General features: G+C 37.2%; 1 protein-coding gene and 1 non-coding gene across 7 annotated transcripts; one reads left to right on the top strand and one right to left on the bottom strand.

The window, feature by feature from the left end:
- Positions 1-14975: 14975 nt before the first annotated feature.
- FMR1 (fragile X messenger ribonucleoprotein 1) lies at positions 14976-58044 on the bottom strand. 6 transcript variants are annotated; one of them, XM_069462989.1, is made up of 16 exons: positions 57742-58044; positions 47701-47753; positions 44228-44321; positions 41703-41774; positions 41265-41413; positions 35767-35860; positions 35569-35685; positions 33185-33355; positions 33013-33091; positions 29360-29469; positions 27665-27799; positions 24382-24468; positions 21672-21867; positions 19948-20055; positions 19404-19486; positions 14976-17424 (listed from the first exon to the last, which is right to left on the bottom strand). In XM_069462989.1, the coding sequence occupies exons 1-16, from the start codon at positions 57790-57792 to the stop codon at positions 17263-17265; spliced, it is 1761 nt and encodes a 586-aa protein (XP_069319090.1). In that variant the 5' UTR covers positions 57793-58044; the 3' UTR covers positions 14976-17262. The 6 variants fall into 6 exon arrangements, with proteins under 6 accessions (XP_069319090.1, XP_069319088.1, XP_069319093.1 ...); XM_069462987.1 differs by having other exon boundaries at positions 19948-20130; XM_069462988.1 differs by having other exon boundaries at positions 15114-17373; positions 19948-20130; positions 57742-57844.
- LOC138379255 (U6 spliceosomal RNA) lies at positions 53684-53790 on the top strand. Its single transcript, XR_011232036.1, has one exon. It is a non-coding gene; the product is annotated as a U6 spliceosomal RNA (small nuclear RNA).
- Positions 58045-72089: the final 14045 nt, after the last annotated feature.

A 72089-nucleotide genomic window follows, 5' to 3' on the forward strand; every position in this document is an offset into this window, starting at 1 on the left:
GGCGTGAAGGGGCGGAGCTGCGCTAAGACTTAAAATAAACACTGAGTTGCCGCTCCGGAACCAACGGAGCGGGCGTGAAGGGTCGGAGCTGCGCTAAGACTTAAAATAAACACTGAGTTGCCGCTCCGGAACCAACGGAGCCGGCGTGAAGGGGCGGAGCTGCGCTAAGACGTAAAATAAACACTGAGTTGCCGCTCCGGAACCAACGGAGCCGGCGTGAAGGGGCGGAGCTGCGCTAAGACGTAAAATAAACACTGAGTTGCCGCTCCGGAACCAATGGAGCGGGCGTGAAGGGGCGGAGCTGCGCTAAGGCGCAAAAACACGATCATTGAGCCGCTGAACTGTATACTTCAGAATTGTGTATCCCTTCGTTTAGCGATGCGCTGTGGTGCTGTGTAGCTGTTTTTGTTCTTTTGTGTTTGTGTTTTCGCTGTTTCTGGGTTAGGTCTCTTTGTGTTATTTGTTAGTTTAGTTTTTGTTTTTGTCTTTGTTTTTTATTTTTATTTTTTTATTTTTATTTTTTTTTCTTTTTTTTCTTTTTTTCCTCTTCTCTTCTCCTTTTCTTTTCTCTTTCCTTTTCTTCTCCTTCTGTTCTTTCTTTTCACTTCTTTTTTTTTTTCTTTTTTTCTTTTCTTTTCTTTTTTCTTTTTCCTTATTTCTTCTCTCTTTTTGCCTTCTAACTGGGAACCCACGCTGAGCTTGGGAACGGGCCAGGCCCCTGGCTCTGGTACACACCGGAACCTGAGTAGTCACTCCCAACGCCGGCGATCTACGGGCGCGCAATAGCCATCTTGGGGCCCACAGCCAAGTCACTGCGGAGCAATAGGGTGCCAAGAGGCTCCCTGGACGGCCCCCTCCCCAGGTACACAGACCTTATATAGGGTCCCCACCCACGTCTAAACATTGACTACTTCTCCAGAAGCGAGAGTGTGGAGCCTGGTCCCTGGGGACATTGGGCCAAGGCAGACTTTTGCCTGTGGGAGTTGCGGCAAATGGGGCGCTGAGCGAGCGAGGGCACCATCCACTCCCCACAACTAGTATTTTTCCTGCAGATAGAGACAGAAACCACCCCTATAGAGGAAGAACCAAAGGGAAACAAACAAACAAAGAGAATTTTGGCCCACTACTAGTGTGGACCCTGCCTGCCCTCTGAAAGACTACAACACAGTGTCCTAACTCACCAAAGCAGTCTTGGATCACTCCAATCCTCTAGGATTGGACCCATCAGAAGCAGTCCCCCAACTGAAATAGAAAAATTTCTAAACAATTCACAACAGTCTTCCCCTCTTGCCAAAGGAAGCAATATACCTAGACTACTCCACAGCCTAAGAATAGAGCACAGAGAGTGCTGTTAACCAGACTAAATCTATAAGTAAAGATCCAACGATTAATCTAGATGGGAAGGGCCCAGCGAAAAAACACAGGAAGCACAAAGAATCAAACAGAAAGCTCACCCCCAAAGAGAAATACCGGCTCTCAACCATTTGACACAAACCAGACTCAAAACACCAACATGTCACAGGAAGAATTCCAATTATGGATCATAAACAAGCTAAATAATATACAAGAATCAATGGACAGACAACACAAGGAAAATGCAAAAAAAATTCAGGATTTGGAGGAAAAATTCACTAAAGAAATTGAAATATTGAAGAAAAACCAAACTGAACTCCTAGAAATGAAGAATTCACTCAGAGAGCTACAAAACACTGTGGAAAGTCTCAAAAGCAGGGTAGATCAAACAGAGGAAAGAATTTCATAAATTGAAGATAACTTCTTTCAACTAAATAAGTCAGTCACAGAGATAGATCAAAAAAGTAAGAGAAATGATCTGAGTCTTCAAGAAATGTGGGATTATGTGAAGAAACCTAACTTGAGAGTTATTGGCATCCCTGAGGGTGAAGAAGACAATAAGCAAGGGTTGGACAAGCTATTTGAAGACATAATTGAGGAAAATTTTCCAGGCCTTGCCAATACTCTAGACATACAGATTCAAGAAGCTCAAAGGACCCCTGGGAGATTCATAGCAAATAGGAAAACACCACGCCACGTAGTCATCAGGCTGACCAAAATATCCACTAAAGAGTCCCTTCTCCGAGCTGTAAGGAGAAAGAAACAGGTAACTTACAAAGGAAAACCCATCAGAATTACGCCAGATTTCTCAGCTGAAACCTTACAAGCAAGAAGAGCTTGGGGCCCCATTTTCACGCTTCTGAAACAGAATAATGCCCAGCCTAGAATCTTGTACCCAGCTAAGCTAAGTTTTCTATACGAAGGAGAAATCAAGACATTCTCAGATAAACAAAGGTTGAGGGAATTCACCAAGACAAGACCAGCCCTGCAAGAAGTACTAAAAAGAGAGTTACACACGGACCAGCACAAGAAAGATCCACGAATGTAAAACTACTCAAGAGCTAAAGATCAAATTCCAGATACCACAATGGCTCAGGAGAGAAAACATTGCAATGAAGTTCTACCCAACAAGCTGAACAAAAAACCGTCTCACTTATCAGTTTTCTCAATAAATGTGAATGGCTTGAATTCCCCGCTCAAGAGACATAGACTGTCCCAATGGATAAAAAAGCACAAGCCAAGTATCTGCTGTCTCCAAGAAACCCACCTAACGAGCAAAGATGCATTTAGACTGAAAGTAAAAGGATGGAAATCGGTATTTCAAGCAAACGGTAACGAAAAGAAAGCTGGTGTGGCAATCTTAATTTCCAATAACTTAGCTTTCAAACCAACAAAAATAATAAAAGACAAAAATGGCTACTACATACTGGTCAAGGGCACAATTCAACAAGAAGCCATGACTATACTCAATATATATGCACCCAACCTAGGTGCACCTAGATTCATAAAGCAAACCCTACTAGATCTGAACCAGATGATAGATAATAATACTGTAATAGCTGGAGACTTTAACACCCCACTGACAGTACAGGACAGATCCTCTAAACAGAAAATAAACAAAGACATAATGGACCTAAATAGAATGCTAGAACAAATGGGCATGGCTGACATCTATAGGACATTCTACCCAAAGTCCACAGAATATACATTCTTCTCATCAGCTCACAGGACATTCTCTAAGATTGACCATGTCCTAGGACATAAATCATGTCTTCAAAAATTCAAAAAAATAGAAATTATACCATGCATCTTCTCAGATCACAGCGGAATAAAAGTAACAATGATCACAAACAGAAACCCTCACTCTTACTCAAAGTCATGGAAGCTAAATAACCTTCTCCTGAATAATTATTCTATAAAAGAAGAAATCAAGATGGAAATCAAAAATTTCTTTGAATTAAATGACAATGGAGATACAACTTATCAAAATCTATGGGATGCAGCTAAAGCAGTCCTGAGAGGAAAATTCATATCCATAAATGCCTATATCAAAAAGACAGAAAACATGCAAATAGACAACCTAACGAATAGACTCAAAGAGCTGGAGAAAGAAGAACAGAACGATCCCAAACCCAGCAGAAGGCGAGAAATTACTAAGATCAAATCAGAACTAAATGAAAAGGACAACAAAGAAACTATAAGGGAAATTAATAAAACAAAAAGTTGGTTCTTTGAAAAGATAAACAAAATAGACACACCTCTGGCTAGACTAACCAAGAGCACAAAAGTAAAATCTCTAATAACCTCCATTAGGAACATGAAAGGAGAAATCACAACCGATGCTACAGAGATACAAGATATCATCTATGAATTCTACAAAAATCTTTATGCACACAAACTGGAGAACGTGGAGGAAATGGACAAATTTTTAGAGACACATAGTCTTCCCAGGCTCAACCAGGAAGAAATAGAGTACCTGAACAGACCAATATCAAGAACTGAAATCGAAACAGCAATAAAAAACCTTCCCAAAAAGAAAAGCCCTGGTCCAGATGGGTTCACACCTGAATTTTACCATACATACAAAGAAGAACTGGTGCCCATCCTACATAAACTATTCTCCAATATTGAGAAGGATGGAGTTCTCCCCAACACGTTCTACCAAGCCAATATAACATTAATACCAAAGCCTGGAAAGGACTCAACAAAAATAGAGAACTACAGACCAATTTCCCTCATGAATATAGATGCAAAAATTTTCAATAAAATACTAGCAAATCGAATCCAAGTACTTATCAAAAAAGTAATCCACCACGACCAAGTGGGCTTCATCCCCGAGATGCAGGGGTGGTTCAACATACGTAAATCTATAAATGTAATTCACCACATAAATAGAAGCAAAAACAAAAACCATATGATACTCTCATTAGATGCAGAAAAAGCATTTGACAAAATTCAACACCCTTTTATGATAAAAACGCTTAACAAAATAGGCATTGATGGAACCTACCTAAAAATGATACAAGCCATATATGACAAACCCACAGCCAACATCATACTGAATGGGGAAAAACTGAAAGCACTCCCACTTAGAACTGGAACCAGACAGGGCTGCCCATTGTCTCCATTACTTTTCAACATAGTATTGGAAGTCCTTGCGAGAGCTATCAGGCAAGAGAGCAGAATCAAGGGAGTCCAAATAGGGAAGGAAGAGATCAAACTCTCACTTTTTGCTGATGATATGATGTTATATCTGGAAAACCCCCAGGATTCAACCAAGAGACTCCTGGAATTGATTAACGAATACAGCAAAGTCTCAGGCTACAAAATTAATATACACAAATCAGAGGCATTTATATATGCCAATAACAGTCAATCGGAAAACCAAATTAAAGACTCAATACCCTTCAAAATAGCAACAAAGAAAATAAAATATCTAGGTATATATCTAACTAAAGAGGTAAAGGACCTCTATAAGGAAAACTATGAAACACTGAGAAAAGAAATAGCAGAACTTGCAAATAGATGGAAAAATATACCATGCTCGTGGATCGGAAGAATCAACATTGTTAAAATGTCTATACTACCCAAAGTGATCTACAAATTCAATGCAATCCCTATTAAATTACCAACATCATTCTTTACAGACATAGAGAAAATAATTATACAATTTGTATGGAATCAAAGAAGACCCCGTATAGCAAAAGCAATTTTAAGCAATAAAAACAAAATGGGAGGTATTAATTTGCCAGACCTCAAACTATACTACAAGGCCGTGGTTCTTAAAACAGCCTGGTATTGGCACAAGTGCAGGGACACAGACCAGTGGAACACAACAGAAAATCCAAATATAGAACCATCCTCATATAGTCACCTAATTTTTGACAAAGCGGGAAAGAATATACTCCGGGGACAAGAATCCCTATTCAACAAATGGTGCTGGGAGAATTGGTTAGCCACTTGCAGAAGACTGAAACAGGACCCACAGCTTTCACCTCTCACAAAAATCAAATCACGGTGGATAACAGACTTAAACCTTAGGCGTGATACAATCAGAATTCTAGAAGAAAATGTAGGAAAGACTCTTACAGACATTGGCCTAGGCAAAGAATTTATGAAGAAGACCCCCAAGGCAATCACAGCAGCAACAAAAATAAATGAATGGGACATGATTAAACTAAAAAGCTTCTGCACAGCCAAAGAAACAGTCCAGAGAATAAACAGATCACCTACAGAATGGGAAAAAATTTTTGCATACTACACATCAGATAAAGGACTGATAACAAGAATCTATTTAGAACTCAGGAAAATCAGCAAGAAAAAATCAAGCAACCCTATCAAAAAGTGGGCAAAGGACATGAATAGAAATTTTTCAAAAGAAGATATAAAAATGGCTAACAAACATATGAAAAAGTGTTCAACATCTCTAATCATCAGGGAAATGCAAATCAAAACCACAATGAGATATCACTTAACCCCAGTGAGAATGGCCTTTATCAAAAAAACCCAAAACAACACATGTTGGCGTGGGTGTGGAGAGACAGGAACACTCATACACTGCTGGTGGGACTGCAAACTAGTGCAACCCCTGTGGAAAGCATTATGGAGGTATCTTAAACAGATTCAAGTAGACCTGCCATTTGACCCAGCAATCCCATTACTGGGCATATACCCAAAGGAAAAAAGGTCATTCTATAACAAAGGCACGTGTACCCAAATGTTTATAGCAGCACAATTCACAATAGCAAAGATGTGGAAACAACCCAAATGCCCATCAATACATGATTGGATTAGTAAGCTGTGGTGTATGTATACCATGGAATATTACTCAGCTATAAGGAATGATGAAGATACGACATCTCTATGGTTCTCCTGGAGAGAGTTGGAACCCATTATATTAAGTGAAGTATCCCAAGAATGGAAAAACAAGCATCACATGTACTCACCAGAAAATTGGTTTCCCTGATCATCACCTAAATACAAATCTGGGAATGACACCAATTGGACATCAGACTGAGGTGGGGGGTGGGGGAGGGGATGGGGGTATGCCTACACAACGAGTGCATTGCACACCGTTTGGGGAGTGGTAACACTTGAAGGTGCTGACTCGGGAAAGGGGGGGTGGGGAAAAAAATATGAAACTATTGTTTTTAACTTGCACTGTTCACTTAATAATTTATCATGAATATTTCCCATATTATTTCATATCATTGTACAAGAAATAATGTATACATTATGAGGACATACTGTATCTAACAAGATATACTGTTAGACTCTTTGATTCTGTAAAATTAAATTGAAAAAAAAAATATAATAAAAAAAAAAAAACAAAGCGAGACTCTGTCTCAAAAAAAAAAAAAAAAAACCCCATCCTAATATAGACATCTAATCTTTGACAAAGCAGACAAAAACATACTGTGGGGACAAGAATCCCTATTCAATAAATGGTGCTGGGAAAATTGGATAGCCACATGTAGAAGACTGAAACAGGACCCATAGCTTTCACCTCTCACAAAAATCAAATCACGGTGGATAACAGACTTAAACCTTAGGTGTGAAATGATTAGAATTCTAGAAGAAAATGTAGGAAAGACTCTTACAGACATTGGCCTAGGCAAAGAATTTATGAAGAAGACCCCTAAGGCAATCACAGCAACAACAAAAGTAAATGATTGGGACCTGATTAAATTAAAAAGCTTCTGGACAGCCAAAGAAACAGTCACGAGAATAAACAGACCACCAACAGAATGGGAAAAAATTTTTGCATACTACACATCAGATAAAGGACTGATAACAAGAATCTATTTAGAACTCAGGAAAATCAGCAAGAAAAAAATCAAACAACCCTATCAAGAAGTGGGCAAACGACATGAATAGAAATTTTTCAAAAGAAGATATAAGAATGGCTAACAAACATATGAAAAAATGCTCAACATCCCTAATCATCAGAGAAATGCAAATCAAAACCACAATGAGATATCACTTAACTCCAGTGAGAATGGCCTTTATCAAAAAGTCCCAAAACAACACATGTTGGCGTGGATGCGGAGAGACAGGAACACTCATACACTGCTGGTGGGACTGCAAACTAGTGCAACCCCTGTGGAAAGCATTATGGAGGTATCTTAAACAGATTCAAGTAGACCTGCCATTTGATCCAGCAATCCCGTTATTGGGCATATACCCAAAGGAAAAAAGGTCATTCTATAACAAAGACACATGTTCCCGAATGTTTATAGCAGCACAATTCACAATTGCAAAGATGTGGAAAGAACCCAAATGCCCATCAATTCATGAATGGATTAGGAAATTATGGTATATGTATACCATGGAGTATTACTCAGCTATAAGAAATAACAGTGATATGACATCTCTTTGGTTTTCCTGGAGAGAGTTGGAACCCATTCTATTAAGTGAAGTATCCCAAGAATGGAAAAACAAGCATCACATGTACTCACCAGAAAATTGGTTTCCCTGATCATCACCCAAATTCACATCTGGGAATGATACCAATCGCATATCATACTGAGGTGGGGGTGGGGGGAGGGGATGGGTGTATGCCTACATGATGAGTGCGTTGCGCACCGTCTGGGGAATTGTCACGCTTGAAGGTGTTGACTCGGGGAGGGGGAGTGCGAGGAGGGGATGGGTGTATACCTACAGGACGAGTGCAATGTGCACTGCCTGGGGAATGGACACGCCTGGAGCTCTGACTTGGGGGGATAGGCAGTACATGGGCAACGTATGTAACCTGAACTTTTGTACCCCTAATAATAAGCTGAAATAAAAAAACAAATAAATAAAAATATGATCATCTCAATATATGCTGAAAAAGCATTTGATAATATCCAGCACCCCTCTATGATAGAAACCTTCAAAAATTAGGTAAAAAAAGAACATAACTCAAAATAATATAAAAGCCATATATGACAAACCCAGAGCCAACATCATACTCAATGTTGATGGGGAAAAGCTGAAGGCATTCCTCCTGATTCTTTGCTCCCATCTAGCCCTCAACAAAAAATAAGTAAACAAAACATTAAAAACATAAACAAAAGAAAAAAAGAAAGCATGCCCCGTAAGAACTGGAACAAGATAAAGATGCCCACTGTCACCACTTCTATTCAGCTTACTGCTGGAAGTCCTAACCAGAGCCATCAGACATGAGAAAGAAATAAAGGGTATCCTAATCACAATAGAGGCAGTCTAAGTATCCTTGTTTGCTGATGATATGATCTTATATCTAGAAAACATTAAAGCATCCTCTAAAGCACTCCTAGAATTGATAAATTCAGTAAAGTTTTAGGTTTCAAAATTAATGTACACAAATCAGTAGCATGTCTATACACTAATAACAGTCAAGCTGAGAGTCATTACAAGAACTCAGTATCATTTACAATAACTGCGTATAAAATAAAATATCTATGAATATACTTAACCAAAGAAGTGAAAGATCTCTACAAGGAGAACTACAAAATACTGATGAAAGAAATCACAGATGACACAAAAAATGGAAAAACTTTCTAGGCTCATGGATTGGAAGAATCAATATTGTTAAAAATGTCCATACTGCCCAAAGTGATTTACAGAGTCGATGCAATTTCCATCAAAATACCAATGTCATTATTCACAGAACTAGAAAAAACAATCATAAATTTCATATGGATTCAAAAAGGAGCCTGAATAGCCCAAGCAATCCTAAGCAAAAAGAACAAATCTGGAGGCAGCACATTACCTGATTTCAAATTATACCGCAAGGCTATAGTAAACAAAACAGCTTAGTATTAGTATAAAGGTAGACACATAGATCAATGGAACAGAATAGAGAACCCAGAAATCAAACCATACAACTACAACCACCTGATTTTTGATAAAGTAGACAAAAACATACACTGAGGAAAGAACCTCCTACTCAATAAATGGTGCTGGGAAAACTGGATAGCCACATGCAGAAAAATGAAACTGGATCCCTATCTCTCACCATGTACAAAAATGATAACTCAAGATGGATTGAAGACTTAAATGTAAGACCTGAAACCACAGAAATTCTAGAAGAAAATGTAAGAAAAACCCTTCTGGATGTTAGCCTAGGCAAAGAATTTATGACTAAGACTCCGAAAACAATATAGCAAAAATAAATAAATAAATGGGACTTAATTAAAAATTTCTGCACAGCAAATGAAACAATCAACAGAGTAAATAGACAACTTATAGAATGGGAGAAAATATTCACAAACTATACATCTAATAAGGGACTAATATTCAGAATCTATGAAGAACTCAAAGCAGGAAGATAAAACAACCTCATCAAAAAGTGAGCAAAAGACATGAATATTTTTTTCTCAAAAGGAGATAAATGACCAACAAACATAAGAAAAAATCCTCAACATCATTAATCATCAGGGAAATGCAAATTAAAACCACAATGAGATATATCACCTTACCCCTGTCAGAATGGGCATTATTAAAAAGTCAAAATATAATAGATGTTGGCATGGATGTGGTATAAAAGGAATGCTTTTTCTTTCTTCTTTATTTTTTTCCTTCAACAATCTAAGATGACATAAAGGGAATGCTTATATACTGTTGGTGGGACTGTAAATTAGTACAACCTCTATCAAAAACAGTATGGACATTCCTTAAAGAAAGAAGACCTACCATTTGATCCAGCAATCCCACTAATAGGTATCTACTCAAGGGAAAAGAAGTCATTTTATCAAAAAGACACCTGCACCTGAATGTGTATCGCAAAACAATTCACAATTGCTAAGATATGGAATAAACCTAAGAGATAATAAATTCATGAGTGGATGAAGAAAATGTGTACACACCATAGAGTACTACTCAGTCATTAAAAAGAATGAAATGTCTTTTGCAGCAACTTGGATGGAACTGGAGACCATTATCCTAAGTGAAGTATCTCAGAAATGGAAAAACAAATACCACACGTTCTCACTTATAAGTGGGAGCTAAACGATGGGTGTAAATGGTCATAAAGTGGTGTAATAGACACTGGAAACTAAGAAGGGGGAGAGTGGAGGGAAGTGAGGGGGAAAAATTAACTATTGGGTACAAGGTACACTATTCTGGTGGGTATACTAAAAGCCCAGACTTCAGCATAATACAATTCATCTGTGTAATAAAAAACACGTGTATCCCCTGTATTTCTTGAAATAAAAAAGTAAATAAAAAGGCATGTACCGTTCAGCAGTGGAAAGATGGTTCACTCCAATATTGTCAGAGTCTTGTTGCCCGATATATCAGGTGTAAGACCAGTGACAGATATATACAACTCCATGGGATCAGAATGAGTTTGGGTTAGGGGGGAGGCAGGTATTGTTTTATTGTTTTCTAATGCTTCTTGCTACATGGGTCTCCACTCAAATTTGGCTACCAGTTCAGTGACTTAGTATAGATGCTTGAATAACATTCACAGGGATGGGGCATGCTGCCTATTATACCCAATGAGGCCAAACAGGCCAGAGACCTCCTTTTGTTGTTTAGTGTCTGCAAGACCCATAAGTTTTCCTCATGAGGCTACGGAATGTCTCTTTAGGCTGCTGATCACATAGCTGCAAAGATACGCACTTATGTGGCCTGGTCCTGGTCTCTATCCTCATTCATGGCCCAGCCACCAGTGTACAGCTGTCCTTAGAGAGCATGCATTACAGTGAGAACAGTTTCCTCTGTGAGGGTCACTACCAAAGTGTCAAAAATATAATGGAATGGGCTTTCACAACTCATGACAATGTATTGCAGTTATTAAGTATTGCTGGGGGAGTGCAAAATTCCCAAGGCAGGAAAGTAGAGGTGAATTTCATGTTCTTCCAGGTTCTTCTCTTCCTAGAGAAATCTGAAGAGTACATTAGTAATTACGGCAATTCTGTCCAACTGAAAAATGTGAGGCAGATATGTAATTTTAAATTATCTATTAGTCACTTTCAAAAAACTTTAAAAGAGATAGGTACAATTAATTGTAACGATATAGTTAACCAACCCTATAGATCCAAAATATTTTCAACAGCTACATATAAATAATAGTGAGATGTTTTTCATTCTTCTTTCCAAACTAAGTCTTCAAAATCTGTTGTGTGTTCTACACTTTCAGTACATCTTAATTCTGACCAGCCATGTTTCAAGCACTCAATAGCCATATGTGGCTAGTGGCTGAGTAAACTGGACAGTGCATCTCTAGGACATGCCACTTGCCTGTAATGGCTGTGACCAATTCGGTCATCTGTTGGTATATCAGACACATGGTGGCCACTATTAAAATCACAATGATCCATCATCAGGAGCCAAGGACACTGGGTTTGTTCACTGGCTAAACAGGGCTGTGGAACCGGAAAGTAGTATGGCCTACCACTCCCTTCTGGCAATGGCAATGAACCTTGTATGGAGGAACGTTTTCTTTCTCACCTTGTGGTATCTTAACACTGTTTTAATTGCACAATCCTGGCAGGCTTTGGAAGTACAGGAGGCTCTGTAGACTTAATAGGACTAATTTGTAGCATTCATCAGTAGAGACTGCTATCCCTCCACCCACCCAGGCTGTGTTGAGGGGACACAGCATGCCCATAACAATCATGCAGTCTGATTGTGAAAAGTCTTATCAAAGGAACCAACAGTGTTTGCAGTAATTGTGCTGAGTCTCTTGGCCATAAGTAAAATGAGTCCAAAATTCTACCAGGGAAATTTACTGAGGACTTGATGAAGTCCAAGAATTACAGCTTCTTGGGCTCCATTGTTTGGTAAGTCTAGGTCTATTGAGTCTTTCTCCCACTTACGTTCTAGGCTACATGGACTAGGGCGTAAAGTTAGCATCCCCTTGAAGAGGGCAGAGGATTAGACTCTGGGTCAAGTATGCTTTTGGTTTAAATGGACTCAAATCTATTGAAAAGTCCTCTGGCATTCAGACTAGGAAATCAGTCTCTCAGGTGACAAGAAGGCCTGTGGGGGCGGGGAGTATCTAAGAGTCTTGTTTCAACAATTAAGATATGGCTAACTGCTTAGCTTCCTTTTCTAGACCCTTCTCCAAGGACACAGGCGGCATTGTGACCTTTCTGGCCAGGCAGTGGGGAAAGCTAACTGCTTCCATCTCCAAAGGGAACCATCCCACCCAGGACCTCCTTGTATCAGCTTTCCATAAGGGGCTCCTTAAGTCCTACTCTAAAATCAGCTGCTTTTGTTACCTGCACTCACCTTCTCTCTGGAATACCCTTGGAGTGATTTGGGTTGCTCGTGAGCCTACCAGCTTCTCTATTTTTCCCATCCACCTCCTTAGCTAATGAGTAATCCCTTTGTTCAAGACCAAGAGCCATAATGCAGTGCCTGAGGGAGCCTCAGAATGAAGTGTGGAGTGGTGCTCTTCCCTGTGTTTTCATTTTTGCTGAGACCTGGGCCATCTTTCCAGGGTCCCTTATATCATTTTCCCCTTTTGGGTGGAACATAAATTAGCCCCAGAGCATTATTATCTCATCCCTTACACCCCAGCAGGAGCAAAGTTAGGGAAGTCCTTGTGTACAATCTCATCAACTTTTCCAGCAATCTTTGAATTAAGGTAATTTGGGCACAAGTTATCCCAGGCACCCACAGGATTTTCATACAATCATGCTAAGGTGTCTCAAGGCAGCTCTAACCTCAGTAGGGTTGTTCCACTATGCATTCAGTGCCTCATGCAATCTCCTCTTGGTAGTTATGTGAATCTGTTGTCCCTAAACATCAAATTCAAGAACAGGGCAGGCCCATTTGCTTCCTCCCCATGGGTCAGTCTAACCAATTCATTCAGCAAGAGAATCCCACAGTAAACCCCATTCAGCTTGACTTACTTCATGGGTGTAGCCTCTTAATCACGTAAGAAATTAAAGCTTTAAGGGACTCACTACTGTGACTACTGCCGGGAGTTCAATTCCCTGTTAGTGTATTGAAGCCCCATTGACCCCTGGGTGGCACAATGCACAATGACAGGTCTCAAATCTAACAGTTGAATGAACTGTTCCAATGGCACTTGGAGGCCAAGGGCTCTATTCTCCCAATCTTTTTCCTTAATGCTCACAATGGCTGGCAGACCTGTAAGGGAATGCCAAGATCACACTGTCTCAATCTGCCTCATGCCGTAGACTTTCCAGGACCTTTGTGGCACAGAGACATAAGTAAGCACTGTGATAACATGTCTGCCCGTGGTTTTAGCTTAGCCAGGTTTCCCACCACCAGCCCCAGGAAGAATGCTGTCCACTCCTAGTATGGCTCAGTTGATCCCTTTTGCAGTTTCCAAAAGGCCAGTGGTGGAATAAATGGAGTTTGCCTTGTGTTGGGTACCATCTGAAAGTGGTGGACTAAGGCACACCACACAAAGCCATACAGAAGAAAATGGTTTCAATGAGGGAAACCTATCAGCAAAGGGTCACCAAGAGGCAGCACTGGATACCATTCTTTCGTGCAAAGGCCAGGGCACTATTACTATACCCTGGGTCTGTATTCCATGGGACGGATATTTCTCCCCTGTGAGTTTTATCTTTGCATAGAGCAAGCCTCTCCCACTAACATAAAACGACTTAGCCAAAAAAAAAAAAAAAAAAAAAAAAAAAAAAAAAGCGTTTCCCTGTTTCTGTATAGAAAGTTCTGAGAAACTAAAAGAAAGATTTTTAAATGGCCTCAGATAAACACACAGAGGAAAAGATGCTCAAGATTTAAATGCTGGTACTAGCACCTGGTAATGGCTACTTCTGAATAACTGGTTATTAGAAACATCTAAAGCTCACAAGGCTGTTCATGGCCATGAAACAGAAAGTGGCTCAAAAGGGATCAGAAGTAGTATATTGACTCTAAAAGTCATTATATTCCAAACTACCAGGAGCTCTAAGATCATGATCAGATGAGATAAATGACTTTCAGTGAGCCAAGTTGAGTGCTAAGCTGGCTGCTGCCAAAAGGTTGTTCATTTGCAGTGCTGAAAACTATTGCCAAACAAGGAAAATCCAATCAAGTTACTTGAGATAGTTTCTACCTACCCACCACTAATGGACTGTGTGCCCAGCTAGGCAGAATTGGTTGTAGAGAACCAGAAAAGTATTAGAGTGAAAAACCAGAAAAGCAGAAAACAAAGAAGTAGTTTTCTGGGGGAAAAAAAAAATCAATGTAGAGGAGACTGTCCTGCATCGTTTTGGATTCTAACACTGGGTAGAATGTTGACACTGTCATCTCTCCATATGTACCCCTTTTATAGGTGGTAGGTCATGCTAGAGTTTCCTGACATGACCACAACAGCCAATTACTAGGCACGTTCTACCCACAAATCTATTACTGAGATGTTGACATCAAAAGTTATTTTTGCACTACATAAGACACTTAATATTTTCCAAATTGCAGGGTAAATTTATGTGTATACAAACAGGAGTATGTGTTTAATATGATTTAGCAGCAGCCTATGTAATTAATGTGTTGAAATCTTATCTTGGAATATGATGAATTATTTTCAAATATTTTCATTTTTTGCTTTTAAGGGCATGTAAAAATTATTAGCAATGCACATTTGCTTTGTGTGATAACTCCCTCCCCCACATATCATTAATTTTTGTCATATTTAGAAATTTAAAACCAGGAGCAAACATCTGTCAGACTAATTTTTTGCTTTTTCATAAGTGCAACTTTTTAATAAAAATTTACATCTAGATAAACAATCTTCAGATTTTTGAAACTTTAATAAGATTTTAAAAACATCATGACTTTGAACTGAAAAACATACACATTTAGCACACAAATATTGTAATATGAATCAACTCCAACTCCATTTGAAAACATGTGTGAATCAAATTACAGTTTTAGAAGTTAGTAATTCACATTTAAGCAAGTTAGCGCCTTGCTGACTTCAGCCTTTGTAAAAAAAGAGACTTAGTGCATATTGTAATGGTACATTGTGTTTTTGTACCATTTTGTTGATTTTTTAACTTTATTAAAGAAGATTAAGTTCTTGAAAGTTGGTAGATAACGGCTAACTTCCTATGACGTGAAATTTCCAATGGTAACAGTTACATTTTGTAACAGAACACTTCCTATAGATTTCTTTGCCTATCTTAAAATTTTAAAAGCAATCATTGTAAGGATTGCATCAACATCAATTTAGCAGAGGAAGATCAAACTTTATTGAAACTGCTTGCATACAAAATATATTGCACTATAACCAAACAAATGTCAACATAAAATCCAATCTGTTGTCGCTAATATGTACAGAGAATATTGCCCAGGAGCAGTTACATTACAAGGTCATTCTACCTTGGTTAATTATCTACAGTATTTTAAACCAAACAACTTACAGATGATGTGTGCAAGGTACCAATTTCTGTTTTCAAATACTATACATTCCCAGAATAAATAACTAGAAATCAACATTAATGTTTGGCAATACTTTTTAAAAGACTTTTTAATATTCGTGAAATCATGTGCAGTTTGTTGCCATTTTATATGCTTATTTGTATGCAAGGAAAAGTAACTATAAAATGAAAATTCAAAGAAACAAACTCACAAAATACATCAGAGGCAGAACTTCGGTTTGTACGGCTCTGTACAGATTCAGTGGTACCCCTATTGGAGTTATTTTATAAGAAAAATATAACATCTTAGAGTGAAGGTCCTTCACATATTTTTCCTCAGTAAATTTCATTCATCTAAAAAAAAGACTCAAAAACAAAAACAAAACCCAACACATCAAAAAATAAAAGGAAATAAAAAATGTTAACCAATCCTAGTCTGTTTTTCAATTCTGTTTATACATTAAACCTTATATTTTAAAGTTTACAAAACACTTAACCTGTTTCCAACGTTTCTTAGACAAAGTACCTGTACTTCACGGGATTATTATGCATACATGGAAATGACCTTCCTATCTCACCAAAATAAGTTTGAAATTAAAATATGGAAAACTTCACAAAACTTGGGGAGGACAAAATAAAAAAGGGTCTAAGTTAAAATTGGTCATCAGGCCAAAGAGCAGGCATATCCTACTAACTTTCGACCAGGAAGATTTGTTCCCAGCTGAAAACAGTTTAGCCTCTCTCAAATGAAAAGATAGTTATTTCTTCTCCTGTCTATATAGAAAAATTACATATCCCTCTCAATAACACTATTGGTCAAACTTCAGTGCAACAAAACAAAAACAAAAACAAGTGCTATTCTTTATACTGCCTAACCTGATGTTTATGTAAGGAAAAAAAATATGGAAAGCATGCATTCTTCTATAAAGTACTAATGTTTGACAGGGTTTGCTACATCTTTAACATTTAGTGTTTCCGACTTATCTTCCCTGAACTCTGCATCCAAATATAATATTCCTACCTGCCAAGATATAAAAAAGGCACAGATCATACAACTTTTTTTTTTTTTTTGCTAATGAAAATGACAAATGTCACATCACACACATTTCAGGGTCCACTAAAATACTGGAAAAGTGGACCAAAACATAAACTGACACAGGACATGAAATGACATAGCATTTCATGGAGACTTCTATATTAGATTGAAAACAGAAGTCAAATATGATTACCATAAATGCTATTTATTCAGAAAAACTGAAAATGTACTGGTGAGTTATAACCCAATGCAGGAAAATGGTCCAAATTAACAAAGAAAATCACTTATCAGTACTTTAAAAAATAAAACTAAAATCCTGCCCTGAAGTGCTAAGTATACTTAAAAGCAACGTTTCAAATTTCAAGATATCTTTTTGTGCAAATTTGAAAGTTGTTGCATATGGCCAATACCAAAAAAACAAAATAAAATTCTTAGCAGAATTTGTGTTCATTTCATGCCCTGTGCCATCTTGCCTACTATTTGTCTTTGGCCTAACAAAGTTTTCTAATATGGAATAAGAATTATGGAAATGGTATAAGAAATATAACTTCAGAATTATGCAGTTTAGGGTACTCCATTCACGAGTGGTTGTTGACCATCCACGCTGTCTGGCTTTTCCTTCTTCTGGTTACGATCTTTACCCGTGCGCAGCCGATTACCTTCACTGGAGGTATTCTGTAATGTTTTAGTGTGGACACTCCTTTCATTATTGCAGTCAACTCTGATCTAAAACAAGTTATAGTTGTTATATATATATAGACCATATCCTATTGAAATCTGTAATTGGCCTGACAAGAAATTTAAACCTGAAGTATAAATTACACATGTTAAAAAGGGAAATGGAGATGAGAATAGAAGTGTGAGAAATTAACGTAAGGTAGTATCTTTATTTGGTTTAGGATTTTTAAAACACTCTTCTTTAACTGGAACACACTGGTCATCTTACTTCATCCAAAGTTAGAGAAAAACCCACAACACTACTGTATCTTCTTCTAAGCAGAATAAAACAGTAAGAAACAAACAGTTAAAATGAATTACTATTACTGATTACCAAAAGATATACATGACTCTAACACTAGAGTTCAGAAGGAACAAGTTATTCTCCAGAGATTATGAAACCCAGGAAAGACACAAAATAATGTCTTCTTATTCTGACTTCACCAGGATAAGAACTCAACTAACTCACTTATCTAGCCTTTAGTTTATATCTTTGTATCTACCACAGGCATAATCAAGTTTCTCTATGCTGAGAGCTCTCATCATCTTAAGAGTAGAATATGAGCATTGGTTTCTAATAGCTTATATTTCATTAAGACAATTCAGATGATCCTACAACTTAGTCTGAAGAATAAAATGGTATAAAGAAATCTGAAGATAATTTCTGGAAGGACTGGAATCCTAGGAGAATATAGAGATTAATGCAATTTAAAATAATTTCTAAAAGTCACAAAATATTGTAAGTGCCAATGCTGAACACTGCTAAGGTAATTCCAGATGCTGTACAAAAGTAAGATAATAGTGACCAATGGGCCTAAAACAACTATAAATATTGATCAGGTTCAAGTACAAATGCTAAGAATATCCCAAAATGGCTGTAATTTCAAAGTATGTTTAAGTGTTGGGCACAGGTAGTGTTTAAAACCGGTACATAAATACCTTCTATCTTTCTTTGTAAAAAACATATACGTACATTAATTTGCTAATCTTTTTATCAAGTTCCAAGGGCCTTTCTATGCTGGTCTTTAAGAACCCACCAATAGTTAATATCTACTTAGAGCTGCTATGAATTCTAAAGAATATCCCATCATAAAGTTTTTGTTCTTAAAGTTATTTCTCACTAATCTTGGGCATTGGTCCTAAACCAATCCATATTCAGGAAGGAACCTTAACTACTTGGTTTAAGAATTTAAAGTTACAGAAGAAGAAGATGACAACATGGATCCTCACAATCAAACACCAAGGTCTGAATATCACTCAGCCATATGCTAGCTATGTGGGCAAAGGACTGAACCTTTACTCATCTACGAAATGGAATAATAAAACTACTTACCTCAATGGGATGCAGTAAGATTAAATGAGATAAAATATACACAAAGCACTTAGCAAAGGTGCCTGCATGTGCTCAGGGATAATTTTAAAATTATTTAACAATGGGTTTTAGCACTAGTGGTGATTGATTGAGAAGGGACCCTCAGAAAAGACCTCTGGCTGTAAATAAGAAGCTGGCTGATTTAGCATGGATACTGGCTGAATATCATCAGCTCTATCATGATTATTAACTAATCAAGTAGGTGAGAGAGATACCTTCTTTTCCTTACTTTCTACTCAAAGAGAACACCCTATCCCTGCAACTCAGGGGAGAAGGGACTCATCAGACTTGATCAGGTCTCTCAGTACACTCCAGGATGTCCCTTTTCTTGGAGAATTGGCGGGGGTACACCAATGTGATATTAAAATCATAATGTGGCTGTGAAGGTCTTCACAAATACTTACTTAGACTGCATATTCTCTACAGAAATCCTTTTATTCGTATACTTGTTACGAAGGACTAAGATTGCCTACAATTGTAATGCTGACGGGAAAATATTTCACATACACCAAATTTGTGATCTTTGAACATGTTTAAAAACAAAGTAAAATAAAGTTATAAATCTCAAACTACCATAGTCAAACAATTTAGATGAAAAGAGGCACACAGGTTTTACCTGAAGGGATCCATCAGCTGTTCTTCCTTTAGCCTCTCTTGGATTACGCGGACGATTATCTGTTCGGGAGTGATCGTCGTTTCCTATAGGTATATTTTTAAAAGTTTCAACAGTTACTGATTCTGAAATGCTTACTGGAAGTTGTTCATTCCCACATCCTCTATTCAGACCAACCATAGAATCTGAAATGTAATCAATAGCCTAGTGATTCCAGTTACATAATGGCTAATAATCTACCCTGCTACCAAGCAACAGACTGCATTATAGATAAATCTGACTTAATCAGATCCTGTTTAGAATCCTCAAAGAAGCTGAACGAGTTATCAATGTTTATTTATACATTCTACATGAACCATAAGGAAGGCTGCCTAATACTCTGTTACTTACTACACAAATGAAAGGTTGATCCTTTTCTATGATGATCAGCCCAAAACAGGAGAGATGGGATCTTGATAATACTTCACTGCATCACTAGGATTTTTCATGGAACTTCAGAGGGCTGTTACAATTCACCTTGATTTCTTAACAATGAAGACTTCTGTACCTTTGAAGCCTCCTCCACGTCCTCTTCCTCCCTGTCCTCTTCCTCCTGCTCCACGTCGTCGTCCGTCTCCTCTGCGTAGGAAGCTCTCCCTCTCTTCCTCTGTTGGAGCTAATGACCAATCACTGAGTTCGTCTCTGTGGTCAGATTCTGTTTCAGAAGCATTTGATGCTTCAGAATTAGTTCCTATCGAGAGTTAAAAGTTATATACCATTGTCCAACTTAAAAAAAAAAAAGAGGTTAACAGAAGCTTCCAGAGACGTTTCAGGGATAATCCAATACTCTTCCCAATTTATAAGCCCACCAAAGAGTATTATCACCTTCCAATTTGTAAAACAAATGATTTTAAATTGAAAATGAAGGGCTTTACAATATTTGAGGTAATTTTGCTTATAAAAATTTTTGGTTCTCATTAAAAAAAATAAAGGTATTTTATTAGCCACCTAAGTTCAAACCTGAGTGTGCCACATTATTAAACATCTGTGCTGCTTTAAACATCTGTGCTCTCTGGAGGAAAAGTTGTCTAAAACAGTTAAATGTAATGCCTTGATAAATAAACCTCTATAAAGAGAGCTTTTTAACAAGATTTGGCCCAGGAACAGAGGGGAATGCACACATTTTGATAATTTTTGAGAGGGTGGCAAAAAAGGCCACCATGGCAACTGTTTCAGTAAAGGGTCTCTTGTGGGGTCAGGGATTGGATCTAGCTGAAGGGAGAATGCTTGCCTGATGCTTGGTCTATGCCCTTCCCCCCACTCCCACTGGGTAACTGATCATTAATAAAGCATTACAATAATAAACTCTTTATGCCTTAGGGGGTTAATGACTCTTAGATGACTGGTGTGGGGGGAAACAGCTCCATGGTGAGGTGGAAATCCATTGGTAAAAAGAGCTGACTGTTGGGGAAAGGGGTTAGGGGTTAGGTTCAAGGTTGGCCTTAGGAGTAGGTGTTTCTCCCCGTCTCCAGTGTATCAACTCTACTACCTCTCTCTCTTCCTCTGTTGGAGCTAATGACCAATTATAGCTTCACCATTATAGCTTCATTCCTGTGGATCTTGAAGGCTTTTCCATCTTAAAGAGTTCCTTTTTGAAATGCAAATATTCGTGAGATGGATTATACCTTATACCATCATTAGCAAGTTACATAGTAGATACACCGTTGAGCAAGAAAGACAGTAGGCACTGGCAGGTGGGGACCGGGTTCACTGAAAGGTATTGGGAGAGAAGAAAGAAGCACCGACAGAAGAGCTGGAACGGCAAAGAGAAACTTCGCCTACTTCTTGACTGTGCCTAGGGCTGACTTTGGCCATGCCACTCAAAATCACCTCATGAGCCATAGGATGCAGACCCCTGATTTACACAGTCCATCCAGCAAGTATGACCAGCACATGCCTGACAAAAAATGAGCCACAGTACACAAATGAAAAAAGTTTTGGCTATACAGTAATAAAATCAGGAGAGGCCTTAAGAAAGTAATCAACACACAAGGGCTTAAGCAGATTTATCCCCAATCAGAACATGGACAGAACTCACACCTGCCCTGTGAACTCTATGTGTTATTATCAGGTTTTTACTCTATGTGTCTCTTGCAACACAATTTGACCCACTGTGAATTGGAAACCATGTAGTGAGAAATTGTTATAATGGGGTTCTAATGAATATTAGAGATTAGCAGCTATTAAGTCTAGGAACAGATAAAGTTACTGAGTAAAATGCTTAGTTTGTACCTGAAGTATATCCAGGACCGCGTCTGCCGTGCCCCCTATTTCTGTAAGGTCTACTACCTCGACCCATTCCTTGACCATCATCAGTCACATAGCCTTTTTCCTTATCTGTACGATTTGGTGGTGGTCTAGAACTAGCTCCAATCTGTCGCAACTGCTCATCAATTTGTAATCTCTCCAAACGCAACTGGTCTACTTCCTATTTAAAATATACAAGATAACAGTAAAAATAATTTGACATTTTACTTAATAAAACCTTTCTCCTTTTCATCAGATAAAAAGTATACTGGAAATACTTCAATTTCAGTTCTAAATTTACAGTTAAACACTGTTACACAGAATTATCAGGAAATTGAATCATCTCCTTAAAAAGAAAATTACTACAGATAACAGATTATAGATGTTCAGAATTAGAGATAAAACCAAAATACTCAGCTTATTAAAGATTATATTGAATAAAATTTAAGGTTGTTTGATTTGGCACTATTATACTACTACTAAGGCACAGATATGCTAGTTTAGGGACTTCTTGATGATAGGATATTGAATAAAACAATGCTAAAATGCATGAAGACAGATAAATGACATTTAAGGTTTAACCAGCTGACCTTAAAAATGACACATAGTAAATAATCTTAATTAAAATAGATTTGCCAGTTAATATCTTAATTTACAAAGCACTGAATTTGGGCCATGTTTTGTTTTAAAAGAACATACACTATGGTAGATATTTGAGAAGGAACAATTATTTTTCATGAACTAAAAATGCTGATATTCCTTACATGAAGAAAAAAAGAACCTATTTAGTAGCTGACCATAACAGCTGGGTCTTACATCATGCCTTGAAAACCTCTTAAGGACTACAACTCTGCTAGAACAAGTATGACAAACAATATACATTCAGTTGATCAAAATAAACACCTGGGGTCCACTGACAGACCCTGACCCTTACCCTTACACACAGTGCTTCCAATGTGTTGGGTCCTGTTAAATCCAGATAAAACCTCATTTCTAACCCTTCTCCTTCCGATCTACCCGTAAACATCTCATTTCCTGACTACAAGGAATCAGATCCATAACTATACTAATACTAGGTGTCAAGGAGAGGTCTTCACAGAGACTGTCTATGTGAATAGTCATTCATTGGAGAAACCCCTGTAAAGCTAAATTTCTAAAATTTGATTGTGGCAGCTTCTGGAAAAGAAAGGTCAGGTAAGGATCTCGGTGAGTTTTATCTGTGCTCTGAACCAGAATCTGTTTTACACAGGACTTGAGCAAAGCAGAGACTGCGGCTGAGTGAGTGGCTACCTCCAAAGGTATAGTAATAGCTCGTGGAATGGGTGTATTTTGCAAAACAGAATGGTAGTCCAGGTTATCACACTGGGGCAAAGCGGTCACCTTTTGGTGAGAGATGCCAGGCCCAAACAAGGGAAGATGTGGTGATGGAAAGAATGGCAACAGGATAGCTGCTGATAACCAAAAACGATATTCAACTGTGAAGAATACATCAAAAGATCTAAGAAAGAACATTTGTCAGAAGAACGAGGGATTGGATACAATGCAATCCTAACTCTCCAGGTCTTCGTAATTATTTAAGCTAAGAATATGAAGAAAAACACATATAACAGATAACACATAAAACACACTGTAAAACAAAAACAAATAAGCAAATCAAAAAGGTATCCTACCCATGCAAACCTTGCTGGATGAAACCTTCCCACTTTTAATTATTAACTGACAACCGTAAGAATGAATGATATGCTCAGCTATCGCACTGTTTCTCCCTTTCACTCTTACTTACACATAAGTAGAAATCACTTAATTTTTATTTCTGTCAAGAAATTAGGAAAAAATTCCTAAAATAGCACCATAAATAGAGTTGGATTAATTTTTCAAGACTATTTTAAATACCAGCTACGTTATAGTTTTGGTATGCATGGATACAGAGAAGAAATCATAAAACCTAAGAGGATAAGATTCCATTTCACTAAATAACAGAACATTTTGGCCAGAAGAAATTTCAAAAAGCATTTAGTTTAGGAAAGTGCTTGCCTAAAGTCACATAGCTAGCTTGTCTTGAAGAGAGACTATAAAAGAAAATCACTGGATTGCCAATCTAGTGCTCTTTCCACTATACTCTGTAACCCTCCTGGCTCCTACTGTACAGTTTGCAATCTAGAGGGGCATACTGTACAAACGCTAACTAAAATGGGCATTTACAAGAAGACACAAATAGTTTATATTTTGAATAACAGTATAGAGAAAAATACAAAGGGCAAACATTTAAACAGAGGACTTCGTGAAATACTGAGATTTCCTTCATAAATGACATAAAAGGGACAACAAAGGCAAGTGCTATAGACATAAATTTTGGCTTGGGAAAAAACCCACAAAAGCTAGAAAGGATCAACTGGATTAAAAGGCTATGAACAGAATTACCAAAATTGAGTATAAGGGTTTAACAGAAGAATATGGGGAAATATGGAATTTGTTGAGAACTAGTACATTGGTCCTTAAATTTATAATGAAAAAATAATGTGTGTTTTTAGAAGGAATATAAGCTACACAGTATCAGTATTTTCTCTATTATCTTTTATAAGTCATACATTATTATTCACAGGCTAGAATGAATCCTAACTACTGAAAGATTTATTGTAAAGTTTTTATATTTTAGTGCAAAAGGATTAGCAGTTAAAGTTTTTTCTGTTCTCACCTTTAAATAGTTCAGGTGATAATCCAAAAGAACAGTTGCGTTAGCGATGCTGTCCTTTGTTCCCACAAAAACAAATGGTACCATACCCTGAAAAAAATTGCAACAACAATCTCATAAAATTAATGATGGATTAATCTGAAAAATGCAAAAGACTAAATCCCTAGCACAGGATCTGGAGAACAGCAGGCACACAAATGTCTGTTGAAAATATAAATCAATATTTTATCAAGACAAAAGTAGTTGATATACTTTACACATCTACAGTAGATCTGAATCCCTTAAATGCATCAGATTATTATAAAGACTACTATTAAATGTTGCCAAAATCACAAATTATATGAAAGCTTTAACATGAGATGTATAAACAAAATGAATAGTTTAAAATGTCCTACTTCATTTACTATAGGCTTTACTTAGATGAAATTCTTAAAAAAAAAAATTAAAAATTGGAAACCAGGGCTAAAAGAGTAAAAAAAAATCAATTTTGCTAAACAAACAAAACACAAAAAGAATTAGGATGCATAAAAATGCACTGATTAATCTGTGAGACAAAAAAATCTAGGTATATCTATGAGCATAAAATTTAATAAGCCCATACACATTTTAATAAAGTTGTCTGAAAATTTTAAGAGGCTGAATAACAAAGTTTGATCTTCTATGGATATTACTTAATATAAGGATAGATTTTTAAAAGCTATATACTAAAAATTTATACCTCTTATTCCCCTATGTATACTAGGAGGAAAAAAAACCTATTTCTTGTCACAAGTTATAGGGAACCCTAGTCACAGTTGTGCAAACTAATAGCTGGCAATTATGACAAATATTCAAAGTTGAGAATAGTTCAACATTTTGCTATTACAGAAATACATGTTTACTGATATTCACAAATGACTAAAAGCATAAAGTAACTTCGATGTGGATTATAACTAATTTTCTATACAAAGTTAAAAGGCATGAGAAGCCGAGAAGCTGTCCCTTAAGAAAAGTACCACTCTTTTCTAAAGAGTATGCATTTGATAGGTGTGGCTACTGCTGGGTTGTTTTTGCTTGCTTGCATTCAATTCAGTATACAGCATCTTAAAGGTGTGTGGGGGCTGGACAGGTTTTTCTTGTACCCTCCACATGAATATGGCTATTGATGGAGAACAAAACTGAATAATTAGGAAATACTGCTTGCAGACTGACCATCCAGCAGGCAAGGCATTACCTTCTCGTAGCAATGACCACCTGAAAAATCAGGTGTCTTTCAAAACCCATGGGCTTCATATAGATTTCTTTCTTGCATCAAATAATATATGAATTATGGAAATAATCAGGGCTATAAATCAGATCTTTTTTTGTTTGTTTTATTTTCTCTCTTACTGATACAGCTGATAAATCAGATCTCTTTTCTCAAAATAACATTTTTGGGTGTTGAGGTTTTCCCCAATTAACTTTATGCCTTACAAATCTATTAACCATATTATTAATATTTCCCAAAATACCATATGATGGAATGCTATACCCCTCTCTCTGGGTCAAATATCACCAAAATAAGCTTTAAAATCCTATGTTACAGATTTAGTTATTAATAGATTGACTTTGGAACAAATCATTTAAAAATATTTAGGCTGGGCAGAGCGGCTCATGCCTGTAATCCCAGCACTTTGGGAGGCTGAGGCGAGACGATCACTTGAGGCCAGGAGTTTGAGACCAGACTGGGCAACACAGCTGTACAAAAATTTTAAAGATTAGCAGGGCATGGTGGTGCATGCCTGTAGCCTCAGCTACTCTGGAGGCTGAGGTGAGAGGATAGCTTGAGTCCAAGAGTTGGAGGCTGCAATGAGCTATAATCTCACTGTACTCCATTCTAGATGACAGAGCAAGATCCTGTATCAAAAAAAAAAAAAAAAAAAAAAGTTTTTCTCTTGCAAGGTGTCCAAACTGTTGGAATGCCCAAGGGCCACTCTAAGTTATGCACCTTGTCAGTGGATCTGAATAGTAAATTAAAATGAAGAAAGTCTAGAGTACAATGGTGGCCATCAATATGAACACCAGGAAAACATGATTCCCTGTCCTGGGATAAGAACTGGGCTGCCTAGCAGAGAGGGATATCCAATCTACTTGGAGTTACAGTCCTCTTTTTAAAATGGCATTTGTGAGTCACAGCATCTTTTCCATAAACAGTTCTAACGGGTTCTCCTTGCCCTCAGGAACCAGAGTGTGGTTGAGGAGATCAATTAAGTAAACATCTATGTCTAAGCGCTATGCTAGGGTGAGCACACTAGAGCAGGGAAGGGGAAGGCTCTTGACCCATTCAAGGGTGGAGACCTGTGGTAAGTATACAAGGAAAGTTTTACAAGGAATAAGGTCAAAGAGAGGTGGCAAATGGAGGAGAAAGAGCACTCCAGGCAGAATAAACCTGTGCATATGTCTAGAAGAACCAGAGAGTATGATAATGTCTGGAGAACTAGAAGTTCTTCAGCATAGCTTAAGTTTCTTTAGTGCAAAAGGGAAGACTAGTGAGAGATGACACTGGACAAGTAACTGGGAAAAGCCTTATAGATAAGTGGTATGAAAGCATTTGAGATTTATCCCCAGGGCAATGGAGCCACATACCCATTAACACTCCTCCATCAGTCCCCAACCCTGATGACCCTTTGTAGTCTTTCTTAACAAGGGGAATAAACATTAAAATATGACCTGAAAATGTAATTTATAAGGAATGTTTTCCTATCTGCCAAGCCTTGAGCTCAGGCTTCTGGGATTTCCCTACTACAATTGATGAAACCACTAACAGCTAAAGCAGTATAAGGAATGTAAGTGATGCCATTAACTGTAACAATTAATACACAGAAGCCTGAACACAGAACTTTCACTGCAGGACTTTTAAACCCATTTCTAAACAGTTAGGTTAGTTCCAATAGTGAAACTCAGTTTCTAAAATATGGCTCTAAGTAGTAACTAATGCATCTAACAGAAAGTACATTTTGAACTATGACACCTACACAATTTAAAGAGATAAAGTATGGGAAAAAAGTGAACCCTCAAAAGAAAAATGTGACCGTAAAATGCAACCCCATTATTTTATGTTTGTAACATAAGAATGGTCACTGTAAATAAATTGAAAAGTCTATAACACTTTGGTTTGTAGTATTTCCTAAGTTGGCAATTACATTTGAAAAACTAGAACATGAGCAGCCTACAAGTCTAACCAGAGAAAACACTCAAAACACCAATTGTGACATCTGAGTCAATGAAATTACTTTTAGTGTAATTCAAAGTGACAAATAAGTCTTACCCTCTGGACTTTTGTACTGTTAGGTTGAGAAAAATGGGCGCTGTTTTCCTTTATATCTAAATGTTTTTTTTCTTCCAAGGGATTAGGTCCAACCCTTGAATTATTGGAAGGCAGGGAATTTGGTGGCATAATTTCCTTGGTAAAAAACACAAAATACAAAAGGGAAAAAAGGACCAATTTTTAAGACTTTATTTAGCTCTATTATTGTATCAATGATCATGCTTTACTAATGTAAATTATTACAAGCATTTTTTTTTTCTTTTTTTTTTTTTTTTTGAGACAGAGTCTCGCTCTGTTGCCCGGGATAGAGTGAGTGCAGTGGTGTCAGCCTAGCTCACAGCAACCTCAAACTCCTGGGCTCAAGCGATCCTCCAGCCTCAGCCTCCCGAGTAGCTGGGACTACAGGCATGCACCACCATGCTCGGCTAATTTTTTCTATATATATTTTTAGTTGGCCAGATAATTTCTTTCTACTTTTAGTAGAGACAGGGTCTTGCTCTTGCTCAGGCTGGTCTCGAACTCCTGACCTCAAGCGATCCACCCGCCTCAGCCTCCTAGAGTGCTAGGATTACAGGCGTGAGCCACCGTGCCCGGCCCTAGAAACAGTTTTGACATATAAAATTAAAGAATGCAAAAATTACACAGTAAACGCCCCAAAGGATTTAACTTCAGCTGAAAGAACCTTTTGTAAAAGAAGGCTAGATAGGCTGGGTGTGGTGGCTCAAGCCTATAATCCTAGTACTCTGGGAGGCTGAGGCCTGAGCATTGCTCGAGGTCAGGAGTTCGAGACTAGCCTGAGCAAGAGCAAGACCCCGTCTCTATTAAAAATAGAAAAAATTAGCTAGGCATGGTAGCATGCACCTGTAGTCCCTGTTACTCGGGAGGCTAAGGAAGGAGGACTGTGTGAGCCCTGGGAGTTTGAGGTTGCTGTGAGCCAGGCTGATGCCACAGCACTCTAGCCCCATCAACAGAGTGAGACTCTGTCTCAAAAAAAAAAAAAAAAAAAAAAAAAAGCTAGATAATATGTGAAAATTATGGCGTTTTGAGGGGATAGTACATTAACAAGAGTACTACTGCACAGAAGGGAACATCCTCACTTCCCCACTCCATACAGATACTTTAATAGCTGCTCCCAAAAAGCATATATTCATGAAGATAAAAGTGAATTAAATTATAAAATTTAAAGGTGAGAACAATGGGGAAGAAATATTATGCCCATGAAAAAATTGAAAGTACATAGAATAAACACACATACCACACAATCCCCAAACTAAAAAAACCAAAAGATGAAAGCAGAAAACCTATGTTTCAATTTTGTCTTTGTCAGCAACATTAACATTTGAAAAGTGCTTTATAAACAAAGTTATTTCCACATATATTATTTCATTAACTTAATCATTAACACTTGACCCAGTGATGTATGTTTCATATTTTAAAATTTATGATTACTCATTTTAAAGATCAGGAACTAAGAGTTAAATCGGTTAAAATGACTAATCCAAAGTCATACCATTAGAGAACAGCTAGAGGCCATTGTCTTTAAACATAATATTAATTATATAGGGTATGCTTGATAATAAGAATTTGTATTCACATTATGTGCATATTATAAAGGTTTCTAAATTAATAAGTCAAATAAAACAATAAAAAAATTTACTTTTTAAGACAAACCAAAACATTTGCACTATAACATACCTCTTCTTGTGGGACGTTTTTTTCATTTTCAGCCTCAATCCTCACCCTTACAACTCCTGACTTGTCGACAATCTCCTGAATCAGTTTTCCATTTTTTCCTATTACTTTGCCTAAGAGATGAATAATTCATGTTTGGTTTTAAAAACGCATACCTCAAACCAGTAAGCACATGTATATATATGTATGTATGTGTACTGAATTACAAGATTTTGAAACCAAAGTAGAGACACTTCAAGAAGACAGTTAAACTAGTTTTCTGTTTAATTAGGGTATCATTGCTTAAGCTCCTTTGGTCAAGTACTAAAGTTGATTAATACTGCAAACTCATCAGGTAACTTTGAATTTTTAAGGCAGTTCAAAGAGCCTCTTATTTTGCATAAAAGGATACAATTTCAACCTACTGGTAGCGTGGTATGTATCACTGCAAAATTTGATAAAAGGAATTAAGGAAAAGCAGAATAGATAACAGCGAATATATTTGTGTATTTGACAATTTCTTTTTTTAATAACTTTTAGTACAAAATATGAAGGGGATACAAATGTTTTACCTTACATGGATCACTTTTGTAATGCCTGAGTCCTGGCTATAGGTGTATATGACAATTTCAGCCTTTATCTGAACCTGATTTAAATCTGTGTCTTTGTCCATTGTAAATATTTTTAGAATTCTTTATAGCAGATATATAAAAGATACTCAAGTTTAAAAGTGCCTTAAGCATTTATATATACATTTAAAAGGAATATAAATTCTCCAGGCCAATCTATTAAGAGACTATTACTCCTGTGCATTACTCACAAATCATAGCAATATATTAAAAGGTGACACGATTAGTCAAAGATTAAGAAAACTCACTTTAAGATAACTCAAAACCACAATGAAGAAGCTTAAAAGCAGTTTAAGTATTCTTCAATAACATGTGTTAAAACTCCAAAGACTTCAAGTACCAGTAGTGAATAGGTACTTGATTCTTTCCCTCATTTTATAAAATCATATACATAACTAGGAAATAACTGCTTTCATCATAGTCATCATCACACCAAGACATTACAAATGTTAAGAACTATTAATTCTAGGTATCTACATGTGAACTATATCTGATTCTGAAATCTGTATCTGAACTACATCTAAGGTACCTAAGTACCCTTATATTGGCCACCTCCATTGTGTGCTTGCCCCCATCATCTCATCTAAGGTAGAGTTGGAGAAAGAAGAGGAAGCCAAAATTTGCTTCAAGCCAATTCTAGATAAGAACCCAGTGAAATGCCTCACAACAGGGTCTTGTGGCTCCTGTAATCAGAGCATAGTCTTGGTTGTCCCGCTGTGTGTAGCTCACTCACTCACCGCATAACCTCTTTTGACTGGTCCCTGGTTAGGGAACAGAACTGATACCACTATTCCTTTTGTCAATTATTTCTGCTCTTCTGCTCTTCAAATGAAAAGGAAAAAGGTGGAGGGAGAGAACTACCCGTTGTCTTCCCACAGTTTCTGTTCAAACACTTACATTTGCATGCATTAATGCAGATTTAAAAAAAAGATTTAAATGAGCCAGCAAAAAGAAAAAGGAGATTTTGGTATGTTACTATTAAGATAATATCTTAACTACCCTAAGTACTATGTGTTAACTACAGCTGATAGACTAGTTAAACAAATTCACTGTCAAAGTAGGTGAAGAACAAGCAAATTTTAAGAAAAGGAAGATAAATCAACATACATACTGAAGAGAGTTTGTGAAAAAAAATAGAGATCATAAAACATTATCGGGAGACTCAAACAAAATTCATGCACTACTGATTATGACATTTCCCTAAAGATCTGCCTCGGTAAATCTTACACAAAAACACTTTCTGAAAATTCCCAACATTCCCAGTGTTGCAGCAGACCATCTCTGAAACAGAATTCCTTCTAAAAAGAGGGAATTTTACTAACTAGAAACAAAACAAAAACCAGGCTAATTTACTTCAGCAGGCTTTCTGGTTACTTCTGGGATCTTCTTCTTCCCAGGTAAGACTACAGGTAGAATCTACTTTTAATATTTAACAGCAAACAATCCAATTCTACATTATACCATTATTTCCAAATTTCAAGGGACAGTTTACTACAATTTTGATCTACTGAAATGGAGTTGTTTTGAATAAAGTGAAGGAAAGAGAACTAATATAGAGTCCCTTACTATGTCCGGAACTGTGCTAGGTAAAAAAAAATTCTATCTATCTATCTATCTATGTCTCATTTAATTGTCGTAACAACTCTGTTAGGTGGATACATTCATTTGATAGGGGAGAAAAAGAAGACTTGGGGGCTGCATCAGTTGCCCAAGGTCACACAGCTATCAAAGAATGAAGTAGGACTGAAAGCTAGATCCAACTCCAATGCCCAAACACTTTCTTCTACCATCCTGTCATCTCCAAAACAAACTTTAATGAATCTGACAAATAAGTCTCTATCTGGTATTTAAAAAAAAACTATTGACTATAATCTCATAAGAATTTCTAAATTTATAATAAATTAACTACAAAATGTATATAATTGTTTGATAAACTATAAAGCAAATAAATAAAATTCATCACTCCATTGTCCCGAGATCACTTCGCCTGGTGTTCTGCATACATTTTGTGCACAAACAACTGGTGTTTGAGTTACCCCAATAACATTACATAGTCATGTTCTCTATTTGTCTGCAGTGTACAGTTGAACTAATGATTTTCCATTATTTCACTAGTATTTATACTTTATTTTCAAGCTAATCTTTGGGAGAAAAATTATCACTCCTAGGGTTTTTTTTAATGACATAGGAAGATGTTTATGATTGTATGCTTACAAAAAAAGCACACTTGTAACATTGAAACTGTGTATAAACAAAATGCATGAGAAGTCTTTTTTTTTTCTTCTTTAAACTTTCCAAAGAACATGCATTACTTTTTATAAATAGTCATGATCTCAAGTTTAAAAGATAAAATGCATAGGCAGGATTTCCCAATTTTACTTATAAATTAAAAACATATATAGTTTTCTTGATAAAATTGCCCCTAGTTTTGATGTCCTACTATAGATATCTGTAGCATTTGAGTGTATTGGTGAAGAGTTCCTAGGTATTTGCTGAGATTAATCATGGTTGATGGTCATGAAACAACAGTACTCAACTTAAAATGAAGAATTACCATTGACCTTGCAGAAAGTCCTAGAGACATACGGAGTTTCTTTTTGCTTTAGAACTTATTAGATTTAAGCAACCTATGTTCAGATATTCAACCCTGATATAATTAAAATGAATGCTATCATTTTATAGGCCCCTTAGGAAGATCAAATACCAATTTACTCTATAAAGTTCTCAAATTATTATTTTGAAATACACTCAATTTTAAGATATAAAAAATATATGAAAAGGAGGCTGGGAAAAATTTATCCTTCCAGGCATTAGTAGGTTTGAACTAGCAAAGCAATCTCCTTTGCATATCTTCAGAAAATGTAATCTTTGAGTATCGTACTTGCACCAAGTATTTCTCTTTGCTGTAGTAACATACCATATTTCAAAGATTATGTTTCAATTAAATGATACCCTCCAATGAGAAAAAATTGAATTCTATCAGTATAAATAGTTTACATAAATTTTGTTTTTGTAATGTATGTCAACAACTATTTATTTCTGACTCACCTACTAAGTTCCTTGGAACTTGTATGACATCTTCAGCAAACTCAAGAAAGCTTCTAGCCTTTTTCACTGCATCTTGATCCTAATTTAAAAAGGGGAAAAGTTTTAAGACAAAAGATTAGCAAGCTGAAATACTGATTTTTTTTGGGAAAAAACTATTTAATAAAATATTTACCTCTCCATAAATATGAAATGTGCAGGTATCTTCATCTAGATCAATAGCAGTGACCCCAGGAACTTTTCTAGCTTGCTGAATATTAGCACCATGAGTACCAATGGCTAGACCCATCAAATCTTCTCGTACGATAAACTGTTCATGAAACCTCGAGGCAAGCTGCCTTGAACTCTGAAGAGAAATGCATGTCTGATGAATATACTTTATCAACTATTACAACAACTGTATTTAGGTCAGCCATGTAAATTATCTTGACCCTGTACATAGGGGGCCTATAAATTAGTTTCACCTGAAAACTAGTAGATTTTAGGAATTATCTGCCACAGCATAAGTGCTTTTTAGGTTACGGAAGGTCTATGCCATTTTATATATTTTTGTTAATAGGAAAGAGCTTGTTGACAATTTTCCAAGGTAACTTTTGAAAACATATATGCAAGGCTGCCTTAGTTAACCAATAACATCAACAATGTAGTAAGTAAGAAGCTGATCAAATGTTCCCAAGCAAAAACCAGCTCACTGGGTCTGACAGACTCAATGTTATTTATTTACGTAAAAATGTTTTAAAACACCATCTCTGCAGAAAACTTCATTCACTTCATTTTTATTAAAGGATTATCAGTATTTATATTTCTTCTAGAAACAGTGCCATTTTTATAACTTTTCACTAGGTACTACGGTCTAAACATATCTGTTGAATTGATGACATTAAAAATACACTCTCCTTCCCCAGAACCTAAGGAAAGGAATAAAAAAAAAACCATTGGTTCAGTAGTTAAACTAAATGACCACAGAATGTCAAAGATTTAAAACTTATCTTAAATATGTATCTGAAACCTAAAATGAGATCAGAGTCTGTAAGACCTTGTGATCTGGATCCACAAGTACGATGAGTTCTTTCAAATAGTCAGTGACCGCAAAAGTTACACCAACATTCCAAACTTGTGGATAATCACTGTCTTTAAATAGCATTATCAAAATTTAATGTTTAGTTCTAGCATGCCATTAATGAAAACCAAACATATTAGTGGCTCATGTTGAAAATGGTAATTTCTTATAGGAATATGTGAATCTCTTTAATATTAGTAGTGAAGAAAGACAGGCATGCACACTAGTTTCTCATTATTCAACACACCAGATCATTTGAATGAATGAATTTATCTAGTATAAACATTTTTAGAAGTATAATATCCATGGTTTTTTTAAGATTATAGTAATAAAATGCACAAAATGTTCCTAGGACTTTCCAAGAAGTCATGTTTTTTTGAGTCCTGGTTCATTAACCTGATTCATTCTTTTTCACTGATAATTAATTCATTGACAAATGGTAAGCCAAAAGTATAACAGATCATTTAAGAAGAATTAGATGTTTAAGAGGCATATGAGTATATTTCCATAATACTCACAATGAAAGTAAGGAGGCTGCTCTGGCCTAAAAGTTATAAGAGAATCACTAAAGAAACCACAAAATTGTGAACACAGGGACATAAAGAAAGAATGAGAACAAAAAACAATTAAACAGAGCTCCATGGCCATAAGAAAAACAAAGTAGCAAAAAGGAGATTAAACTTTTCTTCTCCTGCTAAGAGTTCAGCAATTGCACATCAAGTTGGAAGGTGGCAAATTTTGCAAGGTTTTACAAGAATATAGCCTCGGCTACCTTGTCTCTTAAAATGCTGTTTGGAACTCCTTTTTCTTTACTATTTCAACTCCACAGTGTTTACCCTCTAATGAAATGAATAATGATGAGGAACCCTGGAATTTGATAGTAATATACTTGAGTTGGCACATTACACTAAAATCCATTGAGTTTCTACGGTAATGGATGGAAGTACTAGATAGTTATCAATGAAAAATAAATGTATGGTGATGGAAATTACTGGAGGATTAAGAAAAGTAGATAAAATGCACCTTAAGAGACGAAATAGTAAGTTAGGGAGATAGCCTCTGGCAGGAATCTGAAGATAGGAGTTTTAAAGAGTGACAACCAATTAAAATGAAGACGTTCTATACCCTTGTAAACAGAGATAAACATACATAATGAAAGGAATATGATTAGATATTTAAATATGCTGTAGTACTTTAATGATAACATGTTATATGGAAGAAGCATTGCCTCATCTTATTAGCAGGTTTGACGAACTTCTAGTAGAAGTGAACTGACCAGAAGTCCCTTAATATACACAAACTGCTGCTTAATTTTAGAACCTCAGGCATGAAAACTTTAGTATGATTGTGCTTTGTACAATTTAATTTTCCAAACTATGGAATATAGGAATTGTTAAGAAACAATAAATAAATGACAAGCTGCCCATATTCAAGTTTTAGAACTGTACACTTATTATTTCTAGACAGCTTTACAAGCAATGCTAGGGAAAGTGACATACCTCCAGCTGTTTACTGGCTTCTTCATTTCTCAGTATCAGAGACAATTTAGTACGCAGACTCCGAAAGTGCATGTCAATCAGCATATGTGCTCGCTTTGAGGTGACTTCACTGATGGACTAATTTAAATTAACAACATTATTATCAAAGCAAATGCCCCAAATAAAATAAATCAAAAATAGACAACTCAAAACACTCACCAAAATGACAAGCTGATAATTTTCTGGATCATAAGTTACAGAAAAGGCACCGACTGCCTTTTTGAAGTCCTTATGTGCCGATTCTTTGGCACACCTAGAAATAAAAAGAATATCCATTGTTAAGGTGAATAATTGCCAACTATTAGCATAAATACATACAGACAGATTTATACTTACAAGAATCATGGACTTTTTCCAAAATGGCTAACCAGACACATGACCTGCCAGAGTGTTTCAGTAAGAAGTTGCAGATGAAAGAGAAAAAAAATGACCAAACAAATGTACATCAGATGTGGGGTTGAAGTAAGGGTGCCAGAATCTTCAGGAGACTCAATGGGAAGAAAGGGAGGAGCAGAACAAGAAAGAGCAAGATACCAGCAAAGATCAACCCTCAAGAGGCTTAGAGTCAAGCAAGAAGGAAATCTAGATATCCAGGTACAAGCAGCTCAAAGGACCCCTGTGAGATTCATGATGAAGGGGCAATCACCATGACACATAGTCATCAGACTGGCCAAAGTAAACATGAAAGAGGCACTCCTACCAGCCATAGGAAAAGCAACAGGTAACTTACAAAGGAAAAACCCATCAGACTAACTGCATACTTCTCAACACAGACCTTTTAAGCTGGAAGGGACTTGGGCCCCATTCTCAGTCTTCCCAAACAGAATAATGGTCAGACTAGAATTCTGTATTCTGCAAAAGTAAGTCTATTATATGAGGGTGAAATAAAGACTTTCTCAGACAAGCAAAGACTGAGGGAATTTGTGAAGACCAGACCAGACCTGCAAGAAATACTTAGAACTACATTATACGTGGATCAGCACAATAGACACCCACCAGTGTAAAATCACCCAAAAGCTAAAGCTCAGAGCCCATATACCATAATGGCTCAAGTGTTAAAAAAAAAAAAAGTCAATAAAGTTCTACTCAACAGGATGAACAGAAATCCACCCCACTTATCAATTCTTTCAATAAATGTGAATGGCTTGAACTCCCCACTCAAGAGACATAGGCTGGCAGAATGGATAAAAAATTACAAGCCAAGTATCTGTTATCTCCAGGAAACACATCTAACCCAAGGACTCATGCATACTCAAGGTGAAGGGATGGAAAACAATATTCCATGCAAATGAAAACCAAAAGAAAGCTGGTGTAGCCATTCTCATCACATAACATAGACTTAAAATCAAAAACAGTAAATATTTATGCACCTAACACAAGTATGTCCAGATTCATAAAGCTAACCCTACTTTATCTAAACAAAATGATAAACAATATCATCGTAATAATCGGGGACTTCAACATCCCATTGACAGGACAGATCCTCCAAGCAGAAACTAGTTAAGGAAACTATGGACTTAAATGAAACTCTAGAACAAATGGGCCTAATACACATTTATAGAACATTCTACCCCAAAACCACTAAATATATGTTCTTCTCATCAGCTCATGGAACATTCTTTAAGACTGATCATATCCTAGGCCACAAAACATGTCTCAACATATTAAAAAAAAAAATAAAAATTATACCATGTATCTTCTCAGACGACAGTGGAATAAAATTAGAAATCAATTCCAATAGAACCACTCAAATCTACACAAAGTCACAGAAATTAAGCTACTGCTGAATGATTCTTGGGTCAAGGAGGAAATTAAGAAGAAAATCACAAGAGTCTTAGAACTAAAGGACAAAGGAGACACAACTTATCAAAATCTGTGGAATTCAGCAAAAGCAGTCGTAAGAGTAAAATTCATAGCCATAAATGCCTACATCCAAAAGACAGAGAGATCACAAATGAACAATCTAATGAATTGTCTCAAAGAAGTAGAAAAGAGCAAAACAATCCCAAACCGAGTAGAAGGAAATAGTAAGATCAGAGCAGAACTAAAATGAAATCAATAACTAAAGAATTATACAGAAAAATAATGAAACAATATGGTTGTTAGAAAAGATAAACAAAATAGACAGGCATCTCACTAGATTAACCAGAAGCATAAAAGAAAGGACCCTAATAAGTTCAATCAGAAATGAAAAAGGAGATATTACAACTGATACCATGGAAATACAAAATTCCATCTCTGAATACTATAAAAATCCCTATGGACATAAACTTCAAAATGTGGAGGAAATGGACAAATTCTCAGAAACACACAACCTCCCTAGGCTTAATCAGGAAGAAATAGAACTCCTGAACAGGCCAATATCAAATTAACAAAACTAAAGCAGCACTAAAAAATCTCCCAACAACAACAACAACAACAACAACAAAGGCCTGTACCAGATGTTTTCACAGCCGAATTTTACCAGACCTACAAAGAACTAGTAGCTGTACTGCAGAAATCATTTCAGAGCATAAAGAAGAAGGAATCCTCCCCAACCCAAATCATTCTAATACGAAGCCAAAATCACCTTGATACCAAAGCCAGGAAAGGATACAACAACAACAACAAAAACTACAGACCAATATCCCTTGTGAATATAGATGCAAAAATTCTCAAATCCTAGCAAACCAAATTCAGCTGTACATCAAAAAAATAATCCGCCATGATCAAGCGGGCTTCATCCAAATGATGCAAGGATGGCTCAACATACATATATCTATAAATGTGATTCACCACATAAACCTCTCAATAGACACAGAAAAGGCATTTAACAAAATTCAGCACCTTTTTATAAGAACTCTTAACCAAACAGGCATAGATGGAACATACCTCAATATGATACAAGCCATATATAACAAACCCACAGCCAACATCATACTGAATGGGGAAAAACTGAAAGCATTCCCACTGAGAATTAGAACCAGACAAGGTTGCCCACTGTCACCACTTCTGTTAAACATAGTACTGGAAGTCCTAGCCAGAGCAATCAGACAAGAGAAGGAAATCAAGGGTATCCAAATCAGGAAAGAAGAGGTCAAACTATCACTCTTTGCTGATGATATGCTCTTATATCTAGAAAAGCCCAAATATTCTGCCAAGAGACTCCTGGAACTGATAAATTCAGCAAAGTCTCGGGTTACAAAATCAATGTATATCAAACAGTAGCGTTCCTCTACACCAAGAACAGTGAAGGTGAGAATCAAATCAAAGACTTAATACCTTTCACAATAGCAACAAAGAAAATAAAATACCTAGGAATATATTTAACCAAGGAGGTGAAAGGGCTCCACAGGGAGAACTACGAAACACTGAGGAAGGAAATCGCAGAAGATATAAACAAATGGAAAAACATCATGCTCGTGGGTCTGCAGAATCAACATCGTTAAAATGTCTATACTACCCAAAGTGACTTACAGATTCAATCCCCATTAAAATACCAATGTCATTTTTCACAGATCTAGAAAAAATAATTCTATGCTTCATATGGAACCAGAAAAGACCCCAAATAGCCAAAGCAACTTTAAGCAAAATGAACAATTCGGGAGGCATCAATTTACCAGGCTTCAAGCTATACTATGAGGAAGGGTATAGTAACCAAAACAGCCTGGTACTGGAACAAGAACAGAGACATAGACCAATGGCTCAGAACAGAGAATCCAGATATAAACCATCCTCATATTGCCATCTGACCTTTGACAACGCTGACTAAAACATACACTGGGGAAAACAATCCCTGTTCAATAAATGGTGCTGAGAAAATTGGATAGCCACATGTAGATGATTTTAAATCTGCACCTCTCACCACTCACAAAAATTAATTCACGAAGGATAACAGACTTAAACCTAAGGCGTGAAATTATAAGAATTCTAGAAGAGGTTGGAAAAACTCTTCCAGACACTGGCAAGTCCCAAAACAACAGATACTGGCATGGCTGCAGAGAGAAAGGAACACTTTGTACGCTGTTGGTGGGACTGCAAACTAGTTCAACCTCTATGGAATGTAGTGTAGAGATACCTCCAAGAACTAAAAGTAGACCTATCATTTGATCCGGCAAGCCCACTACTGGTATTTACCCAAAGGAAAAAAAGACATTTTATTAAAAAGACACTTGCACTTGAATGTTTATAGAAGCACAATTCATAATTGCAAAGATGTGGAAACAACCCATTTGCCCATCAATTCTTGAGTGGATTAATACAATAGGGTATAGGTATACCATGGAGCACTACTCAGCCATAAAAAAAAAAAAGGTGAACTAATACCTTTTGTAACAACCTGGATGGAAGGAAGTGGAGACCATCCTTTTAAGTGAAGTACTGCAAGAATGGAAGAACAAACACCACATGTACTCACTACTAAATTGGAACTAATAGATCCACACTCATGTGCACATATGGTAGTAAAATTCAAATAAATGAAAGTGAGAGAGGGGAGGAGGGGATGGGTAAATTCACACCTAATGGGTAGAATGTACACTATCAGGGTGATGGACAACACACTTATAACTTTGACGCAAACTGTACAAAAGCAATTCATGTAAACAAAACATCTGTACCCCCACAATATTCTAAAATTTAAAAACATAATAAAAATAAAGATGAATCATGGATTCATATTAAATTTATGTAAAATATGCTATATCCATTTAAAAGTTTAGTTCCCTTGCTGTACATCTCTGAAATACTCAGCCAATCCAAGCATTTGATATAGAAAAAGGAAAAAAAAAAAGAAGTTATGCTTAAGGGATTACTGGTGGGCTTAAATCACCAAGGAGACATATTTAGAAGAACCACTCTACTCTGCAGGTTTCCTGACACGTAAGTCAGTAGTTTCCTTGAGCCAACTGTTAGAAAGCTTTCGGGGATAGCTACAAGCTATCTGATTTTGTTTCGTTGTTTCTTTTTTAAAGAAAAACTGCTGACAGATTTGAGAGAAGGAAATGTATAAAAATGAGAAGGCACAAATATTTATACACATACACAATCTCTAGAATCAAAAAGGATTTCTATATATTCTGAACTGCAATTTAATGTTTATCTGAGGCATAACACATCCAAATCAAACTCACCACATCCTCTTGATGAAATCTTCAACAAGGAATCTCTTATCTAAAGTCTTTAAGCATTATTTCAAATCAAGGATTGTAAGACTGAGATGACCTTTTGAAACTTCTTAGCTCTACTAATTACATATTTATCTGAAGACACTTTAGCTAAAAGGAAAAAGACCTGGCAAAATCTTTATACCCTAGAATTTGATTTGTGACTTATGACAGAATAATCGCATCTGTTTTATTCGTTTTATTCATTTCAAAATCTTAAAAATTGTAAACAAAGCTAATTAAACCTTAGAAAACAAATATACATTGTGTACATCAGCCATGTACCTAGCCAAGTAAGTTTGAACAAGTACAAGGCTGGCTTGATTATATAACTAGGAAAAGCTAAATAATTTCTTTCCCACTACTTTTGCAAACCAAACCATTTTTGCCAAAGTTCACTAAATTTAAAATTCAAGTTCTACTATTTTTAAATGCATATTTTCTTAAATTAATCACACATTACCTGTAAATTCTCACCACTTCATGTGTACCAACTTACATTTACCAACTTACATTTGTCGTAAGTCTTCTGGCACGTCCAGTTTGATCTTATGGAAAGTATCTTTTGTGGCAGGTTTGTTGGGATTAACTGATCTTAGACGTTCAATTGTGACAATCTCATTGTATGTAGCATCACATGCTGCATATTCTATCACATAAAACTGAGAGAAATAAATACAAGTCATTCCTAGTCCTTACTATAAAAACAATACAGTTTTTATAGTAAGAGCAACAAGCTATCCCTATTCAGTTATTTTAAAATAAATTTTCTAGGAGGGAAAAATTTAATCAACTGAAACACATGAAATATATCACACAGTGAAAGCATTTTAGTAAAATGACTCAAAATGAGAGATTACTTCAGAATAGAAATCCAGACTGAAATGTAGAATCTGGGTTTAGAAAAGGGGAATAGTATAAGAAAAGAAATTTAAATAAACATTTTCCTACCTCACCCTTTATCATCCTCACTTTAGCTAACCACCAACAGCAAGGCTCTTTTTCATTTGCTCTGGAATAAACCTACACAAAAATCACAACATAGAATATTTCATGATTAACATAATTTTCAAATCCATAGGATACATTGAGGAAATTTTCTTAAAATGCCCCTAGGTATCTTCAAATCATATGCCATATACCTTCAAGCAAATCGTATCCTTATGTACCCTGAACTAGACAGAGATACATAATCAGAAACTACCTGAGATTGCCTGGGAGCTCCCTGTAAAAAAACAATCTTCCTATTTGTCTGTTCTACCTCAATAATAATTAGTACTTTGAACATAGATGCTAAAGAAAAGCTGACCATTCATAAACATAGGCATACTTTCATTGGATAGTTAGCTACAAAAATGTACCTAAAAATTACTTTTTATGTATCTAAATGTCTCTAAAACTTATATATCTAAATTTATCTAAAACTTACTTTTGTTTTATTCTGATAAGCAAAAACTGGGGGTTACTTACCCTGGCCTACTGCCTGATCACTATATGAGTAAGACTTGACCACTCAGCCCACTAAGGATACCATGCTGGCATTCATGTATCCTGGGGACTAACTAAATGAACAGATCCTAGGTCATTCTCTGGTCTCCTACTTCCTCTCCACTATACAGGACAACACACTGGCAATCCTCCGATATCACCTTCCTGCTCCCTCGCACACTGTGGATCAGTTCTTCTAACCAACCTCTCTGGTGACCATTTCAAAGTTCACTTACGATGTGCAGCATGGAACCTTTTGTGAAGACACTAGCAAATCGAGGTTAATAGGAAAAGAGACAAGACAGTATACACGGAGAGGCAGGCAGAATTACTCAGAAGCGGAGAGGACAAGGAGGTTGGGGAGGAGAGGCCCAACAGTAGAGAGAAGTACAGAGTCTAAGGCTGACAAGCAAGTCAAGGCTTAAACTCTTGTCTCCCTTTACAAGTGAAGCGAATGGTTATACAATATAATAACTAAATATAATTTAACCTACCTTTTCCTCTTGCCTCCATCACTTTCTCAACTCTGCTCGAGCCAGAGAAATAACCTAAACTGTTATGTAATACAGTGAGGTCATCCTAGCAAGTGTCTCATTGGTCCCCACTTGTCATGTGACTAAATTGGGGGAAAGTCCCTTTGTTCCTCCATCAAACACTACTATGAGTACTCCTGATACAGACAGCCCAAAAGACCTAGTCCTTGCCTTCAGAGAGCTTGAAGTCTACTGAGGAAGTAGGCAGCTAAGTACAGACAGTGTTTCTGTTCCCTATTAGGATCTGTTGCAAAACTACACCCAGTCGCCTACACGTACTAGGTATTCAGTACCTTTTGGTACATAAATAACACTTTACCCTATTTCCACTTTAAAACTGTCGAGAGAAGAACACGGGCCTGGACAATCAGAGATCTCCCCTGACCACTCTCTAAAATAGCACTCTTGCCCCTACATCACCTTCCACTCTCTTGCTCTTTTCTTCATATGACTTACACCTGTCATATTAGTTAGCCTCACTGGAATGTGACCTCAAAGGCCAAGGACTCTGTCAAATAAATGATATCCAGAAAAAAAGACAATCAATCAATCAATCAATGGCACAGAGCTCTGTCCTGTTTCATTGCACCTTTAGTGCCTAGTGCAGCAAAAAAGAACTCAAAGACCTAGAACCATTTTGCCTTACCTATACAAATGTCTACTTAGCTGCTTCCTTCTTCATATTGCAAATATTCATGTAGTTGCAACTGTTAACAGGCATTATGTTTAATTTTGTGGAGAAAGAAGAGAAGCAGCTCAAAATGTGTGTGAAAGGGTAGGAAGAAGTGAGAATACTACAAAAAGTATACAAAATACTGTAAGTGCCTTAAATGCAAAACCAATTTCCAATGGAGAGAGAAATCACAATGTTTTTGCTCATGGGTTAGATCTCTAATAGCACCTTTCAGTCAAAGAGCTCGATGGCAGATGAGGTGGTTCACAGTATGCCCTGCAAAAATGAGATTTTGCCTATATGTATAAATTAAAGCTTGTAGGTTGTTTTAAAAATACATACCAGGAAGATTCACTGCTATGTAAAGAAATTTTAGGAAACTGATCTATAGTAAAGCATGATTTCTTTCCTTTGTAAAATTAATTTTCCTAATGCATTTTGCTTAAAATGGGGACATAGTTGTAAATGAACAATATATCATTCAAACAAAGATTCCAAGATTGAGGAAAAGGGGAAAAGAAGTACTAGTGGACAAAGGAACTTTGGGTAATGACTTTCAAATGTATGTGTTGACTGCTGCTCACATAGCCAAATTTAAGCATCACATATCATTTCAAATCATTATTAAGATGGGTTAGTCAAAAGCACATGTCCATCTCAGCTATAATTTTCAAAGTAATTTAAATAGTGTTAAAGACAAGGTATAAAAAAAAAAAAGGCACAAGCAAATTAAAAGCCCCAACTCCTTCAGTGCTTAATAACTCTACAGCAGGGGAACTCACCTCAACTTCATCACTTTCATTTATATCTTTATTATAACCTACAGGAGGTGGGAATCTGACATCATGGAATGGAATCTGCCTCTCCGGCTGCCAACTGCAAATAAGCAAACATACAATTATTTAGCATGCTTTTCATGTTTAACTAAAAACAATGACCACTCTGCCATCAACTTTTGGGTAACTGTGACCCTCTTTTTCTAGTTTAAAGAAAGCTTTAAACTGGGTCAGTTTTTGCTGAGTGCAGCGTAATGGCAACATAGGAACATTTCAACAAAGTCTGCATGCAGCACAGCAGCCTTGCACTTCTATTTGGAATATTTCTCTAAACGTAATAGAACACCACCATGATTTTCAAAAGTCTTTTTTCCAATAACTTCAACTTCTCAGAATTTTAAAAGACCACAACAGAAATTTCCTTTGATACTTAAATGAAATGTTAGTATCATTAATTGTTAGTAATATCAACATACTTTCACTTGCAAAGGAATTTTAACCACATTCCAAAGACCATAGTAACTGCCTAATTCCCAAGCAAACTGGGACAGTCAGCACGTTAGCAATTCACAACTCACTTGTCCCCCTTTAAATTTTAGATCCCACGAGGTGGTCAATCCTTGTCATGGGTGCTGATCAGCATGACGTTATCAGCATGCACTGGGATGGTGGGGTCTCCTAAACCATAGAAACCCGATGGAGACAGCCTATAGGAGTTCAATTAAGTTGCCTGTTTTTTAAATTTACAATGATATGGAACAATTTTGAAAGATACCAAGTTATTCTTTTATCCCCACAATATAAAATATTAAAAGGCAGACTTTGCAAAAACACTCAAAATTCAATTGCTGGAGTAATCACTTCTGGATTCTTTTTGGGGTATTTTATTAGCAAATACTGAGATCTGCTCTATGCATTATGTCAATCTTTTGCTAAAGGGCTTTCTTAGTGAAATTCTATTGACAAAAGTGCTGTTTTTATTTTTTTAAGAAGAGCTATTATATTAAGAGGGTAAATAATTAAGTCAGAATTTGTGAAAATGTGATTAGGGCCTAATTTAGACTGACCCTTTCCCCTGAATTATTACACAGAGGAAACTGTTTTGAAAACTATAAAACTTAAAAAAAATTGCCTTTACTTCAGAAAAGGCTTTTTATACTTATTGAAAGTTATTGACTTTTAACACATTATAATGCTAATTCATTGCTAAATTTTACTTGTAAATCATATAATATGTATAATTTTCTTGGTTTCAAAGAAGTTATTTTAAGTCTTAAGTGTATAGAGATAAAAATTTAAATTCGTTATTCAAAAATGTTTATAGAAACACCTTTATGCTTTATGAAATCTTTAGGAAGCACCTATTAATAAAAACCAAGCACCTAAAACAACCTGTTATCATAGTAACAAGAGTTTCTTCATGATTGAAAGAAAAGGTAAATATAATCTGATAAAACACTTTGTTATTCTGTTTTTAACAGAAAAACAAAAAGGAAACACACAAGGGGGGAAAGACTACTTTGGTAGGGATCTATTAAATCCTTATGATGGCCTAAAACTCAGTTTTGTATTTTAAACATACTTCATGAACTCAGGGAAAAACAAAAAACAGATAATCTATTTCAAATTCCCCAGATGACAAAGGGCTTGAAGAGAAGCTTTAATGCAGACACAGTACAGGAGATAAATTAGAAGATCCAAAGATGGAATAATTTTAACTTATGGTAAAAATCTGATTGAAAACCAAAAAGAACTAAATCTGATAAATCGATGTATAAACTAGACAAATTCTTAAATGCATAGAGGAAATTAGTGTTTGCTTAACATTTTAGATTACAGCCTATAGGAGAAACTAAGAGTGGCAAATAAAGATAACAATCCATTTATAGGAAAGAGTGTTTTCCTAGTGATGGGAGTAAGTTAAGTAGATAAAGAGTATAATTACAAGAAAGACATTGCTCTCCCAGTTATCAAAGATTCCTCCATTAGAGGTGTGATGTTGTCGTCTATTATATAACCATGGGTTATTGAAACAGCAAAGAGGCAAATTCTGAAACTTTTGGCTTTATGTATTCAAAGAAAGTTATTCCATTATTCAAACTTATATTTTGAACTGAGATTATTAGTCTAGAGGTACAAACAGGGTTGGATATTCTCAATCATTTTCTCTGGCCCCTAAATGTGTATCAGGCATCTAAAGATTCTACTTTGTCCTGTTGCTAGCCAAAACGATCTGCTAACAGTCTAATTACAAAATTTATTTTCTAGATGCTGAAATGCAGGCCTGCTTTCACATTATTTCAGAAGATGCTTTTTATTTATTGCTTAATATGTCTGGATCACATATTACATTTTAGCATTTATTGGGATACAACTCACATACCATATAATTCATCAATTTAAATGTACAATTCAATGGTTTTTAGCATATTCACAGATATGTGAAATCATTAACAGTCCATTTTAGAACATTTTAATCATCTCAAAAAGAAATCCTGTACTCTAGCTATGGCTTTCCCCCTCATCATCCCCACTCCCCGCCCTGCCCCAACAAAGCACTAAGCAACCACTAATCTACTTTCTGTATCCATAGATTTGTGGTCTGCTTTTGATATACTATTAATTCTCTCAGTACATAAAAGCAAAAATGTCATAACTGTCTAGTATTCATCAGAGTTCAGTAAAATCCCAAGATCATGGCCCACATCTACACTTTGGTTAAGTAGATTATATGTACTTTAGAATCTTGCCCACTACCATGAAAATAGCTTTCACTACCATTCAAAAAATTTAGTCAAGAGGCTGTCTCTCCCAATAAAATGTTAACACCTATACTATTGATGGTTTCACACAGCTAACATTCCTAGGCATATAAGTACTTTGATTTTCTCATCGAGCAAAAGGAAGCAGAAAAGAGTAGCTACTGCTATTACTGATTATAAACATATGGAACAAAAAAATAAGTTAATGGGTAAATGATTGTTTCTGATAAAATATACTAGAATGTTGCTCCTTATGTGTTGTGAGGAAAAAATTTTAAAAAATATACTAGATAACTAAAGCTATCAGCTTTAGATGTTATGTTACCAAACTCACATGGAGTTTTTTTTTTTTAAACCAATACTCATGAATCCCTTCATCTCATCTCCATCTTTTAAAAATCACAAATAATCCTATCCAAGCTCTCAGTTACTAATATAGAAGAATCTGGTTTGTTTCTTCATATTCAAGGGAACTGAGATGTAAGGATCAATATTACACAATCAGGGACCTCTGAGGTCATTAGCAGGAATGTCTGCTAAGGACCATTCCACTGGCTTAATATTAGGTTGTTCAGAAACATCTTGGTTAGTAATATAATGATCCATTCCTGAAAAACACTCATACTAAACTTGAATTAAAAAAATGAAGAGTATAAAAGGAATTAGCATAAAATATTAAAGCACCTGGACATTAAAATTCTGTATCAAGAGACTTACTTGTTTTCAAATGCAACTGTTATTGAATCTTCATGAACATCCTTTACAAATGCCTGTAAGAAAAACACCACAGTTGAATTAATTTAAGCTTAAAAATCACTTTTATTTTTACGTTTTTAAGAATAAAATGGAGCTTCAAATGGGGGTCAGTTTTTGAGGACCATTCATTAATCACATCTATATTGCCACCTACTATGTGCTAGTTAAAATAAAAAATTAAAATAAAAAACATTGCTCCAAAGAGTTCCACATCTCAGAAGAGAGACAAATATCATGAAAATTACAATGTGGTGGTGAGTGCAAAGCTCGACATAAACTTTAGGCTAGAATTATTGAAAACTAAGAAAATTGCTCCAGAGCCATGTTAGCCAGTATAGACCTGTTGTAACCTATCTTTTCTCCTTAATAAAATTTTAGGAGAATACAACAGTAAATGATTAAATATAACAACCATATGCTGCAAACACCACTAAAAAAGTCCACTTGCTACAGTTTAATTAAATTCTCAGTCTCACAGGCCTTGGAGAAAAATATAACATAAAATCCAGAGGTTTAAATCTTTTATATCTGATGACACAATGGCTAGTAATCTGCAGACAGAACTAAAGTAATAGCTAACTAATTATCAAGAATTCTTTAACCAGCATGCTGTTGTAATTCTATAATATGAAGTTTTTAGTAGGTACAGAAAAGGAGGGTTTGGGTTTGTTTGTTTTTTGACAATTAGAAGAATAGGATAAAGCATAAAGAAATGCAAAGGGCTTTATATCTCCATTCATTTTAAAATGGCTTGGAGAGATTTAAGCTTCTTACCCAGATTTGTTCTGTATATGTTTCTTTCAGTGGTTTCTCCCTGCCTGTAGGATCATGGCCAAACTCCTCTGGCTGTAAAAGGCTAGTCATGATCTGCCCCTACCCCTCAAGCTTCATCTTTCACATCCTTTGAGTTTGTGATCCAGCAATGCTAAACTAGTTGTGCCATACTTTGAAGTTTCTGGGCCTCTCTCTTCTTTCTTTCCTATTGTCCTTCCCCTCTTTTTACCTAGGTATCTCCTATCAGTCGTCTACGTTTCAATTCAGAGGTCACCTTCAATGGGAAAACCCAGAAGAGTAGGTTAAATTCCTGTTCTTTGCACTTTCATAGCAACCTATGACTATCCCTACTATAAACTTACCCCATTCTGTTATTATAGCCCATTTTCTCACTAGCAATAAGCTTCCTGAGGGTAATATCAGGTCTTACTCAGTTGTATTTAAAAATGCCTAATATGAACACAATGAATAGCTATTAATATTAAATGGATCATTGCCTAAGAGGTTCCTCTCTCAGACTTGGAGAAAAGGTATGTGCATGGGTGGTAGCAGTAGGTTGATAAGGGAAGACATACTGAAGAAGGTGAGGTTCCTACTGAACCTTAAAGGATAAGGAAGAATTAACCAAACAAAAGGGAGTGGAAGATGGAGAGGAATTTCACTAGGTCTAAGGGGCAGCAGGAACAAAGGCTTAGACATTGAGAAACAGCTTGCATATGACAGAAATAAATCCTTTGTCAACAAAGAAGTCAAGACAATTCAATGGCAAAAAATAGTGCTTTCAACGAATGGACCTGGGACAATTGGACATCTACATACAAAAAGAAAATATTTTAAATTTTGACCTTTACCTCATACCATATACAAAAATCAACAAAAATGCATCAGTAACCTAATTGTAAGAGCTAAAACTATAAAATTCTTGGGAGAAAACATTGTAGTAAATCCTTGTGACTTTGGATATTGATATCCATATTGGATATCGAGAAGATAACTAGTTCAGATTAAGACCATTCTTTAACTTCTGTGTCCCCAGTAACTGGTACAATTTCTGGCATATAATGGGTTCCCAATAAATATTTTAAACATATGAGATTCAATGCAAACGTCTTGGTAAGCAAATATGTCTTCAAAGACCTGACATAAAAGGATGCTTTTAAAAAAACAGAACTTCCCAAAATATCAAATTAAAGCATATGGAGTCAAGTATTAATTAGCTGCTCCTAAGAAAAACTATGGAAGCTGAGGCAGGGCCCTGGAAAACGCTGACATGGAAGCAACTTAGAGATACCAAATTTCTGAAATAAAGCTTAAATGACTAAAAGTAAAGCTATGCTAAAAGATTAAAGTTCCTTTGTAAGATCAAAGTGGACTATAATGGCATCCACGTGTTCTGTTATACACAAGGTGGCTAAATTATTATTTCTACAGCATATCTTGAGAACTCTAATATTGACCATAATGTTTTAGAATATACTAGATTTCATAACGGTGCATGCCCCCAGTGCTCTACCAGACTGCTTGCCTCACACTATTACTTCAGCAACAGAGAAACCAGATTTTGAGTTAAACTGGCAGGAATTGGTCACTGTTAGGCTCTTAGTTTTGTAATCTAAATCATAAAAACTATGGAGAATGGGAAGGAGAACTTCCCTGGCCCGTATTTCTCCTTTGTCTTTACATGATGGCTAATGACAAATTAACAATCTGCTTTTTGGGGGTGGCATTATATTATGAATTAAAATCAAGACTCTTATTAGCAGGTGATTGATCGATTCCTTATTTACAAAGAAGGGCCATTGCTTTTGTCTTCATCCTTATCTAAAGTTTTATAATGTTTGCCTGTCTTGGCAGTAACTAACATTAGTTCCTTACTGTATGTTATATGCTAAAAATGTTAAGTACTTTAGTCAGCTAATAGAACCTTATTAGAGCTGGGTGAAGAACTATTCTCAGTAAATCAAGCATCTTTCCAATACTATCACCCATGCTGTCCACCATGGTAAGCTACTGGTCATGTGTGGCTATTTACATTTAAATTAATTAAAATTAAATAAAATTAAAATCAGTCTCCCATTCACTCTTGACACATTCCAAGTACTCAGAAGCCACATACGGCTTAGTAGTAGAGAGCGCTGATGTAAAACATTTACAAATGTTGGACAGTGTTTTCAGACCCATCATAAAAGCACTGTAATGTCAGCCTTATTACTACATCGCTATATTTTTTTTTCTATTTGCCTAAAAATTACTGCCCAGTTTAAATCATAGTTATTCACCACATTTGCTTATTTCCTAAAATCAAACATTCCCTCAAAAGAGGAAGATCTGCAAGTGTTGTGACTATTCAAAAAGAAATTAGATTTTGCAGGCTCTGAATGCAATTTCGGATGTAGTGTCAGAAGCTGTTTGAGTAATCATCATAGCCTAACAGGGCCGCTGCTTTCCGAGTTAATGAGGCTTATCTGTATATGAATGTTTGTATGATTGTTTCAAAATCAGTCATTTTTAGTCACCGTTTGCATATTAAGTGAAAGCAGAAGGCATGTGATACCTTCTAGTTGCTGTTTTAATAAGTAGAATAAAAGACACTCATAGGTTGCCTCTGGTCTGCACTCACACCAATGGCAAACACCTCCTCCTGTGACTTCTAAGGCCTTTTATTAAACCCTCACTCCAACAAGGGTTCCTTTTTCTGTTTCTCATCAAACTTTCTCCAGTAACCCTCCTTTTGACCCTTCCCTTACCCCCTTCCCCCATACCCTGCTTCTCTGGCTACCTCCAGAGCACTATCACCCCACCCATCACCAACTTGGAAAACTACCTTTTGTTGTGATCCCTATCTATCAAGCAAAGTTGGGTGTTTGTGGAGAAAACAGGTTGAGGAGATTCCTGAGAGGTTTCCAAAGACAGTAAATTGAATGAATTTAAATGAATGCAAAAAAGGAACTACACTGTACTAGATGAGAGCTAGAGCTCTTATTGGAGTCAGTGAGCTTAGCGGTTAAGAGTTGTGAATCAGACCTAGGTTCAAAATCTTGGCTCTACCACATAACAGCTGTGGGACTCTTCAAGAAGTGATCACTGGACCTCAGACTCTTTGTCTGCATGTAAGGAACTGGATCAGCCTCCTAAGGTGGTTGTAATAAAATTACACACGTAGCTGGCACTACATAAATGAGAGATAAAGCAGAGAACATATTTTACAAAAGATGCAGAACCATAAATCCTCTTGCATTTGGAAGAGTTAGATCCCAACAAGAAGCACATTTAAAAGCTTTAAAAATTGTGATAAGAAAGAAAAAGATGCTTCCACAAAGATACTAAATACTAAAAGGCTACTTAGACACTGGGAATAAAAAATGTGATGAAACTATTTAGGATTTGAGAAAGGTGACAAAGTACAGTTAAAGACAGATACAGGTTCTCCATTGGGGGGAATAAATATGAAATTTTTAAAAATCCCCAATTTACAGGCTACTGGACCAAAGAGACAATCACAAAAATCATACTTAACCAAAGTATGTAATGACTAGAGCAATACAAATCAAACATTACTTACCAGGACTAATGAAACAAAGAAAGTCCATCCCTATTTGGGTAAACTCTTATCCCTCTACTACGCTTTACACCCCTTAGAGCTTAGTAAGCTGTCTTACAAACAGGAGACACTGGTGACAAGAAAGGTTACCGAGGGTAGAAGTTTCAGTGTAGGCCCCCAACCACCACTGAATACAACTACTACAGTACCAGTAGGCTTTTACCACTTACTGAAGACAGAACATGTAGTGCTATGATAATTTTCATTAGAAAAAACTTACAACATTGTGAAATATTCTTCCCTAAGGAAAACCTGCAGGAGAGGATAGGGACATATGAAATGTGATAAAATTCGACTAAAACCCAAGGCTTCATACATAAAGTGAGTTATCACTTTGTCCCCCTTTGTATATGGGCACTGACACTGTAAGGGAATGAACAAACAGAAACAATAAACCTCATCAACAGTCCTTCCGGCCGGCGCGGTGGCTCACGCCTGTAATCCTAGCACTCTGGGAGGCCGAGGTGGGCGGATCGTTTGAGCTCAGGAGTTCGAGACCAGCCTGAGCAAGAGCGAGACCCCATCTCTACTAAAAATAGAAAGAAATTATATGGACAGCAAAAAATATATATAGAAAAAATTAGCCGGGCATGGTGGCTCATGCCTGTAGTCCCAGCTACTCGGGAGGCTGAGACAGGAGGATCGCTTGAGCTCAGGAGTTTGAGGTTGCTGTGAGCTAGGCTAACGCCACGGCACTCACTCTAGCCTGGGCAACAGAGTGAGACTCTGTCTCAAAAAAAAAAAAAAAAAAAAAAAAAAAACAGTCCTTCCAACCATAGCATATGTCCAGAACACTTCATTTCATAAAGGCATTTACTACAAATCATAAAAAAAATACAATTCTTTCTGGCTCATCCTGACCAAAAGACAACACAGACATGTAGAGAGCAAACAATATTAATGAGTTATTAATTTTCCTCGTGTGTATATATTCTAATTTCAGTATTTCTGAAATACTCCCAATGTAACAAAAACAAGCTTATTAGCAGGATCAAAGATTTCCTGACATCTTTGTATCAATAGCAAAAATTGGTTAACATAACCTTTCAATTATAGTTAGAGGATGCTAAGGCAGTGTTGTAGTAACAAATACACAATCAAAGACCACAATGAAATTGTAAATTGAGCAGGAAATCAAATTAATTTCTTCAAGCTAAATTTCATCACTTCAGAAGCGAGATGCCTGATTTGTAATCCTAGATCCCACCCTTAGTAGCTCTGCCTCTTAGTACTAAGACAGTTGCCATAATCTCTCTGTATATCTACATCCTCATCTAAAAAAAATGGGAATAACGGTATCTCAAATTTGTGGAGGAGGATTAAATAACAGAGATAAAGCACCTAGAACAGTGCCTGGCATCTAGAAAGCACTCAGCACCTGTTAACTATTACCATAATCATGATTCTAATCATTGCAAGAAGCACATTCCTATAGTGGGCAAAAATCAGAAACCCAAATACTATACCACTGAATTTTGCATTTAATTAATCATTTGGAAGTTATGAGAATACTTGAGTATGGAGTTGGAAAATGCACAGTTCAAAAGGGGATTTAGAACATGTGGAGATGTGCTCGCTTCAGCAGCACATATACTAAAATTGGAATGATACAGAGAAGATTAGCATGGCCCTTGCACAAGGATGACATGCAAATCCGTGAAGCGTTCCATATAAAAATAATAAAAAAAAGGATATGTGGAGAAAGAAAAAGGAAAAAAAGTTAAAAAAAAAAAAAAAGACAAAAGTGGAAAAAAGGATGCATCCACAAAGATATTAAACACTAAAAAGGGTATTTAGACTCTGGGAAGAAAAAAATGTGGCTGACCTGAATAATTCACTTCCTGGAAGTACAGAATAACACCTTTATGCAAAGTTAGCTCAAGAGACTTCAGAGAAAACATGAATGCAAGTTTATTTGCATTTTATGAAAGTTTATTTATAAACTTAAACATTTACAAACCCTGTGCAAGTTTATTTGTAGTAAAACAGTAATTTCTAGCAGGCTATGGCATGTTGGGCCACTAATAATGTCTTCATTTAAAAAAAAAAAATTTCCTCTTGGCCGGGCGCGGTGGCTCACGCCTGTAATCCTAGCACTCTGGGAGGCCGAGGTGGGCGGATCGTTTGAGCTCAGGAGTTCGAGACCAGCCTGAGCAAGAGCGAGACCCCATCTCTACTAAAAATAGAAAGAAATTATATGGACAGCTAAAAATATATATAGAAAAAATTAGCCGGGCATGGTGGTGCATGCCTGTAGTCCCAGCTACTCGGGAGGCTGAGACAGGAGGATCGCTTGAGCTCAGGAGTTTGAGGTTGCTGTGAGCGAGGCTGACGCCACGGCACTCACTCTAGCCTGGGCAACAGAGTGAGACTCTGTCTCAAAAAAAAAAAAAAAAAAAAAAAAAAAATTTCCTCGTTTGTACATTTTATCATATTTAGCTTCCAGCTGCCATAAGAATAGTCACCAAATGAATGTCTGTCTTCCCAGATACCAAACTTAAAATATTAAAGTATAATCTAACAATAAAATTGTCATTTAGCATAATTACACACTATCACAATAACGAATCTTCTATGAGCTACTGTATTTTCAGAAAACAAAAAGGTTTTTATCTTACGTCTCCAACATATGATTTATCCTTCTTTAGTAATTTTCATGCTAGCACATAAAGCCTACAAATATTAGGATTTATTAATGCATTTGTACTGGAATTATGGGCATTCTATATCTAAAATGGAGTTAATTCATTATCATTCTCAACACATTATAACTCCTAGACCAAAGAAAACTGCATTATTTGGAGCAGATGCCCCTAGAATGTAGACTGTATTTTGACATTAGTCATTTAGAAGATGTTTGTAAAGATTTTATGAAAAGTAGCTTCACAGTTTAAAAAATATACCCCCTAAGGGCTCTAGAAGTGGTACAGGGGACCAACTTTTTCTAAGTCAAAGAATACCTGTGGTGCTGGTGATTATTAAATCTTTTAGGTTTTTAAGAATAAACACCACAGGGAAAAAAGTAGAGGAGAGTTGTTATAATCTTAGGGTTTAGGTTTCATGGTTCTGTTAATTCTGAATCCTGAGCCTGAGCTATTTTTTTAAAAGAAAGAATCAAACAGTTCCCAGCATATACTCTATCCAGTTTATACTGCAAACTTGGACAACCTGCTCAGACAATGGAGAATTGTCCTTAGGAATATGGTGGTTCATGCAATAGTGTTGAGAAGCAATAAAAAAAGAGGAAAAAAGACAAAAAAAAAAAAAAGAATATGGTGGTTCAGTTAAGCAAATCAAAGTCTGAATTTGATTATACTAATGTCATTTGATTTGTTTAGTTTTTATAGCTTTCTATCAATTTGATGAACAAGGTTCCTATTTCTTCTTCCATAAATGTAAAACTTCTCCACAGTAGTTCATTTTTCACTGGTCTTTATTTCCTGTCTTTCCTGTCCATCCCATTGGACAAGAAACTCAGTTTACTTTTGCTTTACTTTTATAAATCAAATCAATATTACAAGTCACATAAAAATTTCAACCCTTTTCATCATAGAAACTGTTTTTCCATCAATACAGATCATTTGAGGTTTTCTTAGAAATCCACCTTAAACAAACATAACAGCAATTTCTCTGCACACATTTGTTCAAGTATTACTCTCTTCACAGAACTAAAGGACAACCTATTCTTTTTTATTCACCTTCAAATTAAGCAACTTTGTTAAAAAAACAAAACCAAAAAGGGGTACTTAACAGCAAAAATAGAGGGCATTTCTTATATTCCAGTCAGTTTGCAAGCAAAATCACTAGAGCAAATCATAGGTTGCTAGAAGAGAACAATAAATCCTTCCACACCAGGATGTGCTACTTGCCCTCTATGCTAAGCAAACTTCAGCGGTGTCCAATCTAAGCTTACATCACAGATCAATTCGAATACTACCTAACCTTTAGGCCCTACTCATATACATATTATAGTTAGCGCCACAAATATAGTGACCAAAACTACCAATCCTGACCCAGAACGATTCTACACAAACTAACCAGTAGAAAATATGGATCAATGAAATAAATGCAGCTGAAATTTTGACCGAAGAGCCGACTAAAACAATTTTATATTGTGAGACTATTATGAACATAAATGCTGGGTTACTTTTTGCTTCCTTTTACGGCAAAAGGGTTTATCTTTCTGCTACAAGTATGAAAGAGTTTACATACTTTACTCATGTATGAAATGTATTAATCTCCAAATTTCTCCACAAAATTGGTAAACATATATGTCAAATAAAGTCAACTGTTTATTTTCCTACAGCCAAATATGTCCCATTTGAAACATCCAAGTAATCCTATAACAAATTTAACAATTGTGGACAATGATAATAACTATTTCCCATGCTTCCTTCCACGTGCACCTTCTATTGACAAAATACTGTAGTAAGGGGGGATATTACAGAAGTTACAGACATTCAAGAGGAAACGAGAATTTGTAGATTACTAGTTCTACAGTAGGTACCTACCAAGCAACGCACTGCAGCATTAAAATGTTTTTTTAACGTTCCTTTTAAAAATGTAAGATGTTAGTTCCTTTGCAACAGTGTATGTTTAAAAAGCATAATAAAACCATGAACGCCTATTTAAAACCGCAACAATCCAGTCCACTGCAACACTACAAAGTCAAAGGGAATATGGTCAAGTTCTTAAGAGCACAAAACAAATATTTCTAAATACTCAGGCTTTAAAATTCCTATTTATAATACACATTCAGTTAATTTCTGAAGTTTCGTTGCAAATATTTAGGTCTTCAGAGACTCAGACACATACACAAAATTTTTAAGTGGCAGAGCTGATAATATTTTTAAACACCGAAACATCTGTATTCCTGAATTTACCCCTATTTATAAAAAGGGGGGGCACGAATATTCACGATGACCAACTTCTTTAAAAATGAACTGCTCGGATATGTTGGGGGTCTTCCTGAAACTTTTGGGTCTAAAATCTCCTCTGAAATCCACAAAGAGAAGCCGCTAAAAATCAGTTGCCATTGTGGTTTGGTGCTAACTACTGCTTACTACTCTTTCTCCACACCCCTCGCCCAGAACTGGGGAGCTCTCCGAAGTCCCAAAGCTGGACCAGAAAAGCAAAGCCAAAGGAGACCTTAAATCCTCTTTGCGCGGCAGGAGGCAGCCCGACTGAAGCGCCCCCGGCTCCTCCACATCTACCCACACGTCAGGCCCGGATCCCACTGGGAGAGGATATTTAGGAAAGGACGAATAAGCCATCACTTGGAGCTGATTCTGACCCTTCCCGCCGGGATCTTTTACCTGCCGCCCGCCCTCGCCCATCCCCAGCTCTCCCTGGCTGGGCTTGGCCTGGAAACGTTACCCTCCTCTTCTCGCCCGTTTCTCATTCCGATAGGCGCTGGGGCCTCTCTTGTCGGAGACCGAGCGTGGCTCCAGGGGCTTCCTACAGGCCCCAAGTCCAGTCTTTCCCTCCCAAACAACATCCCGCCGAACGCGTCCTAGCACCCAGGAACGGCACTCGGAAAGAGGGCCCTAAGCCTGTCTCCCGCCGACGCTGAAAAGAAAAGGGAGGGCAGGGAGGGCGAATATGGGGCCTGCCCTGGAGTCAAGTACCTTGTAGAAAGCGCCATTGGAGCCCCGCACTTCCACCACCAGCTCCTCCATCTTCTCGACAGCCCTGCTCGAGCCGGGAGCCCGCCCCCGAGAGGTGGGCTGCAGGCGCTCCAGGCCCAGCCGCCGCCGCCGCCGCCGCCGCCGCCGCCGCCGCCGCCGCCGCCGCCGCCGCGCTGCCGCACGCCCCCCGGCAGCGGCGCCGCCGTCACCGCCGCCGCCCGCGCTCGCCGTCTGCCCGCCGCCCGCTCAGAGGCGGCCCTTCACCGGAAGTGAAACCGAAACGGAGCCGAGCGCCTGACTGAGGCCGAACGCTCGGCCCGCTGCGCGTGTAAACAGTCAAACCGTGTCATGTGACCGACGCCGTCCCTCCCCCGCGTGGGCCCAGCCCCTCGGCCCCGCCCTCTCTTTCCTTAGCGGACCGGGCGCACGCGCATGCGCGCTGTTGAGAGCCGACTAGAGTGCCGGTCCGACGTAAGGCGCCTGGGTTGGGTGTGCGCGGGCTCCGCGAAGAGCGGGAAGGCGGGAAGGGAAGCGACCGGTTCTACTGTCTCGCGTCGCCTGGGGAGGGCCAGAATGCACATTTATGTTGAGGTGCAAGTGGAGGTGTGGGAAAGGGCCTCCCTTGGAGATCAACTTCATCCGGTTATGTGGGTTCTACCTCGCTAGGATTGAAGGGGGATGTTTGGTTTGGTATTTTCAAAGTAGCATAGAGCATGATTGAGCTGCAGGTGGAGTGGAGGACAAGAATAATGGCGAAGAATTAGATTGGAGAAGACTTTGAGTTAAGTAACGGTGGCAACCACGGTGACCCAGGCTTGTGTGACCCTTAGAGGCAGTGGGCAGAAAGTCATGCCCTCCCCACCAAGGGATTTTTGGGGTGTTCTGTGTAGACATCCAGTGCCCTTTGAGGGTCAATGCATTGGGTCAGGACTTCTGGAAATGTTAGTCCTTCCTCAGACCCAGCACGGACCCACATACTCCCATTTCCTCAATTCAGTTTCATACTTGACATACGTTAAAGAGGAATGTGTTAAGCACTTGCTAATTTCTTCAAAGTGCATTTCCGCCCCTACTTTTATTGTCCACCCTGTACCAGAGGGTGGGGCAGACATGTGTAGCACTCACACAACCTGTGTCTGGGACCGGTGCACCTTCTTGCAATTTGTTACCGTCTGTTGTAGAACAAACCTTACCTTTCTTACTCCTGCCTTTGCACCGTGTTTGTATCCACCTGTATCCATGTTCCCGTTATCTGGAATGCTTGTATCCAACTGAGAAGTTTCTCAAGCACCTACCATGTGCCAGGCACTGTGCTAAGTGCTAGTGAGACATTGGTAAGCAAAAAAGAAAAGACTGCCAGCACTGAACTTGGAACCTAGGTGAGTAGATGGGCATAAATTATCAGAAAAGTAAATGTGGAGTTGCAACTGTGCTAAAGGCTGTGAAGAATAGATACATATGATAGTGGAACATGACCCAATCTGGGGTGGAGGAGTAGTCAGAGAAGGGGAAATGATTCCAACTGGAAGGTGACAGGTGAGAGTTAACTGGCAGCACTGAGTTGGCAAAGGCGGGGTTGAACTTCCCACAGCAGGTACCCCTGAATGAGACGCATTGTTGGGCTTCCAATTCCCTGCCCACCCCACTCCCAGGCAGAGAAGCAACATTGCAGCTGGTGGAATTCCAGCTTTAAAGCAGTAGATCAAGGGTCACATTCCTTGAGGTCATAGTAAACAGGAGTGACCCATTGAACTAGGGTCTTTGGAGTAGTCACAAGAGGCAAAGACCCTAATAGGGCTGAAAGAGGATCCCACCATAGGCTGAATGGGAGCAGAGCATCATCTTTAACCCCAATGTAGTAAAAGGGGACATATTGATTAGAATGATTATACCTTCCGCATGTAAGATGTTGTGCAATTTACCCAGGACTTTCAAGTATGTCAGCTCTTCACAACCACTTTTACTACAAGCCACGTTCAACCTGGTACTGTTCTTTGAACCAAATGATGCACTTTCGTGCCTTCATGTCTCTGCACGTGCTTCTTGGGCGCCACGGATGCCCTTCCCCTTAGGGTTATCAGCCGGATTCCTATTAGCTAGTTATTTTACCTCAGGTGCAGAGAGTTGAGTTAACTTTGCTCCTCAATTCTCAGCACATTTTCATCATCAGTCCCTACAAGGTCCCTCTCTTGTTTATCTTATTTTATATTGTTTATATTAGTTTTCCTCATCCTTATCAATCCCCCCCCTCTTTCTTCTAGACCCAAACTACAATATGTTTGATATAGATCCTTGATAATTTAAGACAGGTAGTGTTTTGTGTATGCATTTTACATTTACAGAGATCGTACTGGACTATAAATCTGTTTCCCGCTGTTTTACTCAATACTATGTTTTTGAGCTATTTCCACAATGTTGTGTATACACCTAGTTTGTTGTTTCTAGCTGCTGCTGAATATTTCATAGATTTTAACGATACATATCCCTAGTGATGGGGCATCTAGGTTACTGCCAACTCCCTGATGTCATACTGTGGTAAAAACCCTTGAGAATGTCTTTACCAGCCTTTGCAAGAATTTCTCTTGTGGTCCTATAGAACTTCATGAATACCTCTTGCTTCCTCTTCTCACTGCTTGGCATATAGCAGGGACTCAGTAAATGTTAAATACCTTAACTATGATGCTTAATGTACTAGAATTAATTATTTATATTTGTTTCCCTCATTGGACTCTTAGTTCCTTCCAGACAGGGAGGATGTCTTATTTATCTTTGTGTCCCTGTTACATTAAAAAGCTTGATTTCTAGGTATGTTTAATGAATGAATAAGTGCTTATCCTCACTACTCGTACATACTGTGACTTAGTCTTGCCCACTTGACTTTGCATTTCAGCCTCACTCTCATCTTTCTCTTTCAAGATACCTTACCTGAAGTCAGACACTGAGCTCAGTCCTACTCATAAGCCTGCTCTTCCTATATTCTTTTCTCTCTCTCTGTTACTGGCAACCCTTACCTTCAAGTTAGTTGCTCAGAACTAAAACTGAGTCATTTTGACTCTGTCTTTCTCTCGCACATCTAATCCATCAGCCGAGTCCAGAATCTATATCTTACAACTTACGCTGCTAAAACCATGGTCCAAGCTACCATCCTCTCTTGCCTGGATTATGGCAACAACTTCTTCACTGGTTTACCTGGAGCCACTCTTGTCCTCTCTGCCAACCCCCAGCACAGAAGACAGAATGACCCTGTTCAGGTGTCACTTAAGTTACTCTGCCACTCAAAACCTAAACCTCTGAGAGTAAAAGCCAGAGTCCTTATTTTTGCTGGCCCCAGGGCCCTATAACTCTGGCTTTTGTTATCTTCTCTATCTCACCTTCTACCTACCCTCTTCACTCAATTCCAGCCATAATGTTTTTTTTTTTTTTTAATGTTTCTTGAAAATACCAGGCAGGTTCTGTCAGTGTCCCCTTACTAGAATGTAAGCACAGTGAGAACAGAGATTTTCGTTTGTTTTATTCATTGCTCATCCCCAGTGCTTACCATAGTGTCTGGAACATAGTAGATGTTTACTAAATATTGAATAAATGAATGAATGAATACATATTGAGGGCCCGGCTGAGGTCAAGTTGGCTCCCATGCCTATGTTTATCTGATATTAGAATGATGCTTCAGTGTTTCTAGCCCTGCCTTGGCCCTTGGCTTCCATTGAATTACTGCCTGTTGTCTTTGAATTGATTTATTCTGTGTTATTTCCTGCTCCTTCGCAATTTGAGCCTTCTGAGTCTTTTTCGTATCTCAATCCTAGCTGAAACGTCTTCTGTCCTTTCCAACTCTAGAAATCCTATGTACCTTTCAGGACCCAGCAAAAGTCTCACTTTTCATGATATTTTTTCTTATAATTTCACCTCACCTTGACCTCTCCTTTTTTATTAGAAAAAAAATTATACAAACATACCTGTGATAGAAATGGAATTTTTAATAAAAATAAAAAAAAATAGAAAGAAAAAAATTTAGTTAAAAGACTTTATTTCTTAGAACAGTTTTAGATTTATGGAAATATTAAGCAGATGGTGGAGAGAGTTCCCATATATTCCTCTAACCTCCCCTCCTCCCTGCAATTTCCCCTATTATTAACATCTTGCATTAGTGTGATACATTTATTACAACTGACATATTATTATTAACTAAAGTCTATGGTTTACATTAAGATTCACTTTTTGTGTTGTACAGTTCTGTGGGTTTTGACAAATGTATAATCTACCATTTAAATGTGATACAAAGTATTTATATTGCACTAAAAATTCCCTGTGTTCCACATATTCATCTGCTTTACCCCCAGCCATTGGCAGTCACTGACCTTTTTATCATCTGTATAGTTTTGCCTTTTCCAGAATGTTGTATAGTTGGAATCATATAGTATGTAGTCTTTTCATACTGTTCTTTTTTTTCACTTAGCAATGTGCATTCAAGATTCCTGTATGTCCTTTCATGGCTTGATGGCCTTTTTCTTTTTATCATGGAATAATGTTCCATTGTATGGATATATCACTGTCTATTCATTTACCTATTGAAAGTCATCTTGGTTGTTTACAGTTTTTTTTTTTAATTACAAGTAAAGCTATTGTAAAGTTTCTTGTGCAGGTTTTTGTGAGGACATGTTTTCAACTCATCTGGGTAAATACCAAGGGGCACAATTGCTGGATAATATGGTAACACTATGTTTGGCTTTGTAAGAAACTGCCAAATGGTATTCCAAAGTGGCTGTACCATTTTGCATTTCACCAGCAATGAATGAGAGTTCCTGTTGCTCCACATCCTTGCCAGTATTTGATATTGCCAATGTTTTGAATTTTGGCTATTCTAATAGGTGTGTAGTAGAATCTCATTGTTTTAATTTGTAATTCCCTAATGACATATTATGTTGGGTATCTTTTTATATGCTTATTTGCCATCTGTATATCTTCTTTGATAAGGTGTCTGTTCAGATCTTTTGCCCATATTTAAATAGGATTGTTTTCTTATTGATGAGTTTTGAGTTCTTTGTGTGTTTTAGATACCATCCCTTTATCAGATACATGTTTTGCAAATATTTTCTCCCAGTCTATGGTTTGTCTTTTTATGCATTTAACAATGTCTTTCACAGAGCAGAATTTTTTTAATTTACAAAAAAGTTCAACTTACTAATTTTTTCTTTCATGTATCATGCCTTCAGTATTGTATCCAAAAAGGCATCACAAAACCCAAGTTACCTGGATTTTCTCCTGTTATCTTCCAGAAGTTTTATAGTTTTGTGTTTTACATTTAGGTCTAGGATGTATTTTGAGTAAATTTTTATGAAAGATAATAAGGTATGTGTCTAAATTTTTGCATATGGACATTAAGTTATCACAGCGTTATTTGCTGAAAAGACATTTCTCCATTGAATTGTCTTTACTACTTTGTCAATGATCAGTTCACTGTATTTGTATGGATCTAATTCTGGCCTCTCTCTTTTGTTCCATTGATCTACAGTCAGCCCTCTGTATTCACGGGTTCCACATCTGCGGGCTCAAACAACCTCAGATCAAAAGCATTCTAAAAAAAAAAAAAAGAAAAGAAAAGAAAAACCCAACCCCCAAACAACAACACAACAATAACAATAGAATAAAAAATAAAAATTCAGTATAACTATTTACATAGTATTTACATTGTATTAGATATTATTACTGTAGTAATCTAGAGATGATCTAAAGTATACAGCATACAGGAGGATGTGCTTAGGGTATATGCAAATGTGATGCCACTTTATATAAGGGACTTGAGCCCCTTTGGATTTTGGTTTCTGTGGCAGGGTGGGGGTGCTGGATCAATCCCCTGTGGATACTGAGTGATGAGTGTATTTGTCTCTTCTTTCATCAATACCACACTGTCTTGACTACTGTAGCTTTATAGTAAGTCTTGAAGTCAGATAGTATCTGTCTTCCAACTTTGTTCTTCAATATTCTATTGGCTATTCTGGGGTTTTTGTTTTTCCCTATAAACTTTACAGTCAGTTTGTCAATATTCACTAAATAACTTCCTGGTATTTTGATTGGAATAGCATTGAATCTATAGATCAAGTTAGGAAGAAGTGATATCTTAACAATATTCAGTCTTTATATCCATGAACATGGAAGATCTCTCCATTTGTTGAGATCTTTAATTTTTTTCATCAAGGTTTTATAGTTTTCCTCATATAGGTCCCATACATATTTTGTCAGACTTATACCTAAATGTTTTGCTTTTCAGGGCTGATGTAAATGGTATTTTGCTTTTAATTTCAAATTCCCATTGTTCATTGCTGGTATATATCTCCCTTTCACCACTGCTTTTGCTAAATCTCATAAATTTTGATAAGTTTTATTTTTTCCTTTAGTTCAAAATATTTTAAATATATCTGAAAATGTCTCCTTTGACACAGGTTTTATTTAGAAGTGTGTTGTTTAATTTCTAAATATTTGGGGGGATTTTCCATCTATATTTCTGGTTTTTTAAAAGAAATTTCTAATTTAATTTCATTGTGGTCTGTGAAAATACTTTTATTTTTATTCTTTTAATTTTGAAGGCATGTTTTACACACCAGAATGTGGTCTATCTTGGTGAATGTTCCATATGAACTTGAGAAGAATATATATTCTGTCATTACTGGATGCAGTAGTCTATAGATGTCAATTAGATCAAGTTGATTTATGGGGCTGTTCAGTTCAACTGTATTCTTACTGATTTTCTGTAGCTAGATCTGTCAATTACTGACAGAGTGGTATTGAAGTCCCCAAATGTAACAGTGGATTTGTCTATTTCTCCTTGCAGTTCTATCAGCATTTGCCTCATGTATTTTGACACTCTGTTGTTAGGCACATACAGATTAAGGATTTTTATGTCTTCTTAGAGAATTGACCCCTTTATCATTATGTAATGCCCCTCTTTATTCCTACTAATGTTCCTTGCTCCAAAGTCTGCTTTGTCTAAAATTAGTATAGCTATTCCACCTTTCTTTTGATTACTGTTAACATAGTATATCTTTCTTTTTCCATCTCCCCCACCTTTTTTTCTTGAGACAGAGTCTCACTCTGTTGCCTTGGCTGTAGTATAGTGGCATCATCATAGCTCACAGCAACCACAAACTCCTGGGCTCAAGTGGTCCTCCTGCCTCAGCATCCCGAGTAGCTGGGACTACAGGTGTGCACCACCATGTGTGACTAATTTTTCTACTTTTTGTAGAGATGGGGTCTCGTTCTTGCTCAGGCTGGCCTTGAACTCCTGACTTCAAGTGATCCTCCCACCCGGGCCTCCCAGAGTGCTAAGATTACAAGCATCAGCCACCACACCCAGCCCATCCCTTTACTTTTAATCTAGCCATGTCTTTATATTTAAATTGGATTTCTTACAGAAAACACATAGTTTGGTCTTCTTTTTAAATCCATCCTGACAGTTTCCATCTCTTAATTTCTATATTGAGACTATTTACATTTAAAGTGATTATCGATATAGATTATAATCTGTCATGTTTGTAACTCTTTTCTATTCATTTCACTTGTTCCTTATTTCATTTCAACTTCCCCTCTTTTTCTGCCTTCTCTGGTTTTGATTGAGTATTTTATGTGATTTTATTTTTTTCTCTTCTCTTAGCATATCGATTATACTTTTAAAAATTTTAGTGGTCTCCCTAGAATTTACATTATATATTTACATCTAATTTAAGTCCTCTTTCAAATAACACTCTAATGCTTCATGGGTAGTGCAGGCACCTTATTACAGTGTATTCTCAATTCTTCCCTCCTGTCCCTTATAACTTTGCTATCATTCATTTCACTTATCCATATACTATAATCACCTAATACATTGTTGATATTATTGGTTTGAAAAAAAGTTACATCTATTTGATTAAGGTTTAGAAAGTTAAGAAGTTTTTTTTTTTTTTTTTTTGAGACAGAGTCTCACTCTGTTGCCCAGGCTAGAGTGAGTGCCGTGGCATCAGCCTAGCTCACAGCAACCTCAAACTCCTGAGCTCAAGGGATCCTCCTGTCTCAGCCTCCCGAGTAGCTGGGACTACAGGCATGCGCCACCATGCCCGGCTAATTTTTTGTATATATATTTTTAGCTGTCCATATAATTTCTTTCTATTTTTAGTAGAGGTGGGGGTCTCGCTCTTGCTCAGGCTGGTCTCGAACTCCTGAGCTCAAACGATCCGCCCACCTCGGCCTCCCAGAGTGCTAGGATTACAGGCGTGAGCCACCGCGCCCGGCCAAGAAGTTTATTTTATGTTTACTTATTCCTTTTTGAAAGCTCTTCCTTTCTTTATGTAGATTTGAGTTTTTGATCTATGTCATTTTCCTTCACTCTGAAGAATTTTTTTTTTTTTTGAGACAGAGTCTCGCTCTGTTGCCCAGACTAGAGTGCCATGGCATCAAGCTCATAGCAGCCTCAAACTCCTGGGCTTAAGCAATCCTTCTGCCTCAGCCCCCTGAGTAGCTGGGACTATATGCATGTGCCAGCATGCCCAGATAATTTTTTTCTATATATATTTTTAGCTGTACAGATCATTTCTTTCTGTTTTTTGGTAGAGATGGGTCTCTCGCTCTTGCTCAGGCTGGTCTCGAACTCCTGACCTTGAGCCATCCTCCCGCCTCGGCCTCCCAGAGTGCTAGGATTACAGGCATGAGCCACCACGCCCGATGTGAAGAATTTCTTTTAACATTTCTTTCAAGGCAGGTCTACTCATGACAAATTCTCTTTCAGTCTTTGTTTGTCTGAGAAAGTATTTTTTCTTCACTTTTGAAAGATAATTTCACTGGATAAAGAATTCTAGTTTTTCTTTCAATACTTTAATATTTTATTCTACCCTCTTCTTGCTTTCACAGTTTCTGCTGAGAAGTCTGATGTAATTCTTATCCTTGTTCCTCTATCGGTAAATTTACCTGCTTCTCTGGCTTCTTTCAAGTTTTCTCCTTGCCTTTAGTTTTCTGCCTTTTGGACATGGTATGCCTAAGTGTGGACTTTTTTTTTTTTTTTTTTGTTATCCTGCTTAGTGTCCTCTGAGCTTCTCAGATCTATGATTTGATGTCAGTCATTGATTTTGGAAAATTGTTAGCCTTTATTACTTCATATATTTCTCCTACTCCTTTCTCTCCTTCTTCAGGTATTCTCATTATGCATATTATACCTTTTGTAATTTTCTCACAGTTCTTGGATATTTTGCTTCTTTGTTTCATTATTTTTAATTTTTGCATTTCAGTTTGGGAAGTTTCTATTGAAATATCTTCAACCTCACTGATTCTTTCCTCTGATTCTTTCATCTGTTGTGTCCAGTCTACTGATGAACCCATTAAAGGCATTCTTTGATTCTGCTACAATGTGTATTTTTTTATTTCTATCATTTCTTTTTGAGTCTTTCTTAGAAATTCCTTCTCTCTGCTTACATTACCCATTTCTCCTTGCATGTGGCCTACTTTTTCCATTAGAGTCCTTAACATATTAATCATAGTTATTTTAAATTTCCTTTGTCATGGGCACAAAGAGATGCAAAGGTCACTGAAATCCAAGAAGGGAGAGGGTAGAAGAGGGTGAGGGGTAAAAACTTACTTATCCAGTACAGTGAACACCATTCTAGTGATGGGCATGCTAAAATTCCTAACCTTACATTTCAGGTACAGGCACCTGGAAAAAAATAAAAAAATATAAAAATAAAATAAAGCTCTGACATAAGAGTTATACAAGGTATCCATGTAATGAAAAACATTTGTATCCCCTTAATATTTTGAAATTAAAAAAATGAATTCCCTTTCTTTTTTTTTTGATTTAAAAATATTACTTTTATGGAATGCTTCACAAATTTGCGAGCACATCCCTTTCTGATAATTCCAAAATCAGTATCATATTTAAGTCTAGTTCCTATGCTTGCTTTGTCTCTTCAGACTGTGTTTTTTTTCTTGCATTTTAGCATGCCTTGCAATTTTTTGTTGAGAGTCATGCATGATGTATTGGGTAATAGGAACTGAGGTAATTAATTAGGCTTTCAGTTTGAAGTTTTATGTCAGTCTGGCTAGGAGCAGGGCTGTGTTTCATGGTTGCTGCAGCTGTAGGTGCCAGATGTTTCAGTTTCCTCTAGTGTCCTTATATTTGTTTCCTTTGCTATCTTTGGGTTTCCCTATGAACTCCTTCTTACATGGTCTGTGCCTCTCAGCTCTCTCAGTTATAATCCAGTGCTATTATACTGGAGCACTGTTGATGTGGTGGCAAAGTGTTAGGGAGGAGAAATGTTCTATAATCTTATGATTATATATCAGATTTTCAGTTGGCTTGAGTCCCTGAGCTGTGATATTCAGAAGCATTTCTTAGCCTTTATTCACCCTTCAAGTGAGACAGAAAGGTTAGAGGGGGATAGCACTGGCTAATAGCCCGTCCTCAAGGTCAGTAATGGTTCTGGAAAAGTAGTTTCCTTGGAGGGCAGGAATTTGTTATGGAGGATACTGGGTATATTTCAAAGTGGTTTCTTTCCCCCTCCTCCTGCAGGAAACAGGAAGGGACTTTTTCTCTGATCTTCACCGTGAGAACCTGGTGGGATTCCTAGAGGCAAAAGTCATGACAGTGTAGCTTCCCTCCCAAAGATTGGTCACCCAGGAATTTTCAACTCTCAAAACTAGTCCACACCCAGCCTCAAGCAATTCATCAAAACCACCATTTAAGTTTTCTATCACTAATTGGCTCCAGTGGCCTCTGCTTTGGATCATGTGATCTCTGCTGTGATTCTCTATATTCACCTGTCTCCTCAGATTTTGAGCTGGCAGTTTGCCTTGAGACCACCAATCTGTGGGTTTTAGAAAAGTCGTTGCTTTTCTGTTTGTTCAATGTTTTTTTCTTGTTGTGAGGATGGGAGTGACAACTTCTGGGCTCTCTACATGTCAGAGCTTAATATTAGACATTTGAATTGAAATTTCCTTCGTACCTTGGAGTCGAGTGTCAGAACTCATATTTATAGCCCAAACATCAGCAATAAGCCTGTGCAAGTAGAAGTATTAACCTTCAAGGTCATTTTAGTATCTATTTCATTATGAGATAATCACAATATTTTCTCTTTATTCATTGAGGACAAATAAGCATGCAATCTGTTAGGCAATCATGGAGTTGGTTAACTGAACTTCCATTCTAAGCCTATTTTCTCTTGCCTGCCTCTACCCTGGAGCCTTAAAATCCTAAATATGCATGTTTCCAGCCACCTCTGATGGTAGAGTAGCCACATGAGAAAAATAAATCTCTATTTGATTAAGTCTTCCAAAAGTGGCTTTTCTGTAACCTGGAGCCATATGCATTTCTAACTGCTAGAGCACATAACCTATATGGAATCTGAGGTACAAAACCAAGAAACCAGACTAATAGATAAAAACTAGGAAGAGACAGCAGTAAGCTTGACTATAGTGAATTATGCCCTCCCATTCAAAGAACTAAAGCAAAGATTAGTTTCAATGTTGTTGAAACACCAAGGACTAGAGATTTGCTGATTGCCATTTGTTTTGCACATATGTCCCATAAACTCTGGAGGGGATGTTGACTTTGAATGGCTGGGTGTGGTGGTTCACGCCTATAATCCTAGCACTCTTGGAGGCTGAGGCAGGAGGATCACTTGAGATCAGGAGTTCGAGACCAGCCTGAGCAAAAGCGAGACCCCACGTCTACTAAAAATACAAAAAATTAGCTGAGCATGGTGGCATTCACCTATAATCCCAGCTATTTGGGAGGCTGAGGCAGGAGGATCACTTGAGCCCAGGAGTTTGAGGTTGCAGTGAGCTAGGTTGATGCCACGGCACTCTAGCCAGGGCGACAGAGTGAGACTCTGTCTCAAAAAAAAAAAAAAAAGAAAAAAGAAAGAAAGAAAGAAAGAAAAAAAAGAAAGCTCAAAGTTCCAGTAATGATTAGCATGAGAAAATGGCAATTTTCAAGGAGGTGGGGGCTGTAGCAGTCTCCCCAAGATGCACAGATGGATCCAACCAAAGGATCGATTTCTAAAGTTTCCTGAGTTAGAAATGAGACTCTGCCTTAATCAATCTTCTTAGGCAAGTTACTTGATCTCTCTGTACTTCAGTTTCCTCATCTATAAAATGGGAAGAATAATAGTATGCACCTCCGTGGGGGCATTGTGAGCATCCAATGAAATAATCTATGTAAAGAGCTTAACCAGTGTCTGCACACAATACATGTTTTTGCAATGATGTCGAAACTGGATTGTGGACCTAGCCCTCTCCATGTGTTGCCCTCATCAGCTACAAACCCACACAGAATTTTGCCTCACTTTGAGGATCAGCACACATGACTGGTTTGTTCTCACATCAAGGAGTGCTTTAAGAGTGCTCTTAACACGAAGGCAGAGAAGTGTTGTTAAGCTGTGATGGACCTTGGCTTAAGCATTCATTTGTGCTTGTTGACCTGCCAAAGTTAAATGAACTTTTACCTGAAGGTCAGTAAGCAAAGTCTTTCAGAAGTGTGATTCTGTTTACTAAGAATCGTGTTTAGAGTTTTCCAGGAATCGATTAAGCTGGGAGGTCTGTCTGGTTTTTTTTGAAATGTGGAATATTGTCTATCTCCAATCTCCTGTTATCTTTCTCATCCTCCTTGGCTTCTCAGACATTATTTAAAGTGGTTACTGACTGTCACCATCTACTTCACTTACTGGGTCAGTACATGTTACAAGTGTGGCTCTGTTTATAGGTCTGGTTACATTTGATTACAGATCACTTAAACTTTGCAAATATTGACTTAAAAAGTAAAGGGTTTATTTTATTTTATTTTATATATTTCTCATGTAACAAGAAGCCTGGAGACAGGCAGTGGGGAACTGGTCTGCTCCCCAGTCATTCTCCTTGACGTCCCCAGGCTTGAAAGCTGACTGCTCCTTCTCCAGGCCTTGAGTTTACATTTCATGCAGGAAGAGGAGGGAAGAACAGAGTGCAAAAGATACATGCCAGCTATTCCATTTTTTTTAAATCAGGAAAATACTAGCTCTCTCAGAATCCCCATCCAGTAGACATCTGCTTACAACCTGACCACACATAGCAACAAGGAAAGTCTGAGAACTGGAGCCAGACCCCTGCTGCCCTGAACCGAACTCTATTTCTTTTGGAAGAAGATGAGGATAGTGTTGGGCATGCAGCTAGCTGTGAGTGCTGCACTCTGCATCCCCAGTGACTCACAGTGGCAAACCAGCCAACAGAAAAGAGGGTATGGGTCAAGTGTAGGGAAGTTTGCTCCTGGCCTCTATGAAAAGGTTGTCTGTTTTGAGGGAGTAAAGGAAAGTCCAACCTCAATAGTGTAATCTGTGATTCTATTATAAAGCAAGCTTTCTTGTTTTTCCCTTTATTGACAAACATACCTTTTCAGATTTAATGGGGAAAATTATTTTCCATAACCTGTAGTACCTAGGCAGAACAGGCCTCAGACCTTTCCTATGTAATTAACATAAAAATACTTGAGCCATTTAAAAATTAAAGTGACAAGAAAAGAACAAGAAATGATAACAGACCAGAGGAGACTAAAAAGACACGATGACAATATGCATTGTGGTATCCTGGATTGGATCCTGGAAGAGAAAAAGGAAAGTAGTGGAAAAACTGTGAAATCCCAATCAAATCTGTACAGATTTCTGTACGAATAGTAACGTACAGATGTTTGTTTTTTAGTTGTGTGACAAAGGTAACATGCTAATAAAAATGTTTACATTAGGGGAAACTGGGTGCGGGTTCTATGGGAACTCTATATTATCTTTGTACCTTTTTTATAAATTGAAAATTATTCCAAAATAAAAAATTTATTAAAAAATTAAGGGAATATTAGAGGAAAAAATTATTACATGACAAAATATATATTTACATTTAAATAGCAGTAACTATAATTAGAATGAATGGGATCCAGACATACTGGTATGAGCCTAAGGTATTTTCACAGCTGGAATTTAGGCATGTCCAGAAGATGGATGGGAGAAAGGTCCACCATAAGTCTATTTTTTATGAAGAACAAGAAGCCTATTAAGATGCAAGGCATCAATTGCACTGGGCCTAAGATCTTCTACAAGCAGTAGCTGTTTTAGCAGTGATGGGGGAGTGCATCTTCAGTGTGCTCACTGCAGTACCTTCAGCAATGGGCCTGAGCATCCATGCAGGTAATAGTGGATACCAGTAGCATCAGTGGTCTAATTGGAAGACAGAGATATTAGGGGTGATGCTTCTGGTTGGCAGTGATAGAGTAGTTTTAGAGATAGGAGATAACAGTACAGGAAAAGAGGGAAACAGAAAATGCCACAGGAGCCAAGAAGGCTGGTTCTGAGAGAACGCATGAAGCACAG

Source organism: Eulemur rufifrons, chromosome 30, assembly GCF_041146395.1.
Source record: "Eulemur rufifrons isolate Redbay chromosome 30, OSU_ERuf_1, whole genome shotgun sequence".
Lineage (NCBI taxonomy): Eukaryota > Metazoa > Chordata > Mammalia > Primates > Lemuridae > Eulemur > Eulemur rufifrons.

Coding starts and splice junctions, on each gene's coding strand:
- FMR1 (XM_069462987.1), bottom strand. CDS start 57,792: ATGGAGGAGCTGGTGGTGGAAGTGCGGGGCTCCAATGGCGCTTTCTAC. Junction 41,414..41,702: donor TGAGGATGATAAAGGGTGAG/GTAGGAAAATGT, acceptor TATTTCTCTCAG/TTTTATGTGATAGAATATGC. Junction 29,470..33,012: donor AGTTCCAAGGAACTTAGTAG/GTGAGTCAGAAA, acceptor TTCATCTCTTAG/GCAAAGTAATAGGAAAAAAT.